This window comes from Miscanthus floridulus, chromosome 9 (assembly GCF_019320115.1).
Source record: "Miscanthus floridulus cultivar M001 chromosome 9, ASM1932011v1, whole genome shotgun sequence".
NCBI lineage: Eukaryota > Viridiplantae > Streptophyta > Magnoliopsida > Poales > Poaceae > Miscanthus > Miscanthus floridulus.
Window position 1 is genome coordinate 9,827,357 of NC_089588.1, and position 71,608 is coordinate 9,898,964.

The following is a 71,608-nucleotide window of genomic DNA, read 5'->3' on the forward strand; positions in this document are numbered from 1 at the left end:
CAGAGGTTTTACATAACCACAAGATCTGCCTTCCTTGCTGACCGTCGTCAACTGGGCTGATTCTGGCCGCTTGCTAGCCTAGGATGATGCCACTCTACCATTCAACCCTGGTTCACCCCAAGTCTAGTCTGGGGTGGCTGAAACTGTGAGTCATGAGCCGGGTCCATAAGGTCTCCATGAAGTCTTAGAAGGGTGTGGGGGAAATCCTCCACGCCCCGTACTTCCTTACACTGTCCGCTATCAACCTAGCAGTAGTGGCAAAATCCTACCAAGTAGTCCGGCCGTCCCGCACCATATAGGGCGAGTGGTACGTAGGGCTTCCTGGTGAATCTGAGTACTAGTAAGTCCTTAGGGATGACCAAGCCAGAATGTCTCCATCAGGGTTTCCATTTATCGTGCCACCACAGCACCTCCATCCTGGGCTCCTCCCATCACAGGTTCACACCCGGGACCACCTCATATACCATTTACCCACCACATGTATCCATTTCCAAGGGTGCCCAGGTAGCACCCCATGGCAAGACTTGCCCCAGGCTCGTTGTATGCTCCAACTTGGTCGACACAACCCTCACCCTCCACACACCCAGGTCACACACGCAGCACTCTCCCCATAGTCCAGATAACACAAGTTTCCACCACGCAGTAATGTAGTATAAGCGTAGTAGAAGTATAAGTAATGAAATATAGCAGCAAGCGTGTGTCTAGCCTATTAGTAGGGTATGCAGGGGTAAGGTTGCGTCAAGGTAAAGGCCATCAAGTAAGCATACTACCATGCAAGTCCTATCATAGTCTGATTATAACAGTAAAGTAAAGCAGCAGCAGTTCTATATTAGCCATGCGTAGTAGGTGCTACGAGATTGGGTGGGATGTGGCACCTTCAGTGTAGTCGTCTCCGTTCTCCTCACGGTACTCACGATCCTCGTCCGTCTGGTTCTCCTCCGAGTCTGCAACGTTCACATTATAGTCGCATTAGCGACATCTATAGAATAGCACAAAGAAGCAATGAAAATTCAAAAGAGCCAAATGCACTCAAACATGGGTTCATTGCATAAAGCTCGATTTTAGATGAATTTTGGTCCTACTTTCATATTTTTCTGAGGTCGTATGAATTAGTTATGAATTTCTGAAGTTTAAATCATCTCTGAAAATGGGAAAAGGCTGAATTAATCCTGGGCTGACACGTGTCACGCTATGACTGGTCCTCGTGGCATGCTGACGTCCGCATGACGTCAGCATGACATCACCGACTCGGCTCTGAGCTGACAAGTGGGGGGTCCTGCTGATGTCATCTTGACATCAGCATGATGTCATCAACGTCATCGTTCCGACAGGTGGGGCTAGGGTCTCTTGGGTCAATGACCTGTGGGTCCGATCAGAGTCAACGTCAAGTCAACAGGTGAGTCAACGGTCATCAGATCAGGGTCACTGACATGTGGGGCTAGGGCTGCTGACGTCAGTAGCTGACGTCATCATGACGTCACCTTGGCTATGTTGTTACTGACAGGTGGGTCCCGCGTGACGTTGTCATGACGTCAGCATGATGTCACTCACTGACGAGTGGGTCCAGAGTCCCTGTGACACTGACATGTGGGGCTAGGTCAACTATCAACATTGACCGGTCAACGGTCAACCAAGTTGGGCCTGGACTGGGCTTTGGTGGGGCTGGACTGGGCTGGATTTGGGCCGGGCTGGCCCGGACACGTGGCAAGCTATGGCGCTGCCATGTCGTAGCCATGGGCCCCCACTGGGCTTCGTCTACCGTTCGGCCCGCACTGCGTGGCTCACGGTGGACTCATGTTCACGGTCCGTGGACCGTTGGCTGGTCTTCGGTAGACCGAGTCCACCCTCCTTCCCTCTGGCCTGGTCCATGTGCACCGGGTGCGGGCGCGTGTGGCCAGCGGGGAAGCCCTCTGCTTCCATCCCCGGCGTGCTCCCGCTGGTGGTGTGCTCACCGGCGTGATCCTACGACGGCGCTGGCGTTCAATTAAGGTGCGGAAAAGCTTCCCTAGGCCATGGTGAACATGATGGTGGGGTCTAGGTGGCAGCCGGGGCTTTCCAGGGCGTTGGCCACGGCGGTCGGTGGCTTGGTCATGGCGGTGCTCGCCGGCGGGGCAGCTATGGGCTATTCCAGGGGTCCTGGTGCCCCGTTCCCGTTCAGACTGCTAGCGGGCGACCGGAACAAGTGACGACGGCAACCTTTGGGCGCGGCGGAGTCCGCACACGGTGATGGTGCACGGCGGAACTCCAGCCGAGGTCCGGTGCTCGTGGCCAGGGCGCTGTGGTCGGCTAACAAGGTCTCGGTCTACGCGGCTACCCTCCGGGCATCCTGGTGGTGCTACGGCTACGTCCTAGTCTGGTGAGGCGGCCGGGTGCGCTAGCGGTGGCCACGCCATGACGACGGCATCGGGAGCGTGGCGTGCGCGTGCTCTGCTATGGCGTCCAGGGGCTAGGAGGAGTCTCAGCAGTGAGGGCTCACCGTTGGTGTCGAAGGCGATAGGATGGCGGTGCAGTGGAGGGTCGTGGCCGTGTAGACGGAAGCAGTGCAGTGCCGACCCACGACCGTGATGAAGACGACGGTGTCGTCTTCGGCTCCGACGACTTCGGCAGCACGCGGGTGGCTCCGATCCTCCTCTCCCGAACTCCTTCTCGGCCTTCTACTCTCGGTGCGGTGCGGCTGCTGGGCCACCAAGCGGCGGCGGTGGCTGAGGGATTCCCTAGGGCTCTGGTTGTGGCTTTATAGCCGAGCTCCATGCCTCCAATGGCGTTCGGCGGTGGAAAGGCGTGCGATGCATCCGATGGTGGCGTGAGGTTGCGTGAGCGCGACACAAGGGGGAGCAAGGCCATGCCCCGGGCATGACGCCCTAGCCCGCTCCTGCCAACGCTGTCGACCTCCGGTCACGCGGGCGGTTGAGGCATGGGCGCGGAGAAGATGAATAGGAAAGCCGATAGGTGGGGCCCAATGGGCAGTGGCAGCAAGCGAGGCGGGGAGGCACGCGGGCATGGGCGCGCGCTGGGCTGCTTGTTGGGCTAGCCGCACGAGTTGGGCTGGCCTGCTGCTGCGCGCGCAAGCTGGGCTGGCTGGCTGCTGCTGCGTGCTAGCGGGCTGAGCAGGCCGAGCCAGCTGTGGGCCTTCTCCTTTTCTTTTCCCTTTTTTTGTTTTATTTTTCTTCTCCTTTGTTTAAATTCAAATTAATTTGGAATTTGAATTCAAAAATTAGTGTACCATATTCATTGGAGTTTTGTAGATATGAGGCCCACAACATTCTCTTTTATATATATTAGGAAATTTTATTTGGCTATTTTGTATAACAAAAATAGGTGTAGTTTTGTTATACAAAAATAGAATTAGTTTTCTCTTTAAACATTTATTCTTTGGTTTGAGTAATAATTACTTTATGGTTTATTTCTTTAAGGGAGTTGTTAGGCATTACATAAAACAAATGAAAATCCAAATCACCATGTGAGTTAACAATGTATGCTATGCTTCATTTGTCAGTATTTAAATAAACATGATTAACAAATGGCATGCCATGCTTATGTGTTGACTTAGGTTGGGGTTAGACCTAATGCATCTCTTAGGTTGGGTTTCTATTCATGACATTCATCAACACATGGGAGTTTTAACAAAAATTTTATAGTTGGTATTTTTGGTGTATGGATTTTTGGGTTGTTACAATACTGGTTTGGGTAGAATGTCCCTACGTCTAGTTCATGGTTGCTGCTCGTGTTATTTGCAGTGAAAAGTTCATAGTAGGGGGTACAAATAGGCGAGAGAGGGATAGGTCCTAAGTCTCTGATGGAAAGGTCGAATACGCTCTGAGAGCTTGGTTGTTGCTCAGCTATGTGTGATGTGATGCGTGGAGTGTTGAATCGATCCCCCCTTAGTGGGGTGACCTGCTTTCCCTTTTATACGCCAAAGGAGAGCAGTGATTACAGATGGGAGAAAAAAGAAAAACCAGAGGCCAAGGAAGTCCACCAAGGACACTGGGTCTTCTTTTTTCTCTATGCGAGTCCTGCTGACATGGTGACGATGGCAGGGACTGTCCCCTGCTGGGCACCTATCTGCTGATCCTGACAAGGCTACACTGAGCATCTGTCCACTGATGATGCCACTTGCTGGTATTGTCAGCAAGTTGCCACATCCCATCATTGGCCTAGCGAGCGTCGCGGCAGACCAAGGTGCTGATCTGCGGCCATATAGGGAGCAGTCTGCATAGTGACTGTACATCCATGACTGTAGATGGTGCGAGTTTCTTCCTAGACCGTAGTGGTTGTCATGAGCTTCCATCAGGATCCACGCCCGGGGGCAAATGGCGGCGCCCACAACATTGTAAGACAAATGTCGGTGCCTACAACACTTTTTGGACTTTGACATGCCTGGAAGGGCTTAAAGCGCCCATCTTGTCATATCCTGATGGTACTTTACTGCAGGCGTGTAGGGTATGGTCCTCAGTATTGCGGTTGACTTGAGTGCCCTGCTTTATCTGCGCGCGTAGTTATGAAGGAGCAGTGCGCAGATAAGTCAGGCCTTAGACCTCGGGCGGGGCAGAGCCAGCCCTCAGACGTTAGGCGAGCGCGGAGCTGGCCCTCAGACCTCGGGCGAGGCGGAACCGGCGCTTAGATGTCGGGTGAGGCGGAGCCATCCCCTAGACTTCGGGCGGGGCGAAGCCAGCCCTTAGACGTCGGGCGAGCGCAGAGCTAGCCCTCAGACCTCGAGCGAGTTGAAACCGGCCCTCAGATGTTGGGCGAGGCCGAGCTGGCCCTTAGACATAGGGAGAGGTGAAGCCATCCCCAGACCTCGGGCGAGGCGGAGCCAGCCCTTAGACGTCAGGTGTGACAGAGCCAACCCCCAGGAGTCGGACGAGACAGAGCCAACCCCCGGGAGTCGGACAAGACAGAGTTAACCCTCGAACATTGGGCAAGAGGCATAGTCGTGCTCTTATCTTATTCAGAACCATCAACATTGATGGTTATTAGCTCCTCCTCTTCGGGTACCCTAGTATTTGGTCCCCGACGGTAGCCCCTGACCCCCGGGCGATTCAAGTAGAATCATCTTGGGGATTTTTTGACCTACCAGTGGGTGCACGCAAGCACACCCAGTGGGTGTAGCCCCTGAGCTAGTGGAGGAGTGGAACATTGCTTCTGAGGCTTTTTCAACTTGCCAATGGGGGCACATGAGCGCACCCGGTGGGTGTAGCCCCCAAGCCCCTGAGTGATTCGGATAGAATCGCCTGGGGGTGATTTGGACCCTTCACGGGTATGGCTATGAGATTTGGCGGCTTGTTTAGCTGGATAGCTCAATTGGGATCCTAGTATCCTGTTCGTAGGGATATGGCCAGGATCAGCCCGGCTAAGACTCGATCACAGGCCATGACTTCTATGACGTTCGCGTGCCTGAGTTTTGGCCACTCGTGGGCCCATCCTTTGTCGTAGGGGTGCCCTAGGACGGCCGTCGAAATAGTTTGATGGGCCAGCCCTCGAACTCCTGGGCCTAGGTGGGCCAGAAAAATGCTTTTTGACCTGCATCCCCTTTGCCAGTAAAGAGTCCTAGTCCGCCCAGGGAGGTGAAACGTCCAGCGTGTCTTTGGAGGGAAAGGAAAGGGATTGCAGGCGCATATCCCATGACGTGACGTGGTGGTGGATCATGGTGGGCACGGAGATCTAGGTGGACGGTTGCCTTCCTTGCATCCGTCGCCCCTATAAAACCAAAGGGTTCGCCCCCAGGGTTTTGTAGTTTGCCTCCTTGCCTTCGCATCTGCAATCTCCACCGCCAATCGCTCAAGCTCCTTGCATCTGCATCTCAGTCGTCGTCAAGTTCGCATCCACCCACCCTAATCAATCAATGGAACCATGAGGCAGATCCAATATCGCCCTCCAGTGCCTAGAGGGCCTCGTCCGCCGCAGTCTTCTCTGCACGTGGACCGCCACCGAGGAGTAGCGGCTGCCCTACGATGAGGACGTGCCGTCACCGCCCGAAGGCTACGTTGTGTCCTTTGCTCACTTCCACGAGCGGGGATTTGCCACCCCCACCCACAAGTTCCTTTGGGGGTTGCTGCATTGCTACAAGGAGAGGGGCGTGAAGGGGTCGGGGATCATCGACACCTACCACATGAGGAGGGTGGCGCCGTTGATGAGGCGCGCGCTTCCCCAGCACATAATGGTGCTTGGGGCATCACGCGACGGGACGACGCTCGCTGAGGGAGCGCTCTCCCCCTTTGAAGCGGTGCAACACATCAAGGAGGTGATGGAGCCTCCTCGGGATGACATCGGCATTGTTCTCGATTTTGTGTATCCGATGCGGGGGTATCCCCCAATGTAGCCAGAGCCAGGGCACATCATCTTCGTAAGTTCTCTTTCCTCATGCCTCCTTTTTAATTGAACTCCTGGCCCCCTAATGCTGATATTGAGATAGGGGAACCAGACAAAGAAACTCATCCTTATGGATCACCTAGCCCCACTGCCAAAGGAATAATTTGTGATGGCGGCAAATCACACCACGGCTAAGTGGTTGAGGAAGGTCAAGGAGGATGAGAGGAGGAAGAAGCAACAGAAGTTGCAGGCATAGGAGTGAGGAGAGGAGACTAACCACGATGATGAAGACGACGATGAAGGAGATGATGAGGTAGTTGCCGACACCGAGTGAGATGACCTAGAGAGCGAGGATACACTAACAGGCATCTGCTCATCCGTGTAGGGGCCTTTCCTGTTCCATGAAGGGGAAAGTGCGCCCGCGGGGCCAGCGGAGATGGGCCGATCTATTGGCTTGCCCTAGGAGATAGCCAAAGTGGGCGGGTCTGCCGCCATGCCCAAGATGCAAGTGGAGAGGGTGGCCCTACCGCCGCACCTCAAGAGCCATCAGGGGCAGATGGATTCACTGCCACGCCCAAGGTGCCGATGGAGGGGAGCGGCTCCGCTGTTGCACCCCCAGATGTAAGGGAGGTGAGCCCCTCTGCCCGAGAGCAGGGGCAAGCTCAAAATGGCCCTGCCCCAACGGGGTGGAGCAAGGACCTAGAGGTTTGTCCCCCAAATGCCTCCACTGCCCAACAGCACCGAAGTAAGTCACCAACTCCACTCTTTTGCTCTCTTTTGCTCTATTTTTCAGCGTGACTTATGGCCTTTAACTCTTGCAGAGTCTTGAGGCGGGGCAACTTATAGGCGCTGGAGCCCAAGAAGAGTGTCGCCATTCAGGCGAGATGGTGACATCGCTCCCATTTCGAGCGGGAGCGAAGCCGGTGTTATAGCCTCATTGGCCAGTCTGGCGCCACCTGCGGTGGTGCCCGTGCCCTCAGCGGTTCAAGCGAACACTGGGGCTGAAGGAGCGCCCTCAGAGGTCACCGACCAACTGGCAATGGAGGCGATTCCGCTGTCGACGTTGGGGTGGACGAAGCTACCGCTTGCGCCTATGGTGTCAGCCATGGTGGGCGTGATGCCACCGGTCGAGGCCCCGCCAACGCAAGCAGAGGTGACCACGACTATGACAAGCCTGACACAGACGGACGTAGACATGGTGGTGCCCGAGGAAGTGGCACGATCCATGCCACTGGCAGCCCAAGTGACGGCGCCCGACGTGGGCCGGATGGAGGGGGATATGACCTAGGGTCCCCTAGCATCGTGGAAGTGGTGGAGAGGACCAATGGGGAGTCACCCTTGGCCCTGATGTCAAGGGGCAGCCACTCGCCCACGCAGGGTGAGCCACTACTCTAGTGGATGAATTTGCAAGACCCGATGTCGACACTCTTCTCGCTCGATGATGCTACCGAGAGCATAGAGCGGGAGAGTCTCAACAATGGGATCTCGGCCATGCTAGAAGCTCTGAACTAGGCCAGGGGCATCCTGTGCGTCATCATCGTTCCTACTGGCTAGGTATCCACTTAACCTTTCCTCTCGCTTTCTTCTTTCTTTATGTATTTTTGTGTTTTGACATTGATCTTCTTTCAGTCCCTTATCGCTCGTAGCTGGGAGAAATCCCAGTTCCTTCACAAGTAGAAGGAGAAATGGGACCACCTAGCTAAAGAGGCCTGGCTACGTGGGGATGTGAGCGCCCATCTCGTTGTCGTCCAACAGAGGGTGGCCGAGCTGACTCCCCTGGCTAAGGAGGCGGCCAGTCTCCGGCTACGGGAGGCCGAAGCCCATCGAGACGCGAAGGATGTTGAGAAGTCATTTGAGGAACTGTCAGTGAGGGCATGACAGGATGAGGAGGAGGCTGCTAGAGTCCAAAAGAAGCGGGACGAGCTGCACTAGAAGTACGCCGAGAACCGCCAGTGGATCCTTGACCTCCTAGCCGAGGTAGAGAAGGAGCGAGAGCTCAAGCTAGGAGCTAACCAGGATGCCAAGGTGGTTGCCTGGCTGTGCAAGGAGCGAGATGAGCTACGCCAGACTATGGAGAGGCTCCGCTCAGAGCGCGGCGTGGCCCACGGGGAGCGTGACCAGGCCATCCGAGAGCACGATGAGGCACAGTAGAGGATCAGGTCCCTCGAGGCCGAGCTCGAAACTATGACAACCAAGAGGCTAGAGGCCGAGAGCATCTCCACTGGGCTAGCCACAGAGCTTGCCGAGGTGCGGAGGATCCTTCAAGCGGAGAGCGATGAGAACGATCTCCTGTGAGCTGCCCTCGGAGTGGTTTGCGATGACTTGGAGGTGGTGAGGCCAGAGGGGACCAGCTCGATTGTGGCCCATGCCGTAGATATCACAGCGTGGGTGCGCCAGCTCAAGAGGGAAGCTCTTCGCTCTGGGACCACCCAAGCCTTCGCCATCACCCGCTTGCAACATCGACTTGGAGACAATGAGCCTTGGCTTCGCGCCTAGCTATGAAGCCTCCGAGCTAGACAAGATAGAAGCGACGGTGGCTCCTCTTGTGCAAGACCTAGCGAGCTGAGTTGAAGACATAGTTCTCCCCTAGAGGGGATAGTTAGTCAAATAGGTTGGGTGAATTCAGATGAATGTCATTGTACTATGTGGACAATTGCCGATCCTTATGTATCACAAGAACAAATTCGTAACTTCGTTATTTTGTTTTGTTTGATTGAGTTTGTTTCCTTCCCTTTTTGTATGCGAAAAGAGAAGGCTCACGTATTCTGACCCTTCCATTCGTTAAGACCATAGGGCCTGAGGTATAATGGGAGAACTTCGATCATGCTGGTGAGCAAAGACATCGTGGCCGCCGAGGCGTAGGTGTTGTGTAGTCCAACTAGACATGATCAATTATTTGTTTCCACAAACCTTGCCACTAGACTTAGCGTGAAGAAGAGGTTTGATGCAACAACTATTTCAGAAAAGGTATACTTATACCTTTATCAGCCCCCGAGTGAGATCCGACCCCTTGCCGCTGCTGGGGTCGGATGTCACTAAAAATTGAGGGGAGGATAGCGAACCTTAGGAGAATGCATCTCTTGTATTCTCACGTACCCTCTCCCTAGGATCTTTAGCTATCATTCTATGACCATGCATTAGGTCTCCTTGCAAGTCCAACCTTCCTTGAGCCCCCATGCATGGTAGGGATTTGGTCAAGGGTTGGCTCATTTTTGTGACCGTCGTGCCATCCACGATTTCCATAATAGGAGGGGTTGAGTTAACGTTACTTGCCTCAGTGGCTCGAGTGACATGTTCGGTGAGCTGGCTAACGGGCATGTTCAAACGGAATCTGGTTCCGTGGCTTGTGACGGGGTCAGCAAAGCCCTCGTGTGGCATTCCGTTGCTCCTTAACACACCTTCCAACAAATTTCCCCTCTATGGGCTTGGTTAGAGGCTAGGATTGAACAAGAAGGTTGAGATGACCTTGTTTGCTTCTAAGCGGGATGGGCATAGGCTGCTGAGGCTCATCTGCATTTCCCCGTTGGCTCTTTGTTTGACACGAGGCGCCCTCGAACCCTCCGCTAGCCGGCCTTTGAACCTTGGTCTTTCGATCTAGGATCAGGCGGCTTCACCCCTGAGCCCCATGGGGTTCGATAGGGTTCGGCCATGTTTCATGTGTCACCCCATCCTCAGTTTCCGCAACCAGAGGGGATGAGCTAACGACACTTGCCTCGTCGGCTCGAGTGTCGCGCTCGGTGAGCTCGCTAACAGGCATGTTCGAGTGGAATTCGGGTCTGTCATCCACTGATGGGGTTAGCAGAGCCCTCATGTGGCATTCCACTACTTCTTAACCTACCTCCCAGCAGATGTCTGAGCCATTCGATAGGCTCAGGTGGCCCATTGGCCTCTCCTCAATGGAGATTTTGTGGGCTTGGCTCGAGGTTAGAATCGAACGAGAAAGGTCGAGATGTCCCTATCCACTTCTGAGAAGGGTCGGGCGAGGCCACTAGGGCTCATCTTGGTTTTACTCCTCTAGCTCTGTTTGACGCGAGGTGGCCTCAAGCCCTTCGCGGGACGGCCTTTGAACCTTGGTCAGTTGCCACTCATATCGAATGATGCGACCACCGCTTCATGACGCGACGCGAAGCATTGTGATGCGGCAATCGCATATGCCATGCTTGGATGTATGGGATGAATGTATGTATGGATGAATGAATGAATGAATGAATGAATGAATGAATGAATGAATGTATGAATGAAAATGGATGAATAATGATATAATGGAAAAGAAAAAGTGGGTGTCGATGATGTTACCTCGATGGCGCGAGTGATGGGTTCTGGGAGCTCTCACTAGATATGTCTGTGTGGGGTCTAGGTCCGACGTTCATGATGGGGCCGATGTAACCTGCATAGGCATCCTAGTCTTCCATTTCTATCTGTTGGCAGGGGCCTGGGCCGCTCGATCGTCTTGGGCGACCTGACAGCCTCTCCTTGATGGAGATTCCACAGGTTGGCCCCTCCAAACCCTTCTTGAGAAGGTGGGGACTAAAGCTTGTAGTGTGGAGAAAAAGACTCTGATCACGCTGGTGAGCAAAGAATGCTGTAGCCGCTGGGGCATAGGGTCCTAGAGGTTCAACCAGTTTTACTCAAAGTTTGCGCCTGCACATCGTGCCCCCAGTTTTTAAACATAAGGAGGGGTCGGGCAAAGAGTACGTCTAGCGAGTAGACACTCTTGCCAGCCCCCGAGCGAGGTCTAACCCCCTACCATTGCTGGGGTCAAAGGCTCGGTAGCGAATTTAATACGTAAAATAAGTAAGTGGGGATGCTTATCTCGTGGTGGCGGTTTTGAGCCGTTCGATCAACCCGTTTCTCGTTGGTGGCAAAGCTGTCCGATCGACTCGTGTCACCTGTTGAGACAAGATTTTCCTACGGAACCAGAGGATGGAAACCTCCCATGCAAGAATCTAGTTAGGTAGATAAGCCAAGTGGCGAAATTTGTAATAAATAGACAAGCTTTCAAATTCCGTTATAGCAAACAGTTTCTTATCTCTTCTCCCCTTTTTGTGTAAGAAGGTTTAGCGCATCCTAACCCTTTTGTGGTTAAGGTCGTAAAAGCTTGGAGTGCGGGTGAGCCAATTCTGATCACACTAGTGAGTAAAGAGACCATAGCCGCCAGGGCGTAGGTTTCCTGTAGTCCTACCAGTTATACTCAGGGATTGTTCCCGTAAACCTAGCTCCTAGGAATTAACGTGAAAAAGGAGGGCATGCGCAGAGAATGTTTGTCGGACAAATGTGCTCACATCAGCCCCCGAGTGAGGCCTGACCCCTTGCTGTTGTAGGGGTTGGATGTCAAGAAAGATCAGGGATTTTGATAACAAAACTGATAAGAGAAAGTATACATTTATTTAGGTGTAAAAGCGACGTAGTTACTCGATGTTCTAGGCATTGGTGAAGATTTCGCCGTCGATGGTCTTTAGCTTGTAGGCGCCTGGACGGAGCACCTCCGCAACTACGTATGGTCCCTCCCATGGAGGGGAGAGCTTGTGGCGATCCTTGTTGCTCTAGACAAGGTAGAGGACTAGATCCCTGACGCTAAAGGCCCGACCCTGCACTCATCGGCTATGGTACCGTCGCAACGCCCGCTGGTACTTGGTGGAGCGGTGGAGGGCAACGTCTCACACTTTATCTAGCTAGTACATGGCGTCCTCGATGGATGCCTTGGCTCCCTGCCCATCATACGCCCTAATCCTCAGCGCTCCATAGTCGAGCTCAGTTGGGAGGACGACCTCGGAACCATAGACCATGAAGAAGGGTGTGTAGCCAGTGGCTTGACTAGGGGTTGTCCTTAGGCTCCAAAGTACCACAGGGAGCTCAGTGACCCACCGTGCAATAAACTTGTTCAACCAGTTGAAGATCCTGGGCTTGAGGCCCTGTAGGACCATGCCATTTGTGCGCTCGACTTGCCCATTCGTTCGAGGATGCGCGACGGCGGCCCAATCAACCCAGATGTGGTATTCATCATAGAACTGAAGGAACTTCTTTCTGATGAATTGCATATTGTTGTCCATGATGACAGAGTTTGGGACTCCAAAGCGATGGATGATGTCGAGGAAGAATAGCACGGCTTGCTCAGACTTGATCGTGGAGATCGGCCGAGCTTCTATCCATTTTGTAAACTTATCTATTTTGACGAGCAAGTGGGTGTAACCTCTGGGTGCCTTCTTGAGAGGTCCAACCAGATCGAGCCCCTAGACCACGAATGACCACGTGATGGGGATCATCTGGAGCGCTTGGGCCGAGAGGTGAGTTTGTTGGGCGTAGTACTGGCACCCTTCGCAGGTGCGTACGATCCCCTCAGCATCGACTACTGTAGTGGGCTAGTAGAAGCCTTGTCGGAATGCGTTTCTGACCAAGGTTCTAGGCACGGAATGGTGACCACAGACCCCACCATGGATATCACTCAGCAAACGCTTCCCCTGTTCGATGGGGATGCAGCGTTGCAGGATCTCGGTGTGGCTTCGCTTGTAGAGTTTGCCCTCTACAAGGATGAAGGACTTGGCACGACGTGCGAGCCATCGAGCCTCCGCCTTGTCTGTTGGCAGTGCATCATGGAGTAGGTAGTCAAGGTAGAGCATTTTCCAATTGACCAGAGGGTCGGGCTCTGTCGCTGGGTCTTCTTCAAGCTCCATGACCTCGATGCCGGATGGAGCCGCCGGTTGGTCAGCCCCTGAGCCTAGATAGGGCGGACCATCATCAGCCTATTTCGACCCCTCATGGCGAACCAAGGGCTTATGTTGGTCGCTGGTGAAGACACCTGTTGGCACTAGCTCTCGGCCGGATGCCACCTTCGCGAGCGCGTCGGCCTCCTCATTGAGGTGCCTCGGGATGTAATTGAGTTCAAGGCCATCGAACTTGTCTTCCAGCCGTCGAACTTCTCGGTAGTATGCAGCCATCTTAGCATCATGGCAGCTTGACTCCTTCATGACTTGATCGATGACCAGCTGGGAGTCTCCCCGAACGTCAAGACATCGGATGCCCAGCTCGATGGCAATGCAAAGGCCATTAATGAGCACCTCATATTTGGCCACATTGTTTGAGGAAGGGAAATGGAGATGAACCTTGTACCTCATGCATACCCCGAGCGGCGACACGAAGACCAGCCCCATGCCGGCGCCCTTCTTCATCAGCGATCCATCGAAGTACATCGTCTAGTACTCTTGATCGACGACCGCCAGTGGCATTTGGACTTTGGTCCATTCCACGATGAAATCAGCCAGCACCTAGGACTTGATGGTTGTCCAAGATTCATACGCAATGCCCTAACCCATCAGCTCGAGTGCCCACTTTGCCATTCTTCCTGTTGCATCCTAGCTTTGGATGACCTCACCGAGGGGGAAGGATGTCACGACTGTCACCTGATGTGACTCGAAGTAGTGGCATAGCTTTCTCTTAGTGATGAGGACAGCGTACAAGAGCTTCTGGATTTAGGGGTAGCGGGTCTTCGAGTTGTAAAGGACCTCGCTGATGAAGTACATGGGGCGCTGGACTTTGAGGGCATGCCCCTCTTCCTCCCGCTCCACTACTAGGGTGACGTTGACCACTTGCGTGGTGTCCACGATGTAGAGCAGAAGGGGTTCTCCTTCGGTAGGAGGAACGAGGATTGGGGCCTTTGTCAGAATTTGCTTAACCATGTCAAGTGCTTCCTGGGCCTCGGATGTCCATTCGAAGCGATCGGCCTTCTTCAGAAGTCGGTAAAGGGGGAGACCTCATTCGCCGAGGCATGAGATGAAGCGGTTGAGTGCGGTGAGGCACCCTACAACTCGCTGTACTCCCTTGATGTTCTGAATTGGGCCCATCTTCGTGATGGCTAAGATCTTCTTTGGGTTGGCTTCGATGCCACGCTCGAAGATGATGAAACCAAGCAGCATGCCCCTCGGGACCCCAAAAACGCACTTCTCAGGATTGAGTTTGATGCCGTTTGCTCGGAGTTTGGCGAAGGTCTACTCAAGATCGGCTACGAGGTGGTCGATCTATTTGGATTTGACCACGATGTTGTCTACGTAGGCCTCAACGGTCTGCCCGATGAGGTCTCTGAAACATTTGAGCATGCAATGCTGGTATGTAGCCCTAGCGTTCTTCAGACCGAATAACATTGTGATGTAGTAGAATGATCTGAAGGGGGTGATGAAAGACGTCGTGAGCTAGTCGGACTCTTTCATCATGATTTGATGGTACCCGTAGTATGCATCAAGGAAGCAGAGGGTTTCGCACCCCGAGGTATAGTCAACTATTTGGTCTATGCGTGGCAAAGGAAATGAATCCTTTGGACACGCTTTGTTGAGACCCATGTAGTCAACACACATCCACCATTTCCCACTCTTCTTTTGTGCAAGAACGGGATTGGCTTACCACTCTGGGTGGTATACTTCCTTGATGAATCTGGCCACCAAAAGCTTTACGATCTCTTCGCTGATGGTCCTACGTTTCCCCTTGTCGAAGCAACATAGGTGTTGTTTCACCGGCTCGAAGCCTAGGCGGATCTTCAAGGCATGCTCGGCGACTTCCCTTGGAATGCCTAGCATGTTCGAGGGTTTCCACACAAAGATGTCTCTGTTAGCGCAGTGGAAGCCTACGAGCGCGCTTTCCTATTCGGAGGAAAGCGTGGTACCGATGCGCACCATTTTTCCCTCGGTGCTCTCGGGGTCTATGAGGACTTCCTTAGAGCCTTCCGCTAGCTCGAAGGACCCAGTCGACCTTTTGGGGTTGGGCGCTTCTTCGGTAATCTCTTTTCTAATGTCCGTGAGCTCTCTGGAGGCTACAATCATTGCGGCGTGATCGCAGCACTCAACTTTGCACTTGTAGGTGCATTGAAAGGAGGTGCCAACGGTGATGACCCCGCCTAGGCCTGGCATCTTCAGCTTGAGGTAGGTGTAGTTGGGGACTACCATGAACTTCACGTAGCATGGTCGCCCCAAGACGGCGTGGTAAGTTCCGTGGAACCCCACCACTTCGAAGGTGAGGGTCTCCATCCTATAGTTGGATGGACCCCCGAAGGTGATGGGAAGATCGATCTAACCAAGCAGCATGGCCTGCTTTCCAGGCATGATGCCATGGAAAGGCGCTCCGGTTGGCCAGATGCGCGCTCGGTCAATGCCCATGGCGTCGAGCGTCTCAACGTACATGATGTTGAGGCCGCTGCCTCCATCCATCAGGACCTTGGTGAGCCGCTTGATACTGATGATCCAGTAGACCATGAGCGGGTATCTCCCCGGTTGCGGGACGCTCTCTAGGTCATCAGCCTGATCAAAGGTTATGGCAGACTCTGACCACCGGAGGAAGGTAGGTGTGGCCGGTTCGGTCGTATAGACCTCACGGCATGCGAACTTTTGGCCACACTTGGAGTCGTAGGCCATCGATCCTCCGAAGATCATGAGGAAGCCATCTAGCATTGGGAAGTCGCCCTCCTTCCCCTCGGCATCGTTCGTGGTTGGGTTAGGATCCTTCCCGCGCTCCACTTTGTTAGATCCTCCAGACAAGAACCGCTTCATGAGGCCGTAGTCCTTGTATAGGTGCTTGATGGAGAAGGCATGGTTCAGACATGGCCCCTCGAGCATCTTCTCAAAGTGGTTTGGAGTGCCCTCCATGGGCTTCCAACCACCCTTGCGGTCAGCGGCGGCCATGAGCGAGCCCTTGCGCCGTTGCTTCTTGTTCTTCTTTTTGGCAGAACGATTGGAGGTGCCTTCACTAGCGTCCTCGTCCCGCCTCGCCTTGCCATTGGGATGATCGAAGATCACTCTAACCGCCTCTTCACTCGAGGTGCGGCTAGTGGCGATGTCAAGGAGTTCCTTGGTGGTCCACGGGCCCTTGCGTCCTAGCTTGTGAACCAAGGACTCGTAGGTGATCCTAGATAGGAAAGCTCCTATAATGTTGGCATCGGCGACATTAGGTAGCTCGTTGCACTATCGGGAGAAGCACTTGATGTACCCACAAAGGGTTTCTCCAGCCTTCTGTCGATAGTTCTTGAAGTCCCATGGGTTCCCTAGGTGCTTGTATGTGCCTTGGAAGTTCCCCATGAAGATCTCCTTCAAGTCCGCCCAACTCTGGATTCTGTTGGACGGCAGGTGTTCCAACCATGCTCGTGCCGAGTCGGCGAAGAACAATGGTAGGTTGCGGATAATGAAATCATCATTATCTGCACCACTGGCTTGACAGGCAAGCTGATAATCCTCAAGCCATAGTCTAGGGTTCATTTCCCTAGAGTACTTTGGGATGTTGGTGGGTGGCCGATACCTTGGCGAGAAGGCAACATTGAGGATGTGTCATCTGAAGGCCTAAGGGCCCGACAAGCTAGGGCTCGGGCTTCGGTCCTCACTGCTGTCAAAGTGTCCACCATGATGAGGATGATCGCCATGGCTAGCTCCCTCTCTCGGGTCATCGTAGGTATGTCTGCGGGCGTCGAGGGTCTCACGTGCGTCTCGGTTGCAGCTAAGACGCCGGTGCACCGGCACCGCGATGAGCTGCCTACCGCCTTGTGGTGCCTAGTGGACCGATGCATCCCTGCCAGGGTGCTCCGAGGGTGTGCGATGGCTAGCGTCAAGCTTGCATCGCCGGGACAACAAGATTTTGGCCTGCTGTGCCGCTGCACGCTCGAACAGTGTGCGAATCTCTTGGTGGGCTCGACGATCTTCAGGCGTCGCAGCTTTTGGAAGACCATGAAGTAAGGCCACAGTAGCGGTGATGTTTTGGCTTGCCCGGGCAAAGCGAGGAAGGGTTTCATCGGCCACGATGATCCTCTGGTTCATGTCGCGGGCCATGGCGCTTGCGCGCCCACCGTCTCCATGGCGCTCGATTTCCCGATCGAGCTCCACACATTCCTACTCGAGCTGGAGTCGCGCTTCCTCGATTTCTCGATGTCAGGCTTTTAGCTGCTCCACCCTCATGTGAGGTGGGGCCGCTGTCTCCCCCTTGGCCTCATCGTCGAGGTTGTTCGCCGAGGTAGCCTTCTCCTTGGAGACGCTTTTGATGTGTCCCTCAGGGGTACCCATCATGAAGCATTAACGAGGGGGTGATGGCTCCCCCTACTGGAGTCAGAGCTAAAGGGCATCCCCGACTCCTCTATGAGGAGGTCGTGGAAAGATTCCGCGATGTGTTTGATCACCCCTACAAACTCATTGTTCACGGGGGACTGGATCATGCGATGTGCCACAAGGTGGCCAACGGTCTTTGCGGCATTGTAGAGATCGAATGGGAGCATTGCTAGAGCACGGGTCTCCAGCACATGCAGTCGTAGCTTCTCGAGCATCTCGGTGATTGCATCGAGGCTGGCGGAGTGGAACGGTTGGGCGACGGTGGGCACTCGTGCCAGCTCTCCCTCTGCCTTAATGATGAAGTCCAGGTCCCCGAAGCACACGTGTGCACCCAAGACCAAGCTTATTCCATGGCTAGCCATCCGCGGCCTGATGTTAATGTCAAAATGTGCAAAGGTCCCCTACCTGGCGTGCCAACTGTCGGTGTTTTGAGTAAACACCAATGAGTAAATTTGTATTATTACGCGTTTGGCCCAGATGGTGTGCTAAAAAGACACAAGGTTTATACTTGTTTGGGTAGAATGTCCATACATCCAGTCCATGGCTGCTGCTCATGTTATTTGCACTGAAACATTTGTAGCAGGGGGTACAAACGGGCTAGAGAGGGACATGTCCCAAGTCTCTGATGGAAAGGTCGAATACGCTCTGAGAGCTTGGTTGCTGCTCAGCTATGTGTGATGTGATGCGTGGAGTGTTGAATCAATCCCCCTTAGTGGGTGTGCCCTGATTTCCCTTTTATAGGCCAAGGGAGAGCAGGTATTATAGATGGGAGAAAAGAGAAAAACCAGAGGCCAAAAAAGTCCACCAAGGACACCGGGTCTTCTTTTTTCTCTATGCTGGTCCCGCTCAGACGGTGGCAGGGACTGTCCCAAGCTAGGCGCCTATCTGCTGATCCTGATAGGGCTATGCTGAGCATCTGTCCACTGATGATGCCACTTGCTGGTATGGTCAACAAGTTGCCACATCCCATCCTAGCCCGACGGGCGGCGCGGCGGACCAGGGTGCTGATCTATGGCCACAAGGGAGTAGCCAGTGTAGTGACCGTACGTCCATGACTGTAGACGGTGCAAGTTTCCTCCTAGACCATAGTGGTTGTCATGAGCTTCCATCAGGATCCTTGCCCGGGGGCAAATTGCGGCGCCCACAACACTATAAGACAAATGTCGACGCCTACAACACTGTTCGAGCTCTGACATACCTGGAAGGGCTTAAAGCACCCATCTTGTCATATCCTGATGGTACTTTCCTATAGGCATGCAGGGTATGGTCCTTGGTATTATGGTTGACTTGAGTGCCCCACTTTATCTATGCGTGTAGTTATGAAGGAGCAGCGCATAGATGAATTAGCCCTCAGACCTTAGGCAGGGCGAAGCCAGCCCTCAGATGTCGAGCGAGCGCGGAGCCGGCCCTCAGACCTTGGGCAAGGCAGAACCAGCCCTCAGACCTCGGGCAAGGCGGAGCCAGCCCTCAGACTTTGGGCGGGGCGGAGCTAGCCCTTAGACTTCAGGTGGGGCAGAGCCAGCCCTCAGACGTCGAGCGAGCACGGAGCCAACCCTCAGACCTCAGGCAAGGTGGAATCGGCCCTTAGATGTTAGGCGAGGCGGAGATGGCCCTCAAACATCGGGCGAGGCAGAGCCATCCCTTAGACCTTGGGCGAGGCAGAGCCAGTCCTCAGACATCAGGCGAGGCGAAGCCAACCCTCGGGAGTCGGACGAGACGGAGCCAACCCTCAGGAGTCGGATGAGACGGAGTTAACCCTCGAACATCGGGCAAGAGGCGTAGTCATGCTCTTGTCTTGTTGAGAACCATCAACATTGATGGTTATTAACTCCTCCTCTCCGGGTACCCTAGTATTTGGTCCCTGAAAACAAGCTTTTAAATTTCATTAAAGCAAATAGCTTCTTAGCTCTTCTCCCCTTTTTGTATAAAAAAGGTTTAGCGCATTCTGACTCTTTTCGTAGTTAAGGTCGTAAAAGCTCAGAGTGCGGGTGAGCCAATTCTGATCACTCTAGTGAGCAAAGGCGCTGTAGCCACTGGGGCGTAGGTTTCTCGTAGTCCAACTAGTTATACTCAGAGCTTGTTCCCGCAAACCTAGCTCCTAGGTCTTAACGTGAAAGAGGGGGGACACATAGAGAATGTTTGAAGGATAAATGTACTTATATCAGCACTCGAGTGAGGTCTGACCCCTTGCTATTGCTAGAGTCAGATGTCTCGAAGGATCGGGGAGTTTTGATAACGAAACTAATAAGGGAAAGTGTGCATTTATTAGGGTAAAAGCGACGTAGCTGCTCGATGTTCTAGGCATTGGTGAAGACTTCGTCGTCGATGGTCTTGAGCTTGTAGGCGCCTGGACGAAGCACCTCTGCAACAACGTACGTCCCTCCCATGGCGGGGAGAGCTTGTGGTGGTCCTTGTTGCTCTGGACAAGGCGAAGGACCAGGTCTTCGATGTTGAAGGCCCAAGCCCGCACCCGATGGCTGTGGTGTCATCGTAACGCCTACTGGTACTTGGCCGAGCGGAGGAGGGCAACATCACATGCTTCATCTAGTTGGTCCACGGCGTCTTCGAGGGATGCCTTGGCCCCCTATTCATCGTATGCTCTGATCCTCGATGCTCCATAGTTAAGATCAGTTGGGAGGATGGCCTCAGAACCATAGACCATGAAGAAAGGTGTGTAGCCGGTGGCTCGACTGGGAGTTGTCCTTAGGCTCCAGAGTACCACAGGAAGCTTGGTGACCCACCATGAGCCGAACTTGTTCAACCAGTTGAAGATCCTAGGCTTGAGGCCCTGTAGGACCATGCCATTTGCGCGCTTGACCTACCCATTTGTTCGGGGGTGCGCGACGGTGGCCCAATTGACCCGGATGTGGTATTCATCACAGAATCGGAGGAACTTCTTACTGGTGAACTGCGTGCCGTTGTCTGTGATGATGGAGTTTGGGACTCCAAAGCGATGGACAATGTCAAGGAACAACAGCACGGCTTGCTCAAAATTGATCGCGGAGATCGGCCGAGCTTCTATCCACTTTGTAAACTTGTCTATGGTGACAAGCAAGTAGGTGTAACCTCCGGGCACCCTCTTGAGAGGTCCGACCAGATCGAGCCCCCAGACTATGAATAGCCAGGTGATGGGGATCGTCTGGAGCGCTTGGGTCAGGAGGTGAGTTTGCCGAGCGTAGTACTGACACCCTTCGTAGGTGCGCATGATCTGCTTAGTGTTGGCTACTATAGTGGGCCAGTAGAAACCTTGCTAGAACATGTTTCCAACCAGGGTTCTAGGCACGGCATGGTGACCACAGACCCCACCATGAATATCGCTCAGCAAATGCTTCTCCTATTCAATGGGGATGCAGCGCTATAGGATCTCGGTGTGGCTCTGCTTGTAGAGTTTGCCCTCATAAAGGATGAAGGACTTGGCACGGTGCGCAAGTCGTTGAGCCTCCGTCTTGTCCGTCGGTAGTGTGTCATGGAGGAGGTAGTTAAGGTAGAGCATCCTCCAGTTGACCAGAGGGTCGGGTTCTATCAATGGGTCCTCTTTGAGCTCCATAACTTTAGGACCAGATGGAGCCGACGGTTGGTCAGCCCCAGGCCTAGATCCGGTGAACCATCACTAGCCTATGTTGATCGCTGGCGAAGACACCTGTTGGTACCAGCTCTCGGCCAGAAGCTACCTTCGCAAGTGCATCAACCGCCTCGTTGAGATGCCTCGGGATGTGATTGAGCTCGAGGCTATCGAACTTGTCCTCCAGCCGGCGGACTTCTCAGCAGTATGCAGCCATCTTGGCATCGTGGCAGCTTGACTCCTTCATGACTTGATCGACGACCAGCTAGGAGTCTCCCCGAACATCGAGACATCGGATGCCCAACTCGATGGCAATGCGTAGGCCATTGATGAGCACCTCATATTCGGCCACATTGTTGGAGGAGGGGAAATGGAGACGAACTAGGTACCTCATGCATACCTCGAGGGGCAACATGAAGACCAGCCCCGCATCGGCACCCTTCTTCATCAGTGATCCATCGAAGTACATTGTCCAGTACTCTTGATCGACGACCGCTAGTGGCATTTGGACCTCGGTCCATTCCGCAACAAAATCAGCCAACACCTAGGACTTGATGGCTGTCTGGGAGGCATATGCAATGCCCTGACCCATCAGCTCAAGTGCCCACTTTGCAGTTCTTCCCGTGGCATCCTAGTTGTGGATGACTTTGCCGAGGGGGAAGGATGTCACGACCGTCACTGGATGTGACTCGAAGTAGTGGCATAGCTTACTCTTGGAGATGAGGACGGCATACAGGAGCTTCTGGATTTGGGGGTAGCGGGTCTTAGAGTCAGATAGGACCTCACTAATGAAGTATATAGGGCATTGTACTTTGAGGGCGTGCCCCAGTTCTTCTTGCTCCACTACTAGGACGGCGCTGACCACATGCGTGGTGGCCGCGATGTAGAGCGAAAGGGGTTCTCCATCGGTAGGAGGAACTAGGATCAGGGCCTTTGTTAGAAGCTGCTTGACCGTATCAAGTGCCTCCTGGGCCTCGGATGTCCACTCAAAGTGGTTGGCTTTCTTCAGAAGTCGATAAAGGGGGAGACTTCACCGAGGCATGAGATGAAGCAGCTAAGCATGGCAAGGCACCCTGTAACTCGTTGTACCCCCTTTATGTTCTGAATTGGGCCCATCCTCATGATGGCTGAGATTTTCTCTAGGTTGGCTTCTATGTCACACTCGGAGATGATGAAACAGAGTAGCATACCCCTCGGGACCCTGAAATCGCACTTCTCGGGATTGAGCTTGATGCTGTTGGCTCAGAGTTTTGTGAAGGTCTGCTCAAGATCAGCTACGAGGTGGTCAGCCCATTTGAACTTGACCACGATGTCATCAACATAGGCCTCAATGGTCTGCCCGATGAGGTCCCCGAAGCACTTAAGCATGCAATGCTAGTATGTAGCCCCAACATTCTTCAGACCGAACGGCATTGTGACATAGCCGAACGATCCAAAGGGGGTGATGAAAGATGTCATGAGCTGGTCAGACTCTTTCATCATGATTTGATGGTACCCAGAGTACGCATCAAGGAAGCAAAGGGTTTCGCACCCTGAGGTAGAGTCAACTATTTGGTCTATGCACGTCAAAGGAAATAGATCCTTTGGGCACGCTTTGTTGAGACCCATGTAGTCAACACACATCCTCCATTTCCCACTCTTCTTTCGTCCAAGAACGGGATTGCCTAACCACTCTAGGTGGTACACTTCCTTGATGAATCCGGCCGCCAAAAGCTTTGTGATCTCCTCGCCGATGGTCCTACACTTCCCCTCGTCGAAGCGACGTAGGCGTTGTTTCACCGGTTTGGAGCCTGGGCGGATCTTTAAGGTGTGCTTGGTGACTTCCCTCAGAATGCCCATCATATCCGAGGGCTTCCATGCAAAGATGTCTCTGTTGGTGTGGAGGAAGTCAACGAGCGCGCTTTCCTATTTGGAGGAAAGCGTGGTGCCAATGCGCACCACTTTGTCATTGGAGCTGCCGGGATCTATGAGGACCTCCTTAGAACCCTCTTGGGGTCAGGTGCTTCTTCGGTAACCTCCTTACTGAGGGCCACGAGCTCTCCAGAGGTGACGATCGCTGTAGCATGATCACAGCACTCGACCTTGCACTCGTAGGCGCGCTGAAAGGAGGTGCCAACGGTTATGACCCCACCTGGGCCTGGCATCTTCAACTTGAGGTAGGTGTGGTTGGGGACGGCCATGAACTTTGCGTAGCATGGTCATCCTAGGATGGCGTGGTAGGTTCCGTTGAATCCAACCACTTCAAAGGTGATGGTCTTCGTCCTATAGTTGGACGGACCCCCGAAGGTGACGGGCAGATCGATCTGCCCAAGTGGCATGGCCTGCTTCCTAGGCATGATGCCATGGAAAGGTGCTCTGGTTGGCTAGATACGCGCTCGATCGATGCCCATGGTGTCGAGCGTCTCGGCGTACATGATGTTGAGGCCGCTGCCTCCATCCATTAGTACCTTGGTGAGCCGCTTTGTTCCGATGATTGGGTCAACCACGAGCGGATATCTCCCTAGTTGCAGGACGCTCTCTGGGTCATCGGCCTGGTCGAAGGTTATGTCGAACTCTGACCACTGGAGGAAAGTGGGCATGGCCGGTTTGGTCATATAGAGCTCATGGCATGCGACCTTCTGGCAGCACTTGGAGTCATAGGCCGCCGGCCCTTCGAAGATCATGAGGCAGCCATCCGACGTCGAAAAGCCGTTGTCTTTCCCCTCAATGTCATTTGAGGTTGGGTCAGGGTCCTTCCTGTGCTCCCCTTTGTTCGAGCCTCCAGACAAGAACCTCTTTATGAGGCCGTAGTCCTTGTACAGATGCTTGATGGGGAAGGCATGGTTCGGGCATGGTCCCTCGAGCAATTTCTCGAAGTGGTTCAAAGTGCCCTCCATGGGCTTCCTACCACCCCTGCGATCTGCGGCAGCCATGAGTGAGCCCTCGTGCTGCTGCTTGTTCTTCTTCTTAGAGGGAAAATTGGAGGTGCCTTCACCGGCGTCCTCATCCTGCTTCGCCTTGCCCTTGAGGCGGCCGAAGATTGCTCTAACCGCTTCTTCACCCAAGGCATGGCTGGTGCGATGTCGAGGAGTTCCTTGGTGGTTCACGGGCCCTTGCGTCCTAGCTTGTGAACCAGGGACTCGCAGGTGGTCCCAAACAAGAAAGCTCCTATAACATCGGCATCGACGACGTTAGGTTACTCGTTGCACTGTAGGGAGAAGCTTTGGATGTACCCATAGAGGGTTTCTCCAGCCTTCTATCGGCAGTTCTTGAGGTCCCATGGGTTTCCAAGGCGCTTGTATGTGCCCTGGAAGTTTCCCACGAAGATCTCCTTTAGGTCCACCCAACTTTGGATTCCTTTGGACAGAAGGTGTTCCAACCACATTCGTGCCAAATTGGCTAAGAACAATGGAAGGTTGCGGATAATGAAATCGTCATTATCCGCACCACCGGCTTGGTAGGCAAGCCGATAATCCTCGAGCCATAGTCCAGGGGTCATTTCCCCAGAGTACTTTGGGTTGTTGGTTGGTGGTCAGTACCTTGGCGGGAAGGCAGCATCGAGGATGTGTTGACCGAAGGCCTGAGGCCCCGGCAGGCCCTGGCTCGGGCTTTGGTCCTCTCCGTGGTCATAGCGTCCGCCACAATGAGGGTGATAGCCATCCCTAGCTCCCTCTCTCGGGTCATCGTAGGTACGTCTACAGGCATCGAGGGTGTCACGTGCATCATGGTTGCGACCGAGACACTGACGCACCAGGACTGCGGTGTGCTGCCTACCGCCTTGCGGTGCCTAGTGGACCGACGTGTCCCTATTAAGATGCTCTGAGAGCGCGTGTTGGCTAGCGTCAAGCTCGCATCGCTGAGACAACGAGCCCTTGGCCTGCTGCACCACCGCACGTTCGAGTAGCGTGTGAATCTTATGGTGGGCCCAATGATCCTCGGGCATCGTAGCCTCTAGAAGACTACGGAGCAAGGCCACAGCAACAGCAATGTTCTGGCTTGCCCAAGCGAAGTGAGGGAGGGTTTCATCGTCTGCGATGATCCTCTGGTTCACGTCACGGGCCACGGTGCATGCACGCCCACCATCTCCGTGGTGCTCGATCTCTCAATCGAGCTCCATGCGTTCCTGCTCAAGCTAGAGTCGCGCTTCCTCGAGCTCTCGGTGTCGGGCTTTTAGCTGCTCCACCGGCATGCGAGGTGGGGCCGCTGTCGCCCCCTCACCCTTGTCGTCGAGGTCATTCATCGGGGTTGCCTCCTCCTCGTGGATGCTTTCGACGTGTCCCTCAGGGGTACCTGTCATGAAGCATTCATGAGAGGGGTGATGGCTCCCCTTGCTAGAGTCAGAACCAGAGTGTGATTCCGATCCCTCTGTAAGGAGGTCATGGAAAGATTCCACGATGTGTTCGATCACCCCCACGAACCCAACGTTCGCGGAAGATGGAGTCATGAGTTGCGCCATGAGGTGGCTAACGGTCTCTACGGCATTGCGGAGACCTAACGAGAGCACTGCCGGGGAGCTCTGGATGAAGCGTTCTGGAGAGAGTGCCTCTCCTCCGACGAGCTGCGCCATGATATTGGTGAATGAGAAGGTGAGGCGGCATAGGTCCTCCCAGGATGGACAGGGTCTTAGGAAGACACCGAGCTGGCGCTCAAGCCTCTCGTAGTCGGAGTCGAGGGGCTGGCCACATCCGGGGGCGTGGGCCTCCGGTGCACGCAACCATAGCTCCTCGAGTACCTCGATGATCACATCGAGGCCGATGGGCTGCAAGGGTTGAGCGACAACGGGTGCCCACGCCAGCTCTCCCACCACCGTGACGATGAAATCTAGGTCCCCGAAGAGCACGTGTGCACCCAGGACCCAGCTGATGCCATGATTAGCCATCCGTGGCCTGGTGTTAATGTTGAGACGCGCAAAGTCCCATACCTGGCGTGCCAACTATCAATGTTTCGAGTAAACACCAATGAGTAAATTTGTGTTATTGCGCGTCTGGCCCGGATGGTGTGCTAAAAAGACATGGTTTATACTGGTTCGGGCAGAATGTTCCTACGTCCAGTTCGTGGCTGCTGCTCATGTTATTAGCACTGAAAAGTTCATAGTAGGGGTTACAAACGGTCGAGAGAGGGACAGGTCCCAAGTCTCTGATGGAAAGGTCAAATGGGCACTGAGAGCTTGGTTGTTGCTCAACTATTTGCTCGAGGTTTGAGCCTAGTGGTTCTATTGTGATGCGATGAATCGACCCCCTTAGTGGCATGCCCTACTTTCCCTTTATAGGCCAAGAGAGAGCATGGATTACAGATGGGAGAAAAGAGGAAAACGAGAGGCAAAGGAAGTCCTTCAAGGAGCTGGGTCTTCCTTTTCCTCTATGCGGGCCCCGCTAACATGGCAGGCGGTGATAGGGATAGCCCCACGCTAGGCGCATGTCCGCTGACCCTAATAGGGCTGCGCTGGGCATCTATCCACTGATGATGCCACGTCCTGGCATTGTCAGCAGGTTGTCACGTCCCATCCCACCCCGGCGGGTGGCATGGTGGACCAAGGTGTTGATCGGCGGCCATACAGGGAGCAGGCGGCACAGTGACTGCACGTCCGTTACTGTGGATGATGCGAGTTTCCTTCTGGACCGTAGTGGTTGTCGTAAGCTTCCGTAAGGATTCACGCCCAAGGGCAAATGACGGCGCCCACAATACTGTAAAGCAAATTTCAGCGCCTACAACACTGTTTGGGCTCTGACATGCCTGGAAGGTCACAAAGCACCCTTCTGGCATGGCCTGACAGCACTGTCCTATAGGGGTGCAGGGTACGGTCCTCGGTATTGCAGTTGACTTTGAATGCCTTGCCCTATCTGCTCCGCGCGTTGTTGTAAAGGAGTCGCGCGTAGACCTTGGTCGAGGCGGAGCCAGCCCTCAGATGTCGAGCGAGGCGGAGCCAGCCCTTAGACAGCCCTCAGATGTCGGGCAAGGCGGAGCCAGCCCTCAGACGTCGGGCGAGGCGGAACTAGCCCTCAGATGTCAGGCGAGGCGGAGCCAGCGGAGCCAACCCTCGGGGGTCAGGCGAGGCAAAACTAGCCCTAAGACGTCGGGTGAGGCGAAGCCAGCCCTCGGGGGTCGGACAGGGCGGAGCCAACCCTCAGGGGTCGGACGAGGCGGAGCCAACCCTTAGGAGCCAGCCAAGGCTGAGCTGACCCTCGAGGGCCGGGCGAGGCGGAGCCCGTGGCTTTGGTGGCTGGATGAGATGGTGCCCAGCAAGAGGTGCAGCCATGCTCCTGATCACTTGGATGAATCAATGTTGATGGTTATTAGCTCCTTCTCTTTGGGTACCCTGCTATTGGTCCCCGACAGGTACCTTTTCTATTTTCCCTAGAGGTTTTTGGAACCAGCCGATACTAAAGACCAGTGAAAATAGTGCATTTCTTTTTAGATAATGGATAGAAATCCGGCCTCTATATCCATATATCCATTGGTGGACATACACAGCCAAAGTTTACAAGAGCCTTTGGACTCTAAGCCTCAAAAGAGGTACGCAAAAAACATAAAGCAACAAGACTAAGGGAGCTAGAAGAACTAACCTTCCAACTTCTATGCCCTTGCTTCAAAACTGCTTTGATCTTGTGCGGTAGCAATCCTTCACATCCTTGTTTACTTAGAAACTTTGATGTCAAAACAAAGGTACCAAAGTGGGAACCGTGCGTGGAACTGCAAAGACAATGCCTTCAGGAAGGAACACAACGTAGGCACGCCGCCGCTGCCCATCCAACATGGACAATGATTTTACTTGCAAGATCCACATCGAGAGAGGAGGGGCGCATCAACAGGCGCCTCCAAGGAATATGGATCCCAAAGACGTCGTTGTCGTCAGCCCAACAGCAAGACGAAGACTTTTGCCTAGCACCCAACCCACTTCCAACGACAGCACGCCAACGCCCAGCAAGATCCAGTGTTGATGACTGTACATCGATCACGGCCACCACCGCACAATCCTGCACGCCGACAATGCCATGGGGAGCATAGATCCATCCATATCAGGAACAAATCTGAGCCCCAAGGAGCCATGGAGGGGAACCACCGCAAGGAGGCTGACACCGGTGCAGAGCCAGCCATAGCCGGCCCGCACCACCTGCTACATCTGCTCTGCCGCTGGCTTCCGAGAGAGCCCACCCTTGGATCCCGCCAGATCCGACCTCATGGCCACTAGATCCGGTGAAGGGCGCACCAGATTAACTGTGAGGCGCCATAAGAAAGTCGCTACCATATGTGGCATGTCGATTTAGTGCTTACATGGATCTCACAGATATGACCCACATGTCAGCAGCAGTACTGTTTGGCTCCCTGAAGTTTGTATCAATTTTTGGACCATCTTAACGATCTCGAACGGAAAAACTCAAAACCAGGAATTTATAAATCACATCGACAACAACAATTTTTATATACAAATTATCTTTATTCGACAACAAACAAGAATGATATTATTTTTCTAAGGTGACGAGCCATAATACGCGATTAATATGCTGCTGGAATTTTTTTTAGCATCTTAAGGACCTCAAATGAAAAAACTCAAATATAAGAATTTATAGATCTTATCGAGAGCTCATGGCATGAAAAAAACAATAACTTTTAGAATGGAGTATTTACGAAGGGAGTCATTAAATGTTCAAAAATAATATAAAATTTGAGCACAACAGTAATCGTGACCAGGCTTGTCTGAGGTGAGACGTCCTCCTACTTCACGCCTTGACTACACAAAGCCAGCAACTATCGCCCGCACCACACCGTCATGCCTCTCTCCAGCACCGCATAGGTACGTCACCTCCCCCTCCAGCGCCGAGGAAGCTAAGCGCGCTACGCCCACAGCACACTGCACACATGGCTTCCTCTTGCTCCTCCGCTCAACACCAACGGGACTGCCGCCGTAAAGAGGACCGTCGCCACGTACTCTCGGGCCCGCCGATGACCTCGCGCTGCGCGTCAAGCGCTGGCGGCTCACGTTGGCGTCCCCGACGCTGTCGTCAGTGAAAGCCGCCTCGCGGGCGTCGTCTTCCTCCGGCTCCACTGGAAAAACTGCCCCGCTGGCGGACAGGGCTGACAGGCCCAGGGTGTTGTCGTCGTTGGCGCCGTCCATGCATGAAAGCCGGCTCGCAGACGTCGTCGTCTTGCTCCACTGGACAAATAGCCCCGCGGGCCATGGCCGGTCAGGGGCGCGCCTAGGGCGGCGACGACGCCAGCGCCGTCCAAGTCCCAGCATGTGGTATGTAAAAGCCTAAAAGGTAGCTATGGAAGGAAGAGATGCAGCAGCAGCCGTTGCAGCGAGCAACCTGCAAGTGGCCGTTGGTTGTTGGAAAGTTGGAATTGCTAAGATTTACTCTATAAAGGTTACACAGTTCGATCTGTAGCCTTTTGGTGAAGTTGCGTTCTTGTTTTTTGGTGGTGCCTGATTTAGTTTATAACTTGTTTAGAGCTGTGAATAAATCATTTGCTTATCATCTTAGACTGCCTTATGTGTTGCTTTTCGTTTATGATGAAGAGAACCAGAACCGGACCATCATCATTTTGTGGTTCAATTTTCGTTTTGTTATTATGACCATGTTAGCAGTTTTGTGCTGAGTCGAGTGTCGGCAAATTGAACATGATTATTCCCTTGCGATGGTACGTAACAAAGATCATGCTGGTGACTATATATAAACTTTTTTTAAAATTTTTTTATGAAAACTTTATTTTTTTATTTGCCTGATCATAAAAAGTCATCATCTCAATTGTGCCTGGAGTACTATCCCCAGGTCATTTTGCACCCCATTTGAGATTTGACTAGCAGCGCTCTCCAGTTTGTAGGTAGCGGTACTGCAGGTGTAGTAGTATACTACTACTCCAGCAGTTAAGCGGTGCTCATGTCTTGGGCTCTTCAATTTCTAAGAAATTTGTTCTCCTTGTTCTCTGCTTTCTTGTTCAATGTGTATGGTAAGTGAATGTTGCTTATATGTAACACTTTGGTTGCAGATGAGACCATGATATTTTGATTCATATCATCCCTCGCCTAGGTACACTGAAATTCCACGGCATGCCAAGCCTTGTTTGGCTGCACATTGTATTCACCTCAATCCACTTCAACACACGTGGACTAAGGTGGATACGGGTGCAGCCAAACAAGCCCTAATGTTGACGATGAGCGTGGAACATACAACGATAGGTCGTATTCAGGTTGCCGGATCCGACTACCATGGCCCACAGGGACCAATGATGTAGTGCCGCCTGAAGCGCTACATGGAATTGATTGACCATGTCTTAATGTTCATCATCATAAGGAAATAATTATTACTGTAAAACTTGGTAAAGCGTGTTAACCTCTGTAGAGGCCGCGTCTACGTGTTATATAGCGCCCTGAGCTGACCAGGCGAACGTCTTGTACAGACTACAAACCAACATCCTGAAGATCAGCCAGAGTTTACAACATACTTATGTTATCTATATACTAACAACTAATATCTATCTTGTACAACAAACACTAATGTTGGCCGATGATCAAGTGTCGGTTCTCAGTTTATTACTTGATATAAGAGATAAACATGGACACACAAATCTTCATTTCGTAAAGAAAACCATGGCAATATGTAATACTGGTAGTAACAAAATTCAAAGCACTCCTAAAAAGACTTCCCTCCGACTTCCATTATTCATACATGCATGCATTGGCTAATTTTAGTTGAAGCGCCGACCATCGCCTTTGCTTCATGCTTGCTAATCAGTTTGTGTTTGTCTTGCTCTTGCCCATGTAGCAACAAGGACATATACTTTGTCGTACAACTTGTCCGAGAGTCGAAAGCAAGCAATTCTCCAGTTTCTCTTGAACAACAAAACACCAAATGCAATCCATGTACCAACCACGAAGCCGCACCCGAGTCCAAGATAAAAGAATGGTATCCCATAACCTTCTTCAGTTCTTCCCAGGCCACCTTGCTTTGGTGCATGACGCTCACTCGAGCAATTGTCTTGAAGAGGATGTCCACAAAGACCGATGTTGCCAATGTACATAGATGGATACTCTGCATACAGGGTATCAAGCTGTACTCCCGATGGAATTCTTCCTGTAAGATCGTTGTATGATAATTCCAAGTAACTTAAGAACGTCAGATTTGACAGAGTGGCTGGTATTTCCCCTGAAAGCATGTTCCTGGAGAGGTCCAATGATTGCAGTGATCGCATTTCCCCGATCTTCTTTGGAATAACTCCAGTCAAGTGGTTCCTTGATAGATTCAAATTCACAAGCGCATCAAGAACAACTATTTCTTCTGGAATTTCACCGGTTAAGTCGTTTGAAGATAAATCAATGCTCGTCATACTTGTGTCCAAAATTCTTTGAATGGAACCATAGTTCAATTCCTGCCCCTTCCAGACCGTAGACAAACTATTAAGATGAGAATCAATTATTTCAATGCCGTCAGAAACAATTATTTCAATGGTGTCAGGACAACCCATCATGGATGTGTTTGTCATAAATTCGAGATTTGATAGGTAGATCGGCAGAGAGCCTGATATCTTATTGTTATTTAGGTCCATGTACTGAAGGCAAGAAAGGTTTGTGATGTTCATTGGAATGCTACCAAAGAACTTGTTGTGACTTAATCGTATAACTCTTAATGATGTTAAGCTTCCAATCCACATTGGCAATCTTCCAGAGAATTTGTTCCAAGACAAATCTAGGCAGACCACATTTGTCAAGTTTTGCAGAAAAGACGGGAACTTTCCTGACAAACTATTGTTACTTAAGGCTACAAATTTCATAAATTCCATTACCCTGAGGCATGACGGTGGTTCTCCCTCCAAAAAATTGTTGGATAAGTCCAACACACCCAGTCTCTGAAATTTACAAAAGGATTCAGGAATATGACCAGTGAGTCGGTTGGAGAACAAAGTCAACGATTCTAGATTGGCGGATCCAACAGCAGAGTGACCAATGAGTCCTGACAACAAGTTATTGGATAAGTCCAACCACGTTATGTTTGGTGGCAGCGTGGGTATCTGACCAGTTAATTTGTTTGAACTGAGGTAGAGATCCTGAAGTGACATGGAGCCCATATCAGCCGGCAAAGTTCCGTTGAGTTGATTGTTGGAGATGTTCATGAATTCGACATTTGAAAAGGCATCGGAGAACCATTGTGGAAGCCTATCAGCTATACCTGCACTCGAGATATCAAGATGGGTGATGTTCACATTCCACTGAAGCCACCCAGGAAACAGTGGGCCCATCTGGCAGGATGCAAAGTATACATACTCTAATGTAGATGGTGGTTGCCAGTCCGAGCTGATCTCAATCTTGAGGGCATTATATGACAAGTTTATATATTGCAAGGTCCTTGCACTAGCAAAGTGTTCCTCAGTTATCGTGCCATCCAGTTTATTTCTCTTTAGATCTAGATGGGTTAGATTACTAAGCTTACCCATCTCATATGGAACATGTCCTGTGATGTAGTTCCAACCTAGATCCAGAACAACCAAGCTCATGAATTGCCCCATCCATCTCGGTAACATCCCGGTTAAATGGTTCGAACCGAGGCACAATTCTTGCAATTTGTTGGGTGAACATCGAGGTAGATTCCTAAACAGCTCAGCTACGTCACCATATAAGAGAGTGCATTCAAGGATCAGGACCTCCAAATTGCATAGGTTCTTAAGATTCGTGATCATGCTGCACATGTTCTTGTCATCATCATGATAATCATAAAGACAATAATCATTTGAAAGATCAAGGACTTGAAGGGATGTCATGTCTCCAAGAGCATCCGGAAATTGACCGTACATACTAGTGTAGCTGAGGTAAAGGACTCTAAGGCTTGTTATGTTCCAGAACCAGCTGGTCACCATTGGATGGTGGAAGGAGTTCCCGGAGGCATCGAGCTCCTCGAGATTTGTAAGGTTCAGGTGTGGCAGCGACTGGATTGCGCTTGCAAGAGAGCAGCGTGAAAGATGGAGGGCCCTCAAAGATGGAAGCATGTTCATGACACGAGGCCAATCCGCTACTGTGCTGAGGTTCACTTCGTCCAAGTTAAGATATTGTATGGAAGGAATGTGTGTTAACCATGAGAGATCCGTCGAGTTCATGCTTCCCATAAATGATAGATCCAGATACTGCAGCCTTGACAAGTTGCCAAGTTGGGGAGGTAGGCCACCATAGAACGGTATGCCAGAGAGGTCAAGATACTTGAGATTCTTTAGAGAGCCCAAGAACTCGGGAAGACGACCCGTTGGCCCTGCTAGATCATTCCCGCTGAGGTCAAGGTGCTCTAGGTGATCCAGAGAAAGCAAGGAAGGACTTATCTGGCCGGCCAAATCTAGTCGGAAGGTGCTTCCACCTCCAAGTCGAAGCTCGTGGACGTGGCCAGTTCGGTTGCTGCACCGGACGCCTCTCCACCGGCAGCAGTCTTGCTCGTCGTGGCGACCGTCTCGCCGCCAGGAGCTGAGGACGCCGCGACGGTCGCTGGTGACGCCATGCTTGAATGCCAGTAGGGCGTCCCTCTCGTGTGGTATGCAGCTCAGGCTCGCTCTGTTACCACCGGCGGCTGGCTGGAGCTGCTGCTGCTGCGTGGCGAGGAACAAGCAGCAGCAGCAGAGCAACACGAGCATGGCAGCAGCTAGGCGATGCATGGTGGCAACCATCGACAATAATGTCGCTATGGTAGAAGAGAATGGCAGGATATATCAGTTCTGGAGTCAGAGTGGATCCGTTCTGGAGCGCGAGTGTTGTTATTATAGTAGACGGATGCAGAGGAGAGGATACTGCAGATGGGTCAATTGACCGTGGACTGAGGTCGTCGGTCACCTGCCGTGTAGAAGCGGTCAGGCATCTGCGTGAAGGCCCACGCGCACTCGCACTCCTCCGACGCGGATTGGATTGGGCGGGGAAGGCATCTACAGTACAGTACTCCTCCGTCGGCCAGCGTCTCACTCTCATCTGCTGCCATGCTCGATTATTGCCTCTGCCATGCTACGTGTACAAGCGGTCACCTCATCGGCTGACCGACGACCTCAGTCCACGGTCACCTTCCGTGTAGAAGCGGTCAGGCGTGTGTCAGTGTGGTCATCATCGATTCGATTATTGCCTCGGCCTCTCATCCCCTCACAAAAGCATGTTTAGTTCCAAAAATTTTTGCGCAGTACCCATTACATCGAATCTTACGGCACATGCATGGAGTACTAAATATAGACGAAAAAAAACTAATTGCACAGCTGGATGAGAAATCGCGAGACGAAACTTTCGAACCTAATTAGTCTATAATTAGACACTAATTGCCAAATACAAACGAAACCAAATCTAAAAAAATTGGATCTAAACGTGGCCTTACTGTACATTCCTCTCCATCTGTACATTCCTCTCCATTTGTGCGGATTTGATTGATTGATTTCTCCACGCGTAGGGAAAAGCGCCGTGGTACATTCCTCTCCATCTGTACATTCCTCTCCATTTGTGCGGATTTGATTGATTGATTGATTTCTCCACGCATAGGGAAAAGCGCCGTGCTGCTGGCCTCCATGCACGCAGAGACAGGACGCTAATTGCTTGGCTTGGGTGCCTCCTCTCCATCTGTTTGTTTCTATGGTCGTCAGTAAGGTTTCCTGTACTGTCTTTTTGTTTACTTAATTAAGATGTATGTTTATGGTAACAACCACTATTGGAAACTGGGTGTTTGCCGAGTGCTAAAATGTTTGCCGAGTGTATTCTATCGGACACTCGGCAAAGAAGCTATTTGTCGAGTGCTGTCACAAAGGGGCCGTTCGGATGGTTTGAAAACCAGCCGGTTTTCACTGTGCACGGATGGTTTTCACTGTTCACGCTCTCACAAATTCCTCCAGATTCACCCAGATTCCTCCAAGCGAACAGGGCAAAAAAAACACTTGGCAAAATAATTGCACTCGGCAAAAGAGGCAAAAAAAACACTCAGCAAAGTTTTGCACTCGGCGAACGATAAAAAAAACACTTGGCGAAGTTCACATCCGTCAGTACGTGTGTCGTCCGTTAGTACGGTTGCCGAGTGTCCGTTAGTGGAAAACTCGGCAAACAAATACACTCAGCAAAAGAGACAAAAAACACTCGGTAAAGGGAGGCACTCGGCAAAGAAATATGTTTGCCGAGTGCTAAACCTGTGGCACTCGGCAAAGAAATATATTTGCCGAGTGTAAACATGTGGCACTCGGCAAATAATTTCTTTTTTTGTCCTCTGACATTGAAACTTTTTCTGCTCAACACATACAACATGTGGTATTCCATGTTAAAATTTGGTATATTTTCTAGATCTGTTTGCTATATTTAATTAATTTATTGCATTTCTAGGAATTTTTTGGTATAAATCAAATTTGAACCGCAAGTGATTCAAATATTAGAATAAAATGAGTAGAAAAATGATATTCATGTTATTGAGTCCAGTGTGAGGCCTCACCCGGGAAATGAAAAAAAAATCGAACATCTTGTTCAGAAAACACGACCACGAACATGTGGTCGATTGGTTTTTAAATTCTAAAAAAAGCAAACGAAGTCTTAAAATCATGAGATTTGTCATGATGTGATGATATCATACATGGAGGCTGTGGTAAAAATTTGAGAAGGTTTGGCACAATTTATCACGCACGATGTTTATAAACCAAAGCATCTCAGAAGAAGGATCATAGCGTTGAGAAGGGTTTGGTAAGATTTGGAGTCAAAGTGACGGTCGAATTGGGGTTTGGCTTCAAAACTTTTTGTATAGGCAATAGAGAACATAGATTGTTTCATGTGAAATTTTGCTAATTTTTTGGATCCGTTTGATAATTTTAATTTATTAAGTGCAATTATAGAATTTTAATTGATATAAATTAAATTTGAGCTATAACTGCATAAAATAATTTAATAATATTTGTAGAAAAATCAAATATATATTGTTAAGTCAATTTGACAAGGTATTTTCAAAGTACATTAGAAAAAAAAGAAAAACACGTTATGGAAAAGAAGGAAAATGAAAAAAAACGGGGTTTGCCGAGTGCCACATTTGACACTCTCCCCGATCCGACACTCGGGAAAGCCCGATCCGACACTCAACAAACCTTCTTCATTTCCAGCTCGGCGCTCCCTCACCTGCACACACGCACATACGCAAACTCACCCGCACACACGCACCTTCCGCGCCCGCGCCGCGCGCACTGCGCCGCCGCCGCCGGCACGTCTCACCCCCGCACCGCCTGTCTCCCGCCGCTGGCCTCCCACGTCCGCGCCCACGCTCGCACCACGGCCGCCCCTGCCCCTGCCACAGCCAGACCCCCTGCGCCGCCCCTGCCGCTCTTCAACGCACCTCTTCGCCAGTTCCTCATCGGAACCATCGCCGGCGACGAGCAACAACATAGGTATGGTGGCCCCTTCTATCCCTAGAGTACGATCCGAGCGCTCATGACCTTGATGGAGAAGTGGTCATGAGGGTGGGAGGAGGCAAGAAGCATGGCCGGTTCTGGATTGGCGATGGCACAATAGACATGGCCGGTACTCCCACTCTCTCCCAGCTTCGAGCACGGAGCACGAGTTCTAGCCCGGCGATACGCCCATGGCCGGACTCTACACAGTTCTAGATGGACGCACTCCAGGTTATTTATGTTTTATTCATCGTTCATTGATTTTTACATACTTTTGCATTGCATTGTAACATTGGAATAAAATATTGTAGGCTCAGCTGGAGCAAGAAATGAGGCTCCGGGAGGAGCTAGAGGCGAGGATGGAGGTAGAGCGACAGAGGATGGAGACAGAGCGACTGTAGATGTTTGAAATGATGAGGGCTATTTACGCTACAATCGCTCAACCTCCGCCACCGATGCCAGTCCCTCCTCCTCAACCTGCTCAAAATACTATTTCTGGCACTGTGAGTCACTTCACAACCTTATAATCACCGTTTCTAATTTATGCAGAATCAATCTTTTCTCCTTTGTGATGTGCATATGTTTCTAGTTTCTAATTTCTAGTTTGTTTCTAGTTTGTAGTTAACCTTGTAATCTCTGTTTCATTCTCAATCACTGTAACTTAGCTACTTTTAGTTTCCATAGAATTAATTACTATTTCTAGTCGCTAGTTTATTTCTAATACTTGTATATTTCGTTCTCAATAACTGTGAATGATTTATCTCTTCTCCTTTGTGCAGAATCAATCTACGGCATCGAATGAGCCTTATGACCAACTGTGGTCACATTGGTCACCGTGGTCACAGTGACTACGTTTATTTGCATTTCTGATGAGCCTGGAGAGCAACTGTAAACAAACTTACTTGTGAATGTGAATTTTATTTGCATTTGTGATTGTGAGTGAACCTACTTGTGATTCTGAAGTTTATTTGCATTTATGTGTTGTCGATATATCTATATGAACTACCTGTGATGCTTATTGTGAACTATCTGTGATGGATGTAATATTTATTTGAGTGTGGTACGTTATATCTGACCAAACCAAATAAACTAGATATATATGGTATCTTTGTCGAGTGTTACATTTGGCAAAAGGGCTATTTGCCGAGTGCCAAGCTAAATACACTCGGCAAAGAGGCCACGTGGCAAAAATCTGTGCGTTTTGGGCCTAAAATGGCCATCTTTGCCGAGTGTCACTGTAACACTCGGCAAAGAGGCCAAAATCTAGGCCTAGAATGGCCAGTCTTTGTCGAGTGTCCGGGATGTGACACTCGGCAAACAAAGGCATGTAAGCAGAGTGTCATGGCCGGAGCACTCGGCAAACAAGGGTATGTTTGCGGAGTGCCCAGGCCATTAGACACTCAGCAAACGTGCCGTGACCGTCTCCGTGCCATCACATTGCTTTTATTTGTCGAGCATCGGTTTTAGCACTCGGCAAAGTCTTTGCCGAGTGCCCGATAAAAAACACACAGCAAAGAAACTTTTGCCGGTACTGTGTACGCCGTGTGCTGTTTGCCGAGTGTAACACTCGGCAAAGCCTTTGCCGAGTGTTTTTTGGGCTTCGCCGTGTGAAAGCCCTAGTTTGGTTTTGGCTAATTGATGAAACCTATTTGGACTAACCTAAGTGCTAAGTGTGTGTAGCAAAGAAAGGATTGGTCCAAGATCAAGTTGAGTGTTCGGCTATGACACTAGTGTGCTCGGCCAAAACTCTTATGTGGTCGGCTATGGCACTAGTGTGGTCAGCAAGGCACTTGAGTGGTCGGTGTGTGGTCGGCTGTGCTTTGGAGTGATCGGCCAAGGTAAAGGAGTGGTCGGCTATGATGTTCAAGTGATCCAACTTGAAAAGAAGAAAGAGAAAAACAAAATGGGCGCAAGGCAAAGGTATACTTGATAAGGCCATTTTGTTTTTAGCACTCAAGACACCATAGAGGGCGTGAGTGTATTTAGGATTGATAGTCGTACTATGAAGAGGGGCAAAATTCATTGTGAAATGCAGTTATCAAAGTGCTACTAAATGTTCTAACTCATTGCATATGTATTTAGATTCTAGTGAGTGCGAACATCCTTGAAAATGCTTTGAAAATATGCTAACACACATGCACAAAGGTGATACACATTGTGTTTAGCACTTGGGAGCAAGGGTGAAGTGTTGAAGATAAGAGAAGGGGTCACTGCTGTAACCGGATGCTAGTCCCCGTGGGACCGGACACATCCGGTGACAAACCCTAGGAGAAGGACAGCAGCGCAGCGGTGACCGGATGCTGGCCCTCGGGCGCGACCAGACGCGATGCTACATCGGTTCCTCGGTAGGCAGAGCGGTGCAATGGCGACCGGATGCTATGGCGTGTCCGGTCAAGTGGACCAGACTCGTCCGGTCGGGAAAAATCGTTTCTAGAACCTCTCTGAGTTGGACCGGACGCTGAGGCGTTGTGAGTCGGGTTAGTTGACCGAACGCGTCCGGTACGAGTGTAGTGAGCATGCACAAAGGAGGCATTACGCGCCAATGGTAACATTCAAACGGCTAGGACACTTGGCGTCCAAAGAGTGACCGGACGCTGGTGAGCGGACATGTCCGGTGCACCCTGTAGCGCGTCCAGTCAATGCGCAGTCAGCCCACTAACGGGGCCAACGGGTATGTTTTCAATGGGTGTCTATAAATAGTAGTTAGCTGGCTTTGAGGTATCTCTCTTGGCATTTTGACATTCTTAACATCCCTTTGAGCTAAGCATACTCCCTCCCACTCATCTCCTTGCTCGATAGTGTAAATCAAAGTGAGATTGAGTGATTCCAAGTGCATTGCTTGAGTGATTGCATTTAGAGGCACTTGGTGATTCAGTTTTGCTGTGGATTTCTCTTGTTACTCTTGGTGTTTGCCACACCTAGACGGTTTTGAGCAGTGAGGATCATTGAGCGGAGGGTGGTGTTTGTCTCTGGCTCCGATCGTGGTGATTATAAGGGGTTCTTGAGCCTTCCCCGTGGGAGTTCATAAAAGGCATCTCTAGTGGATTGCTCGTAGCTTGTGAATCCCCATCTTGTGTTGGTTGTGCGGCACCCAATTGCGGTTTGGCGTGTGATGCAAATTAGCTCGTGAACCTCCAAGTGGGTGAATCGCTACAACGAGGACGTAGCTTGCCAGCAAGCAAGTGAACCTCAGATAAAAATCTTGTGTCATTACTATTTCAAGGATTTCATTGTATTTATTGTTGATCACCTGCCACGGCGGTATAACCCTCTCTATCACTCTATTGTATTTACTTTGATATACATCTTGTGTAGTGATAGCTTTCCTTGCTAGTTGTAATTAGATTTCTTGCTAGTTCTCTAGTAGTAGTTTTTAGTCTTAACTTTTGAGTGCCTAGAAAAGTATAGCTCACTAGACTTGTGGATAGATGGCTTGCATCTTTCTTGTAGTGCTAGCGCAAAACTTGCATTATGACATTTAGTTATCTAACCACCTTGTCTTAAGTGTTGTTGTAGAAATTTTTTTAGGCTATTCACCCCCCTCTAGCCATTTAGGATCTTTCAAGTGGTATCGGAGCTAGTACACTATTGATTCAAGGCTTACAACCTTTGGTGTTAAAATGGCTCAAATCAATAATACCAAAAGGCCACCCCAATTTGATGGCACCAATTATAGCTATTGGAAGGCAAAAATGACAACACATATCAAGTCAATCAATAGAAATATATGGCAAGTGGTAGAGACCAAGTTTGAGGTTGCTAATCCGAATGCTCCCACCGCCGCCGAAGAAGAAAAGTTGCAAAACAATGACATTGCTCTTAGTGTCATTCATGATGCTATCAACCAAAGGGTATTTGAGCAAATCAAGAACATGGAGATGGCTCATGATGCTTGGGTAAAGCTAGAAGAGTCATATGAGGGCACACAAGCCGTCATGGGCGCCAAAGCTTATATCCTCAAAGAGAAGTTTGCTAGCTTCAAGATGAAGGAAGATGAGAATGTACCCGAGATGTTTCATAGGCTCCAAGTGTTGGTAAATGATCTAAAGGAGCTTGGTGAGGAGGTGAAGGACAAGGACTTCTCTCATAAATTCTTGAGATGTCTCCTTCTAAGATTTGGCATGTTGGTCACATTATTGGTAAGGAGTGGTTTGGACACAATGACACCAAACCAAGTGCTTGGTGATGTGATGATCGATGATACATACCGTGATGACAAGGAAGAAAATGAGAAGAAGGATGAAAAGAAGAAGAGTGTGGCATTCAAGGCCACATCATCATCCAAGGGCAAGGCCAAGCAAGAAGAGTCAAGCAATGATGAGTGCCCAAGTACTTGTGATGAAGAAGATGGTGAAGCAATGGCTCTATTTGTAAAGAGATTTGGCAAATTCATGATGAAGAAAGGCTATCGTGCTAGAAGAAAGAAGAGATCCTCCAAGAATAAGGATGAACCAAGAAGATGCTTCAAGTGCAATAGCAAGGATCATCTCATTGTGGATTACACACATAATAGTGACAACGATGATGACAAGAACATCAAGAATAAGGGCAAGAAAGAGAGCAAAATGATCTTCAAGAAGAAGAAGAAGGGAGGATCATATGTAGTCACTTGGGATAGTGATGCATCCACAAGTGATGATGATAGTGATGATGAGAAGACATCAAGCAAGAAGAAGGCTCTTGCAAGTGTTGCTATCAACAAGCCTTCACTATTTGACTCTCCATCATGCTTCATGGCCAAGGGCTCAAAGGTATAATATTATGATGAGAGTGACAATGAAAGTGATAGTGATAACAATGATGAACCCACTAAAGATGAACTAATTGACATGCTTGAAGATGCTCGTAATCATTTTGACATAAAGAGAAAGGAGTGCAAAGAATTGCGCAAGAGCAACAAAGCTCTTGAGCAATCCTTTGAGGAGCTAAAAGCATCTTATGAGAGGCTAATGGAAGCCCATGAAAAGCTTAAAGAGGCTCACACCAAGCTTGAGAAAGCTCACTCTTCTCTTGTTGTCCAAAATGAGAAGGAACAAATTCAAACAAGTAACAAAGGCTTAACTTGTAATATTATTGATGAATCCTATTATAAGCCTAGTGTTATTGCTCCCACTAACCCTTCTTGTAGCACATCCACTTCTACCTCATCTACTAGTGATGGTTTCACAAGTGATTCCTCACTAATGCTTGCTAAAGTGCTTGGTAGCCAAAGATTTTCTCTCAACAAAGAGGGATTGGGCTATACCCCAAGAATGGCAAGGCGACCTTTACAACTCACAAGACTAGTTTTATGAAGGGCAATGGTCCATTTTGCACTAGATGCAAGCAAGTTGGGCATGTAGAGCAAGCATGCAAGAACAAGAAGAACAATACTAATGTATCCTCTATTTGTTTTGATTCTTGCTACATGCTTACCAAGGGTACTAACGGTGTAAAGGCAAAGTTTATTGGTGCTCCCATTGTTGGCCCAAAGAAAAGGCAATTTGGGTGCCCAAAAGCTTAGTAACTAACCTTGGAGGATCCAAGCAAGTTTGGGTACCTAAAAAGAATTGATCTTTTCTTGTAGGTAAATTACAAAACCAAAGGAAGGCATTGGGTGCTTGATAGTGTGTGCACTCAACACATGACCGGTGATTCAAGAATGTTCAATTCAATCAAGTCAAATGATAACAATGAGTTTGATTCTATCACATTTGGTGACAATGGGAAAGGCAAGGTCAAAGGGCTTGGTAAGATTGCAATATCCAATGACATGAGTATATCCAATGTGCTGCTAGTTGAAAGCTTGAACTTCAATCTATTGTCGGTAGCTCAATTATGTGATCTTGGTTTCAAATGTATATTTGGAGTTGATAATGTAGAAATCATAAGTGTAGATGGTTCTAATTTGATATTCAAAGGATTTAGATATGAGAACCTCTACTTGGTTGATTTCAATACTAGTGAAACTCAATTGTCAACTTGCTTGCTCACTAAATCTAGCATGGGTTGGTTATGGCATAGAAGGCTTGGTCATGTTGGAATGAAAAATTGAATAAATTGGTTAAGCATGATCTAGTTAAAGGCTTGAAAGATGTAGTATTTGAGAAGGACAAACTATGTAGTGCTTGTCAAGCCGGCAAACAAGTTGGAAATACACATCCTAGCAAAAGCATGATGAGTACAAGTAGAGCTTTTGAGCTATTGTACACGGACTTGTTTGGACCAACCACATATACTAGCATTGGTGGAAACAAGTATGGATTTGTTATAGTTGATGATTTTACAAGATATACATGGGTATTCTTTCTTAGTGATAAAAGTGAAACATTTGATATATTCAAAACTTTTATCAAGAGATGCCTTGAGTTTGATACAACTATCAAGAAAGTTAGAAGTGACAATGGTAGTAAATTCAAGAATACTAGAGTTGATGAGCTTTGTGATGAATTTGGAATTAAACATAAATTCTCTCCCAAGTACACTCCACAATCAAATGGTCTTGTTGAAAGAAAGAATAGAACACTTATTGATATGACAAGATCAATGCTTAGTGAATACAATGTGAGTGATTCTTTTTGGGCCAAAGCTATCAACACGGCTTGCTATTGTAGTAACCATCTCTATTGTCATAGAATGCTTGAGAAGACACCATATAAACTATTGAATGGAAGAAAGCCCAACATTGCATATTTTAGAGTGTTTGGTTGCAAATGTTATATCTTAAAGAAAGGCACAAGATTGAGCAAATTTGAGAAGAAATGTGATGAAGGGTTCTTACTTGGTTATTCAACTACAAGCAAAGCATATAGAGTATGGAATAATTCAAGCAAGATAGTTGAAGAAGTTCATGATGTTGAGTTTGATGAAACAAATGAATCTCAAGATGAAGATGAGAATCATGATGATGTGAGAGGTCCACTATTGGCAAATGCAATGAAGAATATGGACATTGGTGACATAAGACCTAGAGAAGTGATAGATGAGCAAGATGATGAATGCCAAGTATTCACACCATTACATGTGAAAATTAATGCAAATCAAGCTAGTTCATCATCCCCAATGCAAGATCAACAAGTGGCAAGTACATCATCTCAACCAAATGACCAACCAAGCTCAAGCAATCAAGTGCAAGTGCTACAACCAACTAGTATTACAAGAGATCATCCTATAGATCAAATAGTTGGTGACATTAGAAGTAGTGTACAATCAAGATCAAGATTGGCTTCATTTTGTGAACACTACTCATTTGTATCATCTATTGAGCCTACCAAGATAGAAGAAGCATTACAAGATGTTGATTGGGTGAATGCAATTCATGAAGAGCTAAACAACTTCACAAGAAATCAAGTTTGGAAATTAGTTGAAAGACCAAAGAACTACAATGTCATTGACACTAGATGGGTCTTTCGCGACAAACAAGATCAAGATGGAATAGTTGTGAGAAACAAAGCAAGATTAGTTGCACAAGGATATACACAAGTGGAAGGTCTTGACTTTAGAGAAACATATGCACCGGTTGCAAGATTGGAGGAAATTAGAATCTTATTAGCCTATGCTTGTGCTCACAACATAAAGTTCTATCAAATGGATGTGAAGAGTGCTTTTCTCAATGGCTATATCAATGAGCTAGTATTTGTTGAGCAACCTCCCGGATTTGAAGATAACAAGAAACTCAACCATGTGTACAAGCTAAAGAAGGCATTGTATGGTTTGAAACAAGCACCTAGGGCATGGTATGAGAGGTTGAGGGATTTCCTATTCTCAAAGGGATTCAAAATGGGCAAGGTTGATAGTACTCTCTTCACCAAGAAGATAGACAAAGACTTGTTTGTGTTGCAAATATATGTGGATGATATCATATTTGGATCAACCAATCAAGATTTTTATGAAGAATTTGGAAATATGATGGCCAATGAGTTTGAAATGTCTATGATTGGAGAACTTAGTTACTTCCTTGGACTTCAAATCAAGCAAATGAAGAATGGTACATTTGTGAGTCAAGGCAAGTATATCAAGGATATGGTCAAGAAGTTTGGATTGGAGGAAGCCAAGGCAATTCATACACCTATGGGAACAAATGGTTATTTGGACTTGGATTCAAGTGGTAACATGGTGGATCAAAAATTGTATCAGTCAATGATTGAAAGCCTACTCTATGTAACTGCATCAAGACCGGATGTCATGTTTAGTGTATGCATATGTGCAAGATTCCAAGCCTCACCAAGAGAAAGTCATTTAAAAGCAATAAAAAGAATATTGAGGTATTTGAGGCATACACAAGGAGTTAGATTGTGGTATCCCAAAGGGACTAACTTTGAGTTAATTGGATATTCGGACTTCGACTATGCGGGATGCAAAGTGGATAGAAAGAGCACATTGGGCACATGTCAACTGCTTGGAAGATCACTTGTTTCATGGTCATCAAGGAAGCAAAATAGTGTTGCACTTTCAACCGCCGAAGCCGAATACATATCCGCAGGTAGTTGTTGTGCACAACTACTTTGGATGAAGGCTACTTTGAATAATTTTGGAATCAAGTTCAAGAAAGTGCCATTACTATGTGAAAATGAGAGTGCTATCAAGCTAACCAACAATCCAGTTCAACATGCAAGAACAAAGCATATTGATGTCCGCCACCATTTCATAAGAGATCATCAATTAAAAGGGGACATTTCAATTGAGAGTGTGGGCACCATGATCAACTTGCCGATATATTCACCAAACCATTGGATGAGAAGAGGTTTTGCAAGATAAGGAATAAATTGAACATACTTGACTTCTCCAATATGTGTTGATAACACCCCCTCTAGCCATCCCCCACATATATATGGCATGCCTCTCCTCCAAGGAAAGCAAAGGTAAAAGTTGTTTGGCATGCATACATTCCTTGCTAAGGACTTGCTTAGCGCATCTAGACATACTTTGCACTTATTAGGCTTATTCACTAAAAACAAATGTTTTTAATGATTATATGGTGCCACTATTGCTTCTATGTTTACTATGATCTAGTGGTAGCATATAACTTGTTTATGAGCTTGTGAACCTAGTGTTTGATCTAGCTAATGTGTATCAAGTATTTAACTCAACACTAGCAAGATAACCATTGCATGATGTGTGAAGAAGCTTGTTATTGGTTTAAACCGAGTTAAATATCTTATACATGTTGTCTAGTTTAAACCAATTAAACTATTGACTCAACCCTAAGAGGCTTATTCACACCCCTCTAGCTATTAATTGACTAAAATCTTCCTACTAAAATTGGGTACCTTTTGTGATAATGGATGACAAAGGGGGAGAAGTTAGTCACAAAGATAGAATGAGATAAAAGATACAAAGGGGGAGAAGTGGTACAAAGATATTAAATGCATTATGGTAAAAGAGATTCCATTATAAAGCTTGCATAACATAGGGGGAGAAGTTAACACAGGGGGAGAAGTTATTTACAAGAAAGATATGACAAAAGGGAAGGATCTATTAAAATTTAAGCACACAAGTAGGGGGAGCAAGCTCATGAACTTGATTGTTGCCTTTACATGAGCATATTCATATGATCGATTGCATTGCACAAGTTTCTAAATTTAATTAACATGCTTGTGTGGTGTATGATAGAAATAGAACTTGTATGGTGATTGAAATACTAGCATGCATAAGTGATAGCTAGATATGCTACAAAGTGATAGTTTCACCAAATGACACTAGAGCCTATCATATAATGTTGATCTCATGAGGTATCTAGTTGTTTATTGTTTTTCAAGTGGCTTTCAAGTGGTATCTAGCTATCCATGGTGCTAAGGATGGTAGAAATTGTGCACTCCGATGGTATCACGCTTCAAAGGTCCATTCTTTACTCCTTAGCATTCATTTGGTAGTTGTTCACTCTCCCACAATTCTTATCAATACATATGTGCAATGCTTTGTACCAAACTCATCTAGCACATATGTAGGGGGAGCTAATAACTACCAAACCGAATTTGTGTAACTTGTCCAAATACAATTCATGAACAAAATGCTTGGACAAGCAACTCAAGTTCAAATTGATTATATTTCATATCTTTGTGAAGGTTGTCATCAATTACCAAAAAGGGAGAGATTGAAAGCCCTAGTTTGGTTTTGGCTAATTGATGAAACCTATTTGGACTAACCTAAGTGCTAAGTGTGTGTAGCAAATAAAGGATTGGTCCAAGATCAAGTTGAGTGTTCAGCTATGACACTAGTGTGCTCGGCCAAAACTCTTATGTGGTCGGCTATGGCGCTAGTGTGGTCGGCAAGGCACTTGAGTGGTCGGCGTGTGGTCGGCTGTGCTTTGGAGTGATCGGCCATGGTAAAGGAGTGGTCGGCTATGATGTTCAAGTGATCCAACTTGAAAAGAAGAAAGAGAAAAACAAAATGGGCTCAAGGCAAAGGTATACTTGATAGGGCCATTTTGTTTTTGGCACTCAAGACACCATAGAGGGTGTCAGGGTATTTAGGATTGATAGTCGTACTATGAAGAGGGGCAAAATTCATTGTGAAATGCGGTTATCAAAGTGCCACTAGATGTTCTAACTCATTACATATGCATTTAGATTCTAGTGAGTGCTAACACCCTTGAAAATGCTTTGAAAATATGCTAACACACATGCACAAAGATGATACACATTGTGTTTAGCACTTGGGAGCAAGGGTGAAGTGTTGGAGATAAGAGAAGGGGTCACTACTGTGACCGGATGCTGGTCCCCATGGGACCGGACGCGTCCGGTGACAAACCCTAGGAGAAGGGCAGCAGCGCAGCGGTGATCGGACGCTGGCCCTCCGGCGCGACCAAATGCGACGCTGCCTCGGTTCCTCGATAGGCAGAGCAGTGCAACGGCGACCGGACGCTGTGGCGTATCCGGTCAAGCTGACCGGACTCGTCTGGTCAGGAAAAATCATTTCTAGAACCTCTCTGAGTTGGATCGGACGCTAAGGCGTTGCGAGTCCGGTCAGTTGACCGGACGCGTCCTGTGCGAGTGAAGTGAGCATGCGCAAAGGAGGCGTTGCACGCCAATGGTAACATTCAAAAGGCTAGGACACATGGTGTCCAAAGAGTGACCAGACGCTGGTGACCGGACGCGTCCGGTGCACCCTGCAGTGCGTCCGGTCGACGCGCAGTCAGCCCACTAAAGGGGCCAACGGGTATGTTTTCAATGGGGTGTCTATAAATAGTAGTTGGCTGGCTTTGAGGTATCTCTCTTGGCATTTTGACATTCTTAACATCCCTTTGAGCTAAGCATACTCCCTCCCACTCATCTCCTTGCTCGATAGTGCAAATCAAAGTGAGATTGAGTGATTCCAAGTGCATTGCTTGAGTGATTGCATCTAGAGGCCCTTGGTGATTGGGTTTCGCTGTGGATTTCTCTTGTTACTCTTGGTGTTTGCCACACCTAGATGGTTTTGAGTAGCGAGGATCGTTGAGCGGAGGGTGGTGTTTGTCTCCGGCTCCGATCGTGGTGATTGTAAGGGGTTCTTGAGCCTTTCCCGTGGGAGTTCACAAAAGGCATCTCTAGTGGATTCCTCATAGCTTGTGAATCCCCATCTTGTGTTGGTTGTGCGGCACCCGATTGCGGTTTGGCGTGTGATGCCAATTAGCTCGTGAACCTCCAAGTGGGTGAATCACTGCAACAAGGATGTAGCTCACCGGCAAGCAAGTGAACCTCAGATAAAAAACTTGTGTCATTACTATTCTGAGGATTTCATTGTATTTATTGTTGATCACCTGCCATGGCGGTATAACCCTCTCTATCACTCTATTGTATTTACTTTGATATACATCTTGTGTAGTGATAGCTTTCCTTGCTAGTTGTAATTAGCTTTCTTGATAGTTCTCTAGTAGTAGTTTTTAGTCTTAACTTTTGAGTGCCTAGAAAAATATAGCTCACTAGACTTGTGGATAGGTGACTTGCATCTTTCTTGTAGTGCTATCGTAAAACTTGCATTATGCCATTTAGTTATCTAACCACCTCGTCTTAAGTGTTGTTGTAGAAATTTTTATTAGGCTATTCACCCCCTCTAGCCATTTAGGACATTTCACCGTGTGCCGTGGACACACGACAAAGCTACTGTTTCCGGTAACGAACCATCATGCTGCTGACTATAACTTTAATTTTTACGTCTAGTCATAAAGTAATCTCAAATGTGCCTGGAGTACTACTGCATCTCAAACTCATTATGCACCCTATTTCACTGGCACCTCTCCAGTGCGTCGTCAAGATTACAAGGAACCATGCATGTTCGTCACTAGGAACCATGCATGTTCGTCACTAGGCAAGGAGGCAGTGCAACTCCTGCTGTAGCAGTGTACGCCACCAGGGAAACTGTGCTCATATATTGGGCTCTTCAATTTCTGAGAAATTTGCTCCCCTTGCCTGTTCAATGTTTGTAAGTGAATGTTACTTATAGTGTACTTTGAGTATGCAACTGTTTTTAAAAAAAGAAAAAGAAACCAGCAGGACACAGGAGAGGAGATCAGCTGCTCAATCATACAATCTCCGAACTAAAACAATGTTTTGCCAGCAAAGAAACTTCTGAATGCCAGTGCAATCCATCTATTTTTTTTAGAACAACCAGTGCAATCCATCTACCTAAGCAACACCACACAGGAACCGATTTTGAACTGCTGGATCAAAGTCAGAGTGGGCCCACACGGGAGCCGTCCATATGGAAGAGAGGTGGGACCCATCTCCATCTGGAAGAGATGTCGGCCAAATGTAAAATCAGAGCAATCAACCATGAAATTTAATGTGGATGTGGATATTATGTGTGTCTGTAAGTTGTGTGCTAATTCTACACTGAACATAAGTGCAGTCGCCTCTTTCTCACTTCAGCAATTAACGGTTGACGACGAGCATGGAAACAAAGGTCATGGAGGAGACATGAGACTTCCTTGATGTGTGGATGACGAACATGGAAACATGGCACCACAACACGAGTAAGCAATTAGGCAGAATCCGACACCAAAACAGGGACGCTGTGATCAACATAAGCACAAGCCCGAATTATTATTAGTATTTAATTTGGCCATATCATCATAATTGACGCTGTGATATTACAACTCTTACGGCAAAGTGTGTGGATATCACATTTCATTCAAAAAGAAAACCAGCAACATTATGTAACAACTTCTACATACACTTTGATTCATGCATGCGTTGGCTAAATTTAGGTGAAGCTCTTGAGAGTAGTATGCCTGAGAGGTTGAGATACTTGAGAGAGCCCAAGAACTTAGGAATATGACCAGTTGGCCCCTCTAGTTCGTTCTCGCTGAGGTCAAGATGCTCTAGATGATCCAGAGCAAGCAAAGAAGGACTTACCTGGCCGACCAAATCTGGTTGATCGGCCAATTCGGTTGCTGCACCTGACGCCTCTCCACCGGCAGCAGTCCTGCTCGCCGTGATCACCGTCTCGCTGCCACGAGTTGAGGCGGCCTGCAGGGTCCCAGGTGACACCTTGCTTGAATGCCAGCAGGGCGTCCCTCTCGTGCGGTATGCAGCTCGGACTCTTTCTGTTACCACTGGCGGGTGGCTGGGGCTGCTGCTGTGCATGTGTGGTGAGCAGGGAACAAGAAGCAGCTGAACAACACGAGCATGCCAGCTCGGCGATCCAGCATGGTGGCAACGATGGATAATAATGTCCCCATGTTCAGCTTCCTGTGAGTGGTTCTATTGGAAGCCATGGTATGGTAGGTAGAATGGCAGGATCAGTTCCAGTGTGTCAGAGGACTCACTACCGGAAACAGTGACTTTGCCGTGTGCCACAGGCACTCTGCAAAGACAAAAAAAAAAACACTCGGCAAATGCTTTGCCGAGTGTAACACTCGGCAAATAGCACACGTCATCTACAGACACGGCATCTACACTCGGCAAACAGCTACAGGTCAAGATGATCTACGGTGTTTTTTATCGCGCACTCGGCAAATGGTTTGCCGAGTGTCAAATTTGACACTCGGCAAAAAAAAGTGGTTTGCCGAGTGTTTTTTCAAAATACACTCGGCAAAGGATTATTGTTTGCCGAGTGTTTTTGGGAATTACACTCGGCAAATCTATTTTCCAAAGAAAAAAATAATTTTTTTCTCAGCATACCATTATTGTTTGCCGAGTGTTTTTGGGAATTACACTCGGCAAACCAATTTTCCAAAGAAAAAAATAATTTTTTTCTCAGCATATTTTAGTTTAATAGTTGCCATACAAAACACTCTTAGTACACCATAACGCAGACCCAAGTTACAATGCTATAGTTCATGCAACTAACATATAGGAAATAGATAGAAGTTTAGTAATTACTACTTCCTACAAGCCCTTAGACAGCAACACAGTAGCTGCTACACATCCATTCATCTCCATATCCTACAGCCAAAACAAGAAAAATATAACGAATCATGAGAAATTTTGTTAAATATGCAGTAAAACAATATAGCTGATTTCTTGTCCAACGTCTCCGAATTAAAAGAGTGATCATAGAGAGCACTACAAGTAGGGATGGCTGAGAAAGAAAGAGCTAACGCGCTATATCTAAAACCAGGAATATAGTAACTAGAGCAAATCTGATTATTTACTTCAGTTCACAAAGCTACCTGATATTATATTGGGGTTCATTTATGTTGTACAGAATAAATGAACACTACAATAATCTCCAAATTCATTGTTTTGGCAATCTGATCACACTCTTAAAAATAATTCTTACACTTCCTTCAGCCCTAAGTGACAACTATATTCAGATCCAAAGAAATGATTTTCAAAGAAGCCAAATAAGACATGGAAATCATTCGGTCAACATTAAAAGGCAGGGAAGAAGGGAACCTGCGGAGATAAGTGATGGTAGCGAAGTCGCTCAATATGGCATTCATATCCAAATTTTGCAGCAAAGTCACTCTATATGGCATTCAGTACAAATCTGAGATTAATTGACAACTGGAGCTCAAGCAAATATAAGTAAAGACAATGCTTCCCCTTTCCCACATTCTGTACAAGTAGCAAAATTTGCTTTGGTAAAGCAATAAAACAGTCTATATATGGTCGATGACCTGAAACATGTGAAAAACTGTAGGCATATGCATGCTACTTCATCAGTTCATCTAAGCAAAACTGTCCTTACAAACATACGTGAAAACTTCATCCAAGCAAAACTATCTTTAGAAACAAAAGTGAAAAGGAACATATTTTTAGAACCAAAAGTGTTTAGATATCTATGCAGAAGTAGTTGCCAGATGTAAATTGACAAAAGTGCATGCAAATGTTAAAACAATTTATTAACCTATATCTAGGTAATAAGGCACAACTCAGTGAGGACAAATGGACTGCATGTCTGTTCAGCAAATCAGTGAAAAATGCAGCTGCCCAATACAAATTCAGTGCCTATTGTTCAATTCAGTGTTCTAGCACCACTATAGATGGGTAAATAAATTGCCTAAAACAATATAAAAGCGTTTGCTTCTTGTACATTGTGCACTGTTGGATTATATCTCATATTGTGCACCTAAACCAGAGGTAATGTAATTTTTTAATGTCCACACAGTACAGGTAGTGCTTCACAGTGTGTAGTAATAGATGAGGCCAGCAGGTGTGTTGCTAAATTGTAATCCATTATCTATTCATATTTCAGTTAAATAACTATATCATTCAAATTCACTGTGAAATGGCTACCACAAACTTTTACCAAACTATTTAAAACAATGGACCAGATGTTCCACAAAACTGATGCGAAAGCACAGCTTCTCGTACTTGATTGAGGCAAGAATCTCCAGCTGAGATCCCAACTTCTCTTCGGCTGTCTTCTCAGCCTTGACGCGGAGCTTAGCCAGTTGCTTCCTCCTCTCATAGGCAACCTTGGCCTTCTCCTTCCACTTCTCCTCAAGCTCCTGATAGAGCAAACAAGGGCAGTCAGATACGAGGACACGGTAGGATAAATTTCAATGTAAAAAGAATACAGCCATAAAACATCAACAACTCCTACTGCCACTCTTAAGTGCTCACATGAACGGGGTCTTTCTAATTGCAATGTAATGGGCCTCAGAGATCTTGGTGCACATTAAGATCACCAAATGGGAAAACCCATCAAGAGTAGCAAATATTTTGATCACATCACAGGCACATCACAATATATAGACAAATGAATGAATCCATTTACAGGAGTTGGATGCAATGAGGCCAATGTAATAACTACATACAAAACCATACATAATGATGTGAAAATGATGTATCATCATAACAAATGTATGTATCAAATAATCAACCACAATGAGAAATGGCTCAGATTTACCCATTATCAGCATGACAACTGCAACTTAATTTCACCTGGAGCTTAATTTAATTCTCTCTCTCTAATGGGAATTGAACTGGCCACAGAACTGGTTGCTTGTACTGGTACAAGCCATCCTAGTTAAGCAGCAAACAGAACAAAATATCCCAAGTACCAGCTCATAAGGTGCTAAAGTGCAGAAGTTCTCTAATGGAAACTTGATTCATCACAGCCACTCAAGAGTAGTACAAAACAAAAAAAAGTCACAAGGCATAGTTAGGGAAGGGGAGAGCAGCGCAGCGTGGGCTCCCCCGGCGGTAGCTGCAGGAGGTCCACCTACAGTGGCAGCACGCTCACCTGCGAGAGCTACAAACACTATGAACCACCAGTACATGATCCAACACTATGAACCACCAGTACATGATCCAGACCCAGGTCTAAACATAAGCAAATTAAATATGTCACTGGTAAAACAAGAAAGGAAGCCTAAGGAGTGGAGTTTAGAACACACTTTTGATATTTCAAGTCCAAATTAAATGTCACTGGTAAAATCTAGTGATACTTCCATTAGTTACTGATCAGGTACAGCATGATAATTGTCAGATTCCATGTACATACTTGATATCTTACCTTAGAAATCTATTTCCAACTAGAGTCAGAGTATGAAACTGTAACACCCCCGGTGTTTATCACCAGTTAAGCAATGGGTTTGAGCACAAACATGACATGTCAAGTGGTAATCAAGGTGTCAAGATCCAATCTACATGATGGAGCTTCAACTTAAACTTGGGCCACACACAACTGCTTACATATGGACCCTTGTTAAGATTATGCAAGAGTAATTCTAAGCATGCTTCTTCCATGTACATTACATCCACATGCATCCATCTAGACCCGTAGAAAAGTTTCATGAAGTTTGGAATCAAAAAGTCACATGAAATGATAAGTCATATCTTTGCATGAATTGCTTTATCAAGTGACTGGAAACATATGAAGTCAACCAAACCTTGTAACCTTGCTCAAACGACTCAAATTGAAATCTACAACAAAAGTCATGAAGGGTTCGTGTTGAGCGGAGGACAAGAAAATACCTCCATCGGTCTAAAACTTGGATTTAAGCTTTACCGCGATGCTACTTTGACCGATGTTGACCAATTACTTATAGTGCTTGCATGGAGTTACACCTTAAATAAAAGTTGAAGTTTAAGTCAAATAGAGCCAAATTTGTTTGATGCTCAAGAGCTAGTTCAGTGCATAGCTAGGTCCAATGGAGCTCACAAGATTCAATGAACTGCTGTTTTTGGAACCCTGAAATTTGGCTAAGTGTAGATGACGAACTTCTCGTTTTCAGTTTCAATGTACCCATATTTGGCGAATTTTAGTTTGCAAACCATTTCGAATTTGGGAAAACTCCTTTAAGGAAAGTTAGAGTACTCTTGTAGCCCTACACAACGGTGTAATCGGTGGAGCAAATAATCGATCGGTTTAGGAGTTATGAGGGGAGGAAAATGAGATTTCAGCTTGTATTTTCGCGGTGGTATTAGAATTTTGAAAATGTTGAACAGTGGCCGACAGATTGCTCTGGCGCTGCAGCTCGCGTGGCCGCCATGCGCGTGGCTCGCCTGTGCTGCATCGCTGCCACCTTGCCGTGCACATGTAAAGGACCGGCACCCTGCCTTCTCCACTCTCTCACTCTCCCTTTCCCTTCCCTCTCCTGCTCTCTCCCAGCCGTCATTGCCGCGCGCCGCTGCCGTGTGTGCTGCCGCTCGCGCTGGCTGCGGCCATGCAGCTGCTGCCCGCTGCTGGCCAAGCCAGGGCCCCGGCGCGGCCACGGCCCTCCTTCTCAACCGGCCGGCCAAGCCTCAGCGCGCTCGTCCTCGCCTAGCTACGGTCACCGGTACGCCGCTCTACGGTCGCCTCGGGCCACTGCCGCCGCAGCCACGCCGCTACTGGCTCCAGCCGGCCGGGCTAAGGTCACAGCCAGCCACGGCAGAGCCGGCCGACCCTTGTCCTGCCCTGTCTGGCCACGCAGCCGGTCGATGCAGCCGCTGGCCGGTCCCGACGGCCGCAGCTCTCGTGTGTTCAGTTTGAAGAAGACGAGGGACGTTGCGCAACAATTCAAGAAAAGCAAAGGGTCTAAGTGCAAATCCATAACTCATTTAAATAGTGCCTGAAGGACCTCTTCGCTGATCTTTGAGTTCAGCTTTCCGCAGGGACCCCGATGCAAGAGTTCAATTTCCTTGTTTTCTCTGGTTTTTACAGTTTTGAATGCTACACTTTGAAAATCCGTATTAATTAGTAGAAAAATCCTAAAATAACAAATGTGGACTTTTTGGAATCCTTGTGAAATTACCTATGTACTAGATCAATAATATTACATGTTTTAGTTTAAAGGTTTAGCTGTAAAAATAGATTTAGGAAGTTAGGTTCTTAATGCTAGTCATGTCTTGTTCTTTTTATAACTGCAGTTATTTTACTCAAATAAATGTGAAATTTTTATGGAGTGCTCATAAGGTTATTGTTGTTGTCTGGTAAAAATTTCAGAAGTGTAGGATTTATATTTTAAGAGTTATAAAAATAACAAATGTACTGTATTGCCTTGCTCCAACCCTGAATAGTCCTGCATGCTTGAATTATTTGGCTTAGTTAAGTTATGAATCATGACTTCATGATAATACTTGAGTTGTAGTACTTTTATTAAGCTTTTCAAAAAGCTAAATATCATGATTTTTGGTTAAGTAGGTCTTGAGTTATACTTGCTTAAATATCAGTGGCTGTTTCTGCCCAAACTCTGACAGGGTTACCTTGTTGGTATTGTGGGGCCTTCTTAATAGTAGAATTTGCTTTAGGTGTTTACAACAAAGTTGTTTAGAATTTGATAAGATTTCTAAAAAGTCTAGAACCACATTTATTGGATATGTATAACTCCATTTATAGCTATTTAAAGTGGCATGTCAGTTTCTGTCTATGTTTTGACAGAGATGCAATTATTGGATTAATTGACCCTTCTAACTGTAGAATCATCTTAAGATGATAATAAGAAAGTTATAGATAACTCACCTAAATAGCTTGTGTTAAATTTTCATGGCAGGTGGCCAAGTAGTTTGTGAGTTATGACTGTTCTAAGTTGGTCTTCAGAAATTGTAGCTTTCTGGAATTTCTGGACCAGCCTTGATAAATGTGCCTATTTAACCTTGTTAACTTTGGAATCATGCTGATAGGTTTAAATATCAATTGTAGACAATTTCATAAGATTTCCAGAATGTCTTCTTGCAAGTCATTTGGATTTGTGTAACTTCAGTTATGCTTCTCTGAAGTTGCAATCAGTTTTATGTCCATGTCTGGATAGGTCTGAAACATCTACATGTTTGACCTGTTTAACTTTGTAATTAGCTTTTTATGTAAACATCAATCTTGTAGACAATTTCTATGGATTTTCATAAAGTCTTAGATCATCCTTGTGGGATGTTTGTAGCTTAAGTTATGTTGGAAACAAGTGACTGTTTGCTGCTGTCCAAATCTGCTTGTATCTAGAATTGTTTGCTTCTACTTGCTCTTGTTTGTATGATTGCAAATGGTTATCTTGGACACCTAGAGTTAAGGTAGCAGGCCTAAAATGTTTTGCTAAATTGTGAAGTACTTGATCATGTATAGCTAGCTGGTTGTATGACATGCTTATGTGTGTATAGTGTAACATATGCTTGTTTAGTATGCTTGTTGCATTCCTTCATGTGTATTCTTTATGTTCATGCATCTGCATCTATGCATCTCATCCTAGGTACGCTAGGTACAGCACGTGGACGTGGAGCGCATGATGTGGAGACAGACGATGGTGTAACGGTGGGCTGTCCAGAGGATGGAAGAACCCCTGAATGCAAGTGCTAGGACCTGAGATGTCACCAGGATGGTGCAACCTAACTGAACTGACTTGTGTCGGATCCCAGGCAAGCCCCGGAGCATTCTAAGCCTCCCATGTTTTTACAAAGATCTTGAGTATCTTTTATTGTTGATGATGCATTAAGTATAGGAATTGGTTGGAACCAATTATTGCATTATATCCTTACCTTGTCCAGATAAAATCCTATGAACCCTAATTAAGTGTAGGATCGAATGATGCTTAGCTATGCTTAGACCGGTAGAAGTCGGGTGATTTCCTGTCACCTGCGAGATGTAGGATGAGCTCTGGTCATGGTTGGCTATAATTGCTATCATGGAAAAGAACCATGTGTTAATAATGAAAAGAGACCGGACGGGATGATGGTAGTGCAGCAACAAGGCATGGAGGTCTTGGGTGTGAATCTATCCCCGTCTGTGTCGTTTAAGGACCGATTCGCTGTATGTCCTCATGTCATGTTGAACGCATGCCTATCACTTAGTTGGCCGGATAACTCGTTCCGACCGCGAAACCGAGTAGCTCAACTCAGGCCGAAAGACCGAGAAGTGAAAGTGCGCACCCTGGCGGTAGTAAGGATGTGCGGGGAGCTATTGGCGTAAGTCCGAGGTGAGATTGACCACCTGGTAGAGTGGACTCCCTGAGGGTGCGGCGCTGCTCGGAGCCGCGATTCCTGAGATGTACCAAAGGTGACCCGAGGAAACCCTTGATCAGGTGGATTGGGTGAGTGTTAGGAATACCCCTCCAGCTGGATAGGAATCGATTCGAATCGCCGTCTCTCCCGGATAGTGAGAACTTGACTGAGCAGCGGCAACGTAGACTCACTAAATTTAATGATATGGTTAAATGATGATGATGATGATGACTATGATAATGAGCCATGAATTACCTGATATGGTTATTATTGTTTGCAACTTAATTAAGTGATTGATTAGTATAGGTGCTAATATAGATGGTAGGTAATGGCTAAAAGTCGCTGCTATTATAGGCGGATAATGCTAATGATTACTCAAGCTTTTATGCAAAAAGGTTGTCAGCTCAGCTCCATCAAATAAAGCCTTGCATAATCCTTGGTGTCACTTTATTTCTGGTTTATGACGGGTAAGTCTGGCTGAGTACATTCGAGTACTCAGGGTTTATCCCACCATGTTGCAGGTGAGGTTCTCGGCCTATTGAAGATGGTGGCTAACCGCCGGTGGGCTCGGTGATTCTATACTTACTTCTCATCTATATGCTTTTGTCGGATGATGTCACTTATGCTAGCAATGTATTTGGAACATATATTAATGTAATCTTTTGAAAGCTATGTTGTTTTCACTAATCGGTTTTGAAACCCAAACTTGTAATATTATTTCCGCTGCAACCCTGTGTATGTGATGTGTATTTGCTTAATCACGCGATCTTGGTTGTGATGTTGATTTATCGAGGTCTTTCGGAACACTCGGCGGACTACCGGGTTTATGTGAGTGAAAGTATGCGCGTGTCAACGTGTTAGCGGGGACAGCCGTACTTGATCTTATATAAATTGGGCGGTTCTATTACAGAAACCACAGAGACTTAGAAAGACACTAACATGTCAGGTAGTCCTGAATATAGGCCAAAATCCCAAGAAAGACACTTCTCAAAATAACTAACTGCTGAAGTGAACTACAAGAAAGTGAGAACTTAAATATGCTCAATTCGACTTACCTATGACTACAAATTATTCAGTTCATATATAAGTGGACTATATAAAAACAGAAGGCTATGCAGTACACTAATACTGAGACAGTAGAAACAAAGAGATATACCACAGAGACATGACCTGCTGCAGCTTAGCATCTCTCAGTATATACATTCTCTTCTTTGCACTCACGGAAGATATAACTACAACACATAGATGAAAATTTTTGAACCTGGAGGGCACAGAATGACCTACCTGGCTGCAGCATCGTCGATTCAGATTTCAGAAGGTGTTGCATCTATACCTTCGGAGCAGCTCCATTTGATGAGGAAAGGATAATCTAGCAGAGGGCAAAGCCATTGGAAAGGATAATTGGATCATCAGTTTCCATTGCAGATACATGTAGCAAGATACAAAGCTAACGAGAGATCACTAAACCGTAGACCCAATTGACATGGGTGATAAAATAAATATCAAAGTTAGTAGGCATAATACATGTACACACTTGGGATTACATCAGATCCGAATACAAATAGCTAAATAGCTCAAGTTAGGGTTTCGGTGCTCAATTTGGCACAGCAGGAAGGGAAGAGAAGGAGCGGGCATACCTGGTGTGGTGGGTTCCCGTCACCGGCAACGGGCCCAAAGAAGACATGGGAAGCTCGGCGTAGGGCGGCGGCGGTACCTGACGGACGGGCACCGCGTCCTGCCTCTCCTCGCCCGCTGGCAGCAACCACGCCGAGGCCAACATGGTGCCCTTCCGTGTGGAGGAGGGAGGCGCCGACGGCCGGATCTGGAGGAGGGAGGTGCCACCGGCCGGATCTAGAGGACGGAGGCGCTGCCGTGGCGGCGGCGGCGGTCGTGTGTGCTGCGGTGGCGCTGGCATCTTGGGCGCAGGTGGCCAAGCGGCGCGGGGGGGGGGGGGGGGGGAGGGGGAGGGGGCGGATCCGGCGGGGAAGAAGAAGGGGAGGGAGGGGAGGGGCCGGCCGCCAGCGGGAGGACGGGAGGGAGGGAGGGGCCGGCGGCGGAGGGAGGGGGCGGGTGCGGGAGGAGGGGAGGGGAGGGTGCGGGAGGAGGGGTGCGGGTGCGGGTGCGGGGGGCTGGGGAGGGGTGGGTGCGGGAGGAGGGGGTGTGTATGTGAGGGAGGGGATTTTCTATATTTTTTTGCTTTGCCGAGTGTTGTTTTTGGACACTCGGCAAACCTCCCTTTTTGCCGAGTGTTTTTTTGTAACACTCGGTAAACCCCTATTTGCCAAGTGTTTTTTGTTTGACACTCGGCAAACCTCTATCTTTGCCGAGTGTTTTTAGGATAGCACTCGGCAAAGAATTTGTTTGTCGAGTGCCCAAGAAAATATACTCGACAAATATAAAAACACTCGGCAAATTTGAGGTTTCCGGTAGGGGTAGTGACCGTTATAGGATGGATCTGTCAATATACGGGTCCGAGGTCGTCAGTCACATAGCGTGTTCATTCAAGCGGTCATCTCATCCATTATTGCCAGCTAGCCACCTAACAATCTAATTATCGGTGCGTGCTGGGCAACTTGCAGAAGCCAGAATGTGGCAGCTTGTGTTCGGGCCTCTCTGGTAGAGATTCTTAGGCAGCTTCACAAAGTTGTTATATAGCTTCTCTACCAAACAGGTCCATGGAAACGGCTTCTTCATGCAATCTCTTAGAAATGCGCTCTCACAAGCCAAAAAAAACTAGCTTCACCCAGCTTCATCATGCCCCCAAGCTGGCGTGGAGAGCAAGGGCCGAGCGGAGCCGCAGTGACGCGGAGGGCCACGCGGGGCCGCGCGGAGGTGCTGGATGGCTGGAGAGATAGCGGGAGAGGCGGAGGCATGCAAAAGAGGAGATAATTGGAATTTTGCAGAAGCCAGAAACCATATACCTGGCCATCTTCTGCTTGCGCAGATCCTCTTGCGCGATCGCCTGAAGAACAAGGGACCTGCCGCCGCCGTTAGAGTCCACTAACATGAGCACTTGACTCCACTATCCCGAAGACTATAGGTATATATAGGACTCGAGCACAAAGACACGATTACACGACGTTGGCTGACATGATAACTGACTAAACTGAAATACCTGAAACTAAATACTCAAACTGACCAAACTAACACCACAGCTAGGATTACATCATTCACTGTCCAGTGGCAGACTAGCAGAGCTCTGTGCCCGGCGGCTGCGTCATGCATTTGTGCGCCCCCACTGTGGAGCTCGTGCCCGGCGGCTGCGTCCCCGCACGGCTGGTGCTCGCTCCCAGAAAAGCCCGTGCGTTGCACAGCTCGCGCCGGAGGCTAGCGCTCGCACTCGGAGGAGCCCGCGTGCTGCAGAGCTCGCGCGCCCCGCGGCCGGAGCCCGGAGGCCCACGCACATCGAAGCTTGCCCATGGCCACAGCAGCAGCAGCCCGCAGGCACCCCCAAGCGCCACCGCCTCACCCCCGTCCATGATCCACAACGAGCTCAGAGTCTCGCACCGTCGATTCCCTCTTCGAGCTTCGCGGCCTCGTCTTCTCCAATAGGACCATCCACGACACCGACGGGTGCCACCTACATATCGTTGACTATGGCCTCGGCTACGGGTTCCAGTGGCCGGGCCTGCTGCGCGTCCTCGCCGCAAGAGAAGGCAGCCCGCCGGAGCTCCGGTATGGACCTGCCGCAGACTGCTGCCGGAGTGGACGAAAAATGTTAAGCGTTGTAGGCTTTTGCTTTGAATGCGTGCTGAGTCGTTGGATACGGAATGGAGGGTGGAGATCGCAGGAAAGTTACAATGTAACTTTGCTCTGTAAAGTCACCCAATCTGGCTCCCTAATTTACGCCCTGTTCGCTTCAACTTATCAGCCCGGCTTATCGGCCATGGTACAATGTTTTTCTCTCACAACAAAATAGCATCGGCCGGCTTATCAGCTGTAGAAACCATCATCCGAACAGCCCGTTAGATGGTTCGGTGTGCAGTTTGTAAATGGTCTGCGTGTTGTATCAGCTGCTTTGGGCGTGTAATAATTAGTACTCTTTGTTCTTGTAGTCTTAGCAGGGCCGTTCCAGAGATTTTTTTCGACCGAAACTAAAATGTTGGGCCTTTTTATATAAACACGATAATACTAGTATCATTCATGGCCAGTATATATACACAAATATATAAAATGTTACTAATAAGCAGTTAACTGAATGCAAAAGCAATATTCACGTGAAATAATTTGTATACGTATTGAATTACCTCAAAATTTTCTTCTAACATTCCTCGATGTGAAAACCTCGATGATGGTGCCAATATCAATCTCCAACAATCGCTTCTCAATGATTAATGTTTACAATCCATTTAACCTTTGGATCTTCAGGATTAGCGTTAGCTGGTTCCTTCATATCTCAAATCATCTATTAAGAAATTTATGAAGATCCCCTCTCTGTTATTGTATCAAAACATCTATTCGTGTTTTCTTCTTTTGTCATTGTCAGAAGCATACTTTCTTGATGACATGGTACCGTTAAAATTTAGAGAAACAATTAGTCAAAGATTAAACAATTTGCAAATCTGAAATTCCAAATGATGTTCGTGTGGGTACGTGAAATCTGAATCAATGATTAACCTTTACCTTAGCGGTCGGCAGTACATGGTTAGGGAATACTCCCTCTGTCCCTTATTATCTGTCGTTTTTTTTTTATTTTCGTGCCACAAGTTTGACTAGATTTGTAGAAAATACGTGCAACATTTGTATCTCTAAATAAATTTATTAAAAACTAGATTAAAAGATCTATCTAATTCAGGGTGGGCGTTCGGTTCTCGGTTCGGTTTCGGTTCGGTTCCTTCGGTTATCGAAGAAATTCGGTTCCTAGAAAACGGGAACCGATCGGTTCCAAAAATTTTTAGGAACCGAGCATTTCGGTTCTCGGTTATTTCGGTTCGGTTTCGGTTCTAACCGAACTAACCGAATTTTTTTAGAAGACCTCAAGACAATAATAAATATACTTGTTCTAAGGCAAATTTATGCAACACTATATTTATTTTTAATAATAATAATATATAAGAAAACAATAGCAATATAGTAACACAAATATATAACAGTTCAAATATAAAACACTACACATAATCCTACAAAATACAAGTAAGTGAAGTATAATTCATGTAATTCGGTTCTTTCGGTTAATTCGGTTAACCGAGAGTAGGAACCGAATTTTCTTCGGTTATTTCGGTTCTTCAATATCAGGAACCGAAATTTTCGGTTCCGGTTCTTTCGGTTTCGGTTCCGGTTCTTTCGGTTCGGTTCTCGGTTCTCGGTTATTTTTGCCCAGCCTTATATCTAATGATATCAATTATATATCATAAATATTAATATCTTTTTTATATAAATTTAATCAGAGTCATTTCTCGGAAAGCGAGAACGATAGATAGGGAATTAGGGATCGTACAGGAGATAGAACAGAGAATCAGAGATTCGTACCTATGCGGATCACGTATTCACGTTCAGCCTCACTCGTTCACGTGCGGCCGTGCCCGCCTGCAGCCTGCCTGCGACTCACAGAGCGGCAGAGTCGCAATCGTATGCAGAGGAAAGAGAATGAACAGTCACCGACTCCGCGACTCGCAGTCGAAGGCTCAAAGCGTCTCGCGTCGTCATGAGGACCGAGGAGTCGCTACGTCTGCGACTCTGCGTACGTACGTTTGTTACTAGGCTCATATACGCCGAAATACTACTAGTGTCTAGGTCCCTGGGGAGGGGCCCATACGGCTCCCTAGGCCTGGGACGGTTGTCCCTCTCGCCCCGCCCCAGGGCCGGGTCTGGCGCGAAGGCGCGTGCGAAGAAGTCAGCGATGGCGAGGCTGGTCCCACCATCCAGCACTGAACCTGTCGCGGTGAACGCGAACGCCGCCGCCGCGCTTGCTTCCAGCAGACTCCTGGCCGCCGAGCACGTGGCGAGCAGCGCGGGGAGTCAACGCCGGCAGACAGCGCGGCCTCCAGCACCCGGAGGTCCTCGTCCCCGAACCTGCAGCGCACTCGCACTGAGTCAGGGGCGGCTGGAGGGAGGTCGAAAGGTGAGCGAAAAGGTCGCAGAGGTCGCGCGGTTGGGTGCAGCAGGTGGGTTGGGGCAGGCGCGCGGCCGCGGCGTAGTACCTGCGATAGGAGAGGCGGGAGGCGAAGAGAGCGAGCGTAGAGGGCGTCACGGCGTTTCCATCCTGCTCCGCCATCGCCGACGGCATCGTCTTGTTTTTTATTTGGTTTTATTTATTTCGAAATGAAAAACGCTCGCCGTCGCCGGAGCTGGATAGCACGTGAATGGGGAGGAATCGGAAAAAAATCCGTATTACGTCCCACAATTTTCGTGAGAGGTCGTTTTTCTCCCTGAACTTTAAAACCGAGCAAAATGTCTTCCTCAACTTTTAAAACCGTCCATATGACATTCCTAGCCCTGTTATAAGCAGTTTTGAAGGCGGTTTTATCTTTTTCTTTTTTATTTATTTTGGCTGAATCTTTGAAAAATCATAGTAAATCACAGAAAAATCATAAAATGGCAAATCAAATTTTGTTGGACTCCACATGAGTAGATCTATACGGTGAACATATAATATGGTATCCTTTAATATAAAGTTTTTACTGTAACTTTAGATCTATGATTTTCTGTAATTAAATGGAATAATTCATAGCTGCAGTTTCTACGGTTCAATTGTGGTGAAATTTGTATGGTGGGCTAATTATTGTATACTTAAACTGTAGTAAAAATTTCATACTCGTTGGATCATGTATAACTTAGTTATAGATTTTATTTAGGTTTATGCTTGTTAAATATAAATAAATCTATAACTAAGCTATACATGATCCAATGAGTATGAAATTTTTAATACAGTTCAATGATACAATAATTAGCCCACCATAAAAATTTATTACAATTGGACCATAGAGAAACTGCAGCCATGAATTATTCCAATTAATTACAGAAAAGCATAGATCTAAAGACACAGCAAAAACTTTGTATTAAAGCATACCATATTATATGTTCACTGTGTAGATCTATGCATGTGGAGTCCAACAAAATTGGATTTTCTATTTTATGATTTTTCTATGATTTACTATGATTTTTTAAAGATTGAGCCAAAATAAATAAAAAAGAAAAAGACAAAACCGCCTTCAAAACTGCTTATAACAGGGTTAGGGAGGCAAGATGAACGGTTTTGAAAGTTCAGCGAGGTGTTTTGTCCGGTTTTAGAGTTCAGGGAGGAAAAACGAACTTTCACCAAAGTTGAGGAAGGTAATGTGGACTTTTTTCGGAGGAATTTTGTTTGTGGTGGGCGTGGGCTGGTTGAATTGAATTGAACTGAAAATGGACCGGGCCAGGCCATCAACGGAAATGATAGAGGCACGGGCACTGGCAGGCTGGGGATTGGGGAGGGACCCGTTGTCAGGGTTTTTGCTCAAAAAAAGTTGTTAGGGTTTTTAATTTCGGTGTTGCAAAAATTTTGGCCACCATCGAAATTACTGGATTTCGTGAAATTTGGCGAATTTTTGCCGAATTTTTTTAGAAATTAGCACATGAAGTATGTTTTTTCTAAATAAATTTAGATATAAAACAAATATGAACATGATTTATGACTGAACATCTATTGAATAGAATAATATGCAACATAAGCAATAGTATATATGAGTCTAGAGTTATATAGCACGTGTATTAACATATTAAAATTTTGGATTTTTCTTTCGGCCACCACTGAAATTCGTGAAAATTCATTGAAATTTTGAACCCTGGTTGTTGTAGTTGTTTCTCCGCCTAGTGCTCTTATGAAGATCGATGTCGAGACAGCAATATGAATATCTGAACACAAGGACTGCATCGGCTGCAGCTGTGGCCAGGGAGGAGATGGGCAATTTTCTAGGAGCCTCAGCCCTTGTTCTAAAAGGCATAGACGAAGCAGTTGAGGTGGCCGAAGCAATAGCATGCCGAGAAGAGCTATCGTTTCCCAGTGATCTTGGGTTGTAGTCCTTGAGATTGGCAACTGACTGCGCAAACGTGGTGAGAAGTATCAAGGTGATGGCTTTGGACATGGCTGCAGGGTGAGGATACAAGGGACACCATCCGATCGGCAAGCAAAGCTTTTGGAGGTCGTTGCTTTGGATATTTTCACCAAAAATCGATGGACAAACAATAATAGAATATGTTTTTGATTTTCCCTACTTTTTTTTTTGTGTCCTCCTATCCCTCCGATTGTAATCAACTGATAAGCCGAAAACTTTAATTTTGTAAGAACTTGGCCGTGTGCATTCGCAGAGGCCGGAATATTTCCTTTATCAAAAAGTCAAGAGGAGAAAGCTTTAGCAAGGTGGAGTTTCACTACTGGATTCAGGTTCTTTGCTGAGTGCCTGATGCACTCGGCAAAGGCCCAAATGCATTCGGCAAAGCCTTTGCCGAGTGCGGCACTCGGCAAAGAACACACGGCAAAAAATTGATCGGCAAAGACCACTTTGCCGAGTGCCTTTTATCGGGCACTCGGCAAAGGCTTTGCCGAGAGTCCCGAGGGCGCTCGGCAAAGAAAAGCGACCGTCACGGCGCCGAATCCGTTGACGGTGGCTTTGCCGAGTGCCAACCCTGCAGGCACTCGGCAAAGATTTTTTATTTTTTTAAAAAAAATTCTTTGCCGAGTGCCCTCTGGCCGGCACTTGGCAAAGTTTGAAATTTTTCTTTTTTAAAATTCTTTGCTGAGTGCCCTCTGGCCGGCACTCGGCAAAGTTTGAATTTTTTTTAAATTCTTTGCCGAGTGGCCTCTGGCCAGCACTCGGCAAAGTTTGAATTTTTTTTTAAAAAAAATCTTTGCCGAGTGCCCTCTGGCCGGCACTTGGCAAAGTTTGATTTTTTTTTAATTCTTTGCCGAGTGCCCTCTGGTCGGCACTCGGCAAAGTTTGAATTTTTTTTTAAATTCTTTGCCGAGTGTCATGGTCATGGCACTCGGCAAAGCTGGAAAAATGGTTTTTCGAGCGCCCATTTTCCAGCTTTGCCAAGTGCTGTGACCATGGCACTCGGCAACGGGGTCCTTTGCCGAGTGCAACACTCGGCAAAGTGACCTTAAACGGCAATTTTTTTTACATTCCATCATGACAAATAAATTCATACAATCATATATCTCATCCATCACATATATATCCCATTCATCACATATATATCTCATCCATCCACAGATATCACATCCATCACAATATATATCACATATATAATAATAAGTGCTCAAGTCGATCCAAATAAATCCACAAGTCCATCAAAGTCCACAAGTGCATCACAAGTATATCACAAGTCCATCACCAAGAGAACAACAAATGCAAAAAATACAACGTGCACTCATCTCGGCCACTGTGACTGTGGTGAAGGCTCAGTTCCATCATTCGGAGGTGCATGAGGTGGATTATTCGAACCACCGTCAGATGGAGACTGCACAAAGGAGAAAAGATTACATGTGAGACAAGATTATTTGGATAGCTAATCTAGGAAGGTAGAGGTCATACAAGCAAAGCACAAGCGAAAGTAAAAAACTTTCATACTCACAGGAGTAGCTGGAGCTGGAGGACGCGGAGGCAGAGGTGGAACCAACAGCCCAGCTGGCAGAGAGAAGCCCACACGTTGCCCAAGCCCTTGTAGGAACTCGGTAATGTCCGTCAGCCTCTGCGCCTGGGCCTACCGCTCGGCCCGCTCGGCCTCCAGCTGGGCCGCCATCCTCTGGTGCCCGGCCTCCAGCTCCTGACGTTGCCTCATTTCTTCTTCCAGCCGGGCCTGCAATATTTCACTCCAATGTTTCAGTAATGCAAAGCTAATTAAGGTGTGTAAAGATCAATGTACGATGAGTAAAACAGGAATAACCTCGAGTGCGTCGATCCGGTGCTGTGCAGCGGTCGGCCGTGTGCGAATGGCCGGGCTCTCGCTCGTGCTCCGTGCTCGGATCTAGGAGAGAGAGGGAGTAAAGGCCGTGTCGATGACGCCGTCGCCAAGCTAGAACTGCCCATGCTTCTTGCCTTGCCCCGCCCTCATGACGGCCTCTCCATCGAAGTCCTGGGTGCTCGGATCGTGGTCTGACCCATGGAGCGACCTCGCCACCTCAATGTACTCACTGATGCGGGAGTGGACGCTCGGGTTCGTGTATGCCTCGGGCGGGTCCTCCAGGTTGAAGGAGACGTCGGATGTCGCCTTGCCCTTGTGGGCCATACACCATGCCTAGAAGTCCGAGCAAGCCTGGCCACTATGTGACGCCGACTGCGAGAAAGACAGCACGATGATTAGAAATCAGGTAGAACTGAGCGTCACAATAGATAAATGAATTTGCGTACCCATGCTTGTTTGTATCCGGCGAGGCTGCGGTTGCCTTGATGGTGTGCTGGACCTTGCATCTGCAAACGACAGTCCCGGGCATCCCTGTGCATGTTGAGGTACTCCTCCGTGAACCACCTCTCCACCATCATCGCCCAGCACTCGGGATACGCTTGGCACCACCAGGGAATCATCTACACATCATCAAGTATTGGACATATAAGAAGATCAAATTAAACCAACTTAATCTCAAAACGAATCAATATTGATGTTCTTCATTTACCTCAAGGTACTGCTCCCGGGTCAGCTGCATCTCTCTTGCATCTTTCTTGGTTTTCCTCTCTCCAAGCTTCGACCCGTAGTAGGTTACGATGGCCTGGATGCGCACCTCGTGATGCATGTCGGTGACGAGTTTTTTACAGGCTTTGGTAGTCACCTACTCCGCCCTGGCCTCAAATCCCTCCTCGCATCTATAAAAAGTCTGCATACAAAAGCGATGTATCCATTCATTATTTCAAGAAAAGTCCAATGAATATGACGTATTGAGCAATGTTGTGCGAGGGAGACTTACCCAAAACTCTGTCTTCACCTGCGCCACCTTGTTGGGGTACTCAGCATTGGTGGCGACGGCATAGTGGTCAAACGAGTAGGCCGGCTCCGTCTTCGATGCGTACGTGACAATGCCGGGGAAGTGTTGCCTACACAGAAGACCCAGGATGCCGTTGACTAGCCGTACGCTACCACGATCCAACACAACCACCCAGTTCCTGCACAAGTGATTAAGAAAAATTATTAGTTTTTTTCATCATATCATATGAAGTAGTGGTGATAACATATAAAGTTACTTATTTTTGCCCTTCGGGGCGAATCACTGGGCGTTGGTGAGGAAGCGGAGCCTGTGGGAGGCTCGCGGGACCTCACAAGTAGACACTCGAAGAGGAGTCAAAGGAAGCGGAACCCGTGCCTGCCGCCTCCAACTCGTCGTCCTCGTGCGGCCCCTCCTCCTCGTCTGTCTGGCGAACCAGCTCATCGTCCGACTCGTCCACGGGCGCCACCTCCTCCTCCGGCTCCTCCTCACACGGCGTGGGAGCAGACGGCCCCCTCCTGCGGTTGGTGGTCCTCTTCCTCCTCCTCCTGACCAATCCCTCCACCGCCCCCTCCGCCTCCTCCTGCAGCCGACGTGGTCTTTGGTAAATTGAGTTCACGGACCTATGACGGTCGCCCGCCATCTTTGTTCAATCACCTGCAATAAAAAAGAAAAACAAGACGTAATTAGAAATAGGTGCAAAAATGAACAAAACATAATTACAAAATACATAGTAATACATGTATTAGAAATATTTGCAAAAATGAACAAAACATAATTACAAAAAACATAGTATTACATGTATTAGAAATAATCTTCATGATTGAGATTAGCTGGATCATAGGTCTCGTCATCACTATCAACATATTTATCAGCGAGTAATGTAACCATCAATTGCATCTACATGGTGTTTCTACTGTCTAATAGGTGAGGATAGGTCCTAATCCCACCCGCGGATGCGTAGATGAGGTTAGTTTCTATGCTCTACTCCTATCCGAGACAGAATTTCGTCAGCACCTCCCCGCTGTTCTCCAGATACACGTCCTGCCAAAGAAGAGTGCGTATCCAGAGAACAACAGGGAGGTGATGCCGAAACTCTGTCTTGGACCAGAGCAGACCATGAAAACTAACCCATCTACGCATCCACGGGCTGTCCAAAAAACGTGGACAATCCGAAACAGATACGGTTATAGATATGCAAAGATCTGCATACCTCCAACTGTATCTCTTTCGAACGGGAGACGCCTAACTGGGTTACGCGATCTACGACCATGATATGGAAAGAGGGGTTATACCTAGGGTGGCGGCGGAGTCAGGCTAGCGGGGTCATGGCGGGTCGGTGCAGTGGCGAGGCGACGCAGTGCAGGCAGACCGGCACAGCGACGGGAACTCAGACTCGGTTCCGACGGGCTCTTCTCTACAAAAATAGAACAAAATACTGTCATTTAAAAAAATTTCGGCAGAACCTCCCCTGCACGGTGAGGTTTCCAAAACCTGCAAAAAACAGCGGCACGATGGCCGACAAGCACATATGTCTCAAGAGAAGCCATGTAGTTTGGATATCAATCCATGCAGAAGGATATATCCAAGTAGTACCACTACTTCTACTACTACTTCCACTATTGCTACTACTACTACCACTAATTCTACTACTACTACTACCACTACTTCTAATACTACTACAACTATCACAATCATGACAACAACAAGAGAGAAGGCATACCTGACGGGCGCCGGGGGTAGGGGCAGGCGGCGTCGTGGTCGGGGTCGGGGTCGCTGGAGTCGGGAACAGGGTCGGGCACGGGCGGCGTCGGTGCGGGCGGTCCACGAGGCGCAGCCGGGGGTAGGGCCGGCGGCCGAGGGCAGGGCCGGCCGGGGGTAGGGCGCGGGCAGCGCGGGTGGCCGGGCGCGGCGCAGGCGGCCGGGCGGCGCGGGCGGTGGCGGCGTGGGCAAGGGAACGGTGGCGCGTGCGTGTGTGCGGGGTGCGTGGCCGGCCCAGGGGTTAAATCCATACTTTGCCGAGTGCCCTCGATCTGGCACTCGGCAAAGATTTAATTTTTTTTTTGAAAAATACTTTGCCGAGTGCCCCTGACACGGCACTCGGCAAAGTTTTTTTTCGAAATTTCTTTGCCGAGTGCCCCTGAGGCACTCGGCAAAGGGGAAATTTAAAAAAAATCAGAACCCTCTTTGCCGAGTGCCTTATCCTTGGCACTCGGCAAAGACTCCCTTTGCCAAGTGCCATGCCCCGACACTCGGCAAAGATTTTTTTTTGGCCTCCAAATTTTTTGTGCATCCCTTTTAAGGTACCAGGAACTCATAGTTAGAATTTGATGATTTTTTTGGCTTTTTGATATATTTAGTTACTTTATTTCATTTACTTGAATTTTTTCGAAAAATATAAATTTGAACTGCACTTGGTACGAATAATGGAATTTAATGATTCAAAAAATAATAGCCATGTTATTGAGTGTAGTGTGAGGCCGTATCCACGAACGGAACCGAAATTTCAGACATTTTGGTCACGAAACATGACCGCGAACTTGCGTGCGAAGTGTTTTTAAATTCAATAAAAAGCAAACGAAGTCCGAAAATCATGAAACTTGTTGAGATGTCGTAATATCGTATGTGGAGGCTATGATAAAAATTAGAGAAGATTTTCTGGTTTGTAAGCATCGTACGTGATAATGTGCACGAAATCTTCTCAAATTTTTATCATAGCCTCCACATACGATATCACGACATCTCAACAAGTTTCATAATTTTTGGACTTCGTTTGCTTTTTATAGAATTTAAAAACACTTCACACGCAAGTTCGCGATCATGTTTCGTGACCAAGCTGTCCGAAATTTCAGGTCCGTTCCTGGATACGGCATCACACTACACTCATTAACATGACTATCATTTTTTGAATCATTAAATTCCATTATTCGTACCACGTGCAGTTCAAATTTATATTTTTCGAAAAAAAATCAAGTAAACGAAATAAAGTAACTAAATATATCAAAAAGTCACAAAAAATCTCCAAATTCTAACTAGGAGTTCCTGGTACCTTAAAAGGGCTGCACAAAAAATTTGGAGGCCAAAAAAAATCTTTGACGAGTGCCGCGGCATGGCACTCGGCAAAGAGGGTCTTTGCCGAGTGCCAAGGATAAGGCACTCGACAAAGAGGGTTCTGAATTTTTTTTAAAAAAATCCCCTTTGCCGAGTGCCTCCACGGGGGCACTCGGCAAAGAAATTTTGAAAAAAAAACTTTGCCGAGTGCCGTGTCAAGGGCACTCGGCAAAGTATTTTTCAAAACAAAAAATCTTTGCCGAGTGCCAGATCTGGGACACTCGGCAAAGAAATTTTTTTAAAAAAAATAAATCGTTGCCGAGTGCCAGATCAGGGGCACTCGGCAAAGTATTTTCCAAAAAAAAATCTTTGCCGAGTGCTAGATCTGGGACACTCGGCAAAGAATTTTTTTTTAAAAAAAAAAGCCTTCTTTGCCGAGTGCCTAACAGCAGGCACTCGGCAAAAAAGGACGTGGCCGAACACCGTTACGCCAGGCAGCCTATGCCGAGTGCCGGGCACTCGGCAAAGATCTCTTTGCCGAGTGTAATTTTTTGCCGAGTGCGGCACTCGGTTAAGAAGGTCTTTGCCGAGTGCCCGATTTTTGACACTCGGCAAAGCAGTTTGCACT

At 48.0% G+C, this 71,608-nt stretch overlaps 3 protein-coding genes and 1 non-coding gene across 4 annotated transcripts; 1 reads left to right on the plus strand and 3 right to left on the minus strand.

The window, feature by feature from the left end:
* Positions 1–13,049: 13,049 nt before the first annotated feature.
* LOC136479195 (uncharacterized) lies at positions 13,050–13,496 on the minus strand. The gene has a single exon (XM_066477135.1). It carries the CDS (start codon positions 13,494–13,496, stop codon positions 13,050–13,052), a length of 447 nt encoding a protein of 148 aa, XP_066333232.1.
* A 16,791-nt stretch (positions 13,497–30,287) lies between these two features.
* LOC136481319 (receptor-like protein EIX2) lies at positions 30,288–33,601 on the minus strand. Its single transcript, XM_066478681.1, has one exon. It carries the CDS (start codon positions 33,556–33,558, stop codon positions 30,643–30,645), a length of 2,916 nt encoding a protein of 971 aa, XP_066334778.1. The 5' UTR covers positions 33,559–33,601; the 3' UTR covers positions 30,288–30,642.
* Positions 33,602–39,968: 6,367 nt separating this feature from the next.
* Positions 39,969–49,848, plus strand: LOC136479196 (uncharacterized). The gene is made up of 3 exons (XM_066477136.1): positions 39,969–40,877; positions 41,142–41,322; positions 49,652–49,848. Exons 1-3 carry the CDS (start codon positions 39,969–39,971, stop codon positions 49,846–49,848), a joined length of 1,287 nt encoding a protein of 428 aa, XP_066333233.1.
* A 2,428-nt stretch (positions 49,849–52,276) lies between these two features.
* Positions 52,277–52,361, minus strand: LOC136484426 (small nucleolar RNA SNORD24). The gene has a single exon (XR_010765947.1). It is a non-coding gene; the product is annotated as a small nucleolar RNA SNORD24 (small nucleolar RNA).
* Positions 52,362–71,608: the final 19,247 nt, after the last annotated feature.

What these genes read in the sequence shown, in the direction of transcription:
- LOC136479196 (XM_066477136.1), top strand. Translation starts at nt 39,969, where the DNA reads ATGACAACACATATCAAGTCAATCAATAGAAATATATGGCAAGTGGTA. An exon ending in AGAAGAAGGGAGGATCATAT is followed by an intron (nt 40,878 to 41,141) that starts GTAGTCACTTGG and finishes TTTGACATAAAG; the next exon opens with AGAAAGGAGTGCAAAGAATT. An exon ending in GAAGGAACAAATTCAAACAA is followed by an intron (nt 41,323 to 49,651) that starts GTAACAAAGGCT and finishes CTCCACCGGCAG; the next exon opens with CAGTCCTGCTCGCCGTGATC.
- LOC136479195 (XM_066477135.1), bottom strand. Translation starts at nt 13,496, where the DNA reads ATGTACTTCGATGGATCGCTGATGAAGAAGGGCGCCGGCATGGGGCTG.
- LOC136481319 (XM_066478681.1), bottom strand. Translation starts at nt 33,558, where the DNA reads ATGGTTGCCACCATGCATCGCCTAGCTGCTGCCATGCTCGTGTTGCTC.